This window comes from Silene latifolia, chromosome 9 (assembly GCF_048544455.1).
Source record: "Silene latifolia isolate original U9 population chromosome 9, ASM4854445v1, whole genome shotgun sequence".
Lineage (NCBI taxonomy): Eukaryota > Viridiplantae > Streptophyta > Magnoliopsida > Caryophyllales > Caryophyllaceae > Silene > Silene latifolia.
In genome coordinates, this window is record NC_133534.1 from 26,786,031 (window position 1) to 26,858,119 (window position 72,089).

The 72,089-nt window shown below is 38.9% G+C and overlaps 4 protein-coding genes across 5 annotated transcripts; 3 read left to right on the forward strand and 1 right to left on the reverse strand.

The window, feature by feature from the left end:
- The first annotated feature begins 12,270 nt into the window (after window positions 1-12,270).
- Window positions 12,271-18,529, forward strand: LOC141600771 (transcription factor bHLH95-like). The gene is made up of 3 exons (XM_074421021.1): window positions 12,271-12,579; window positions 17,161-17,628; window positions 18,324-18,529. The coding sequence occupies exons 1-3, from the start codon at window positions 12,271-12,273 to the stop codon at window positions 18,420-18,422; spliced, it is 876 nt and encodes a 291-aa protein (XP_074277122.1). The 3' UTR covers window positions 18,423-18,529.
- A 4,140-nt stretch (window positions 18,530-22,669) lies between these two features.
- On the forward strand, window positions 22,670-27,439 carry LOC141599441 (protein TRIGALACTOSYLDIACYLGLYCEROL 1, chloroplastic-like). Of its 2 annotated transcripts, none has more exons than XM_074419440.1 (3): window positions 22,670-23,254; window positions 25,875-26,051; window positions 26,369-27,439. In XM_074419440.1, exons 2-3 carry the CDS (start codon window positions 26,005-26,007, stop codon window positions 27,381-27,383), a joined length of 1,062 nt encoding a protein of 353 aa, XP_074275541.1. In that variant the 5' UTR covers window positions 22,670-23,254; window positions 25,875-26,004; the 3' UTR covers window positions 27,384-27,439. The 2 variants fall into 2 exon arrangements, with proteins under 2 accessions (XP_074275541.1, XP_074275542.1); XM_074419441.1 differs by having other exon boundaries at window positions 23,085-23,254; window positions 25,887-26,051.
- Window positions 27,440-28,377: 938 nt separating this feature from the next.
- On the forward strand, window positions 28,378-33,945 carry LOC141599443 (ent-kaurene synthase-like 1). The gene is made up of 14 exons (XM_074419442.1): window positions 28,378-28,541; window positions 29,525-29,577; window positions 29,680-29,965; window positions 30,102-30,285; window positions 30,670-30,887; window positions 30,983-31,103; window positions 31,259-31,356; window positions 31,449-31,666; window positions 31,766-31,878; window positions 32,097-32,195; window positions 32,278-32,493; window positions 32,572-32,713; window positions 32,985-33,230; window positions 33,579-33,945. The coding sequence occupies exons 1-14, from the start codon at window positions 28,457-28,459 to the stop codon at window positions 33,876-33,878; spliced, it is 2,379 nt and encodes a 792-aa protein (XP_074275543.1). The 5' UTR covers window positions 28,378-28,456; the 3' UTR covers window positions 33,879-33,945.
- A 424-nt stretch (window positions 33,946-34,369) lies between these two features.
- On the reverse strand, window positions 34,370-37,963 carry LOC141599444 (inosine-5'-monophosphate dehydrogenase 2-like). The gene is made up of 5 exons (XM_074419443.1): window positions 37,810-37,963; window positions 36,443-37,449; window positions 35,551-35,730; window positions 34,981-35,238; window positions 34,370-34,608 (listed from the first exon to the last, which is right to left on the reverse strand). Exons 2-5 carry the CDS (start codon window positions 37,445-37,447, stop codon window positions 34,537-34,539), a joined length of 1,515 nt encoding a protein of 504 aa, XP_074275544.1. The 5' UTR covers window positions 37,448-37,449; window positions 37,810-37,963; the 3' UTR covers window positions 34,370-34,536.
- Window positions 37,964-72,089: the final 34,126 nt, after the last annotated feature.

The window sequence follows — 72,089 nt, forward strand, 5'->3', positions numbered from 1 at the left end:
CAAGATAGTAGATGTATATTTCTTTAGAAGGTTGTAGTAGTCATAACTTGTATTTATTCATTTAATTGTTATGTAATTCACTAAACTTATATTTTTATAAAATGTTACTTAATTGTATTTTCGATTCACTACTCCATAAAACCGAGATGGTGACATCTCTCAAGTACCTTGGCCGGGTAATAAGGGGGTGTTACAACTGATAACTGGTGAAACAATGGTTTACCAAAGCCAAAACCTTGTGTGAGCAAATCACGAAGTTGGATCCTAAATATCCAATCACTGATAACTGGATGCGAGACAACTATATGCGAAGAATTATAATCTTCGGTCTAAGTTCTGAATTCAGTACTCTTGCCACAATAATTCGAGGTTGGATTACGCTTCCAACTCTTGTTGAGTTTGAAAATATGTTAGTCAACCAAGAGGCTTTAGATAAGCATTTCCTCAAAAAAAAAAGACGTTAGATAAGCATATGTCTGGGGCATCTATGAAGGATGAAGAGAAGACTCTCTTTTGTAATAAAAAGTCATACATAGGAGGCGACAAGCCAAATTCTGAATCCAATTCTCAAAGCAGTTTACACAGAAAGTCGGGGGGTTTTAGAAGAGGCGCGGCCAAAGAAGGTAAAGCTTCCAACAAGGGAGAGCTTTTCAAATTCAACCACCAAACCAAAAATAAAATCATGCGCGACAAGATGTTGTTTGTTATAGTTGTGGGAGAAAGGGAAATTACGCTCGAGATTGTTGGTCAAAACCAGTACAAGGAAATATGCAACATTAAAGGGGCACTAGAATAATGAAATTAAATGAGATGTCCAAGCTTCATATGCAGCTGAACAAGAAGGTTCAAGCAAGAATTTAACGGTGCACGAATCATTGGCACTAGTCGCGAAAAGTAATTAGCTAATTAATTATAAAGATAATCGGATAATTGATTCAAACTGCTCAAATAACATGACAAGAAACAAAGAGAAGTTCTTAAGCATGTCCCAGTATAAGAGAAGGCGACAGTATAAGTAAGGAGGAGTTGTTGTGACCGCAAATAACTCAGAGTTTTCAATCCCTCAAATTATCAAATCCATGGTTACACCATGATATACCAAAAATCAATTCATCCTGATAATGTCTATCATGTATCTAGTATGATAAAGAATATAATCTCAGTGTCACGACTAGCATCTTGGGAAAATCATGTTTTTTGGGGGGCTAGTGATGTGAAAGTGTATCCAAATTTGAAGGGAAGTCCATCTCCTATCATGAAAGGGCGCGACATTTAGAATCAGTCTACATAATATTAGCTCAAACGTTAAATGTAGACAAAGTTAGAAAAAATTAAAGACAATTGATTTGTGGCAACCACGCTTGGGGCGTATAAGCTACCTAATGCATAAAGCAATGATGAGTAAATCAATGCTCAATGGTCTTCCTCATTTTGATGTAAAGTAAAATTTAGTTTGTGTTGGGTTTCAATTTGACAAAGCATGCCAGTTTACAAACGAGGAGTGAAAGTTCAAGTTAAAGGCACATAAAGAGTTAATTCACTCTGACCTATTTTAGGTTAGGTAAAACAGCCATCACTTAGTGGTTATCGTTACATGATCACTTTTATTGATGATTTTTCAAAATATGTGTGGGTTGGTTTTTTTAAGAAAAGATATCAAAAGCTTTCGATAAGTTCAAAAGCTTCAAAGAAAGTGTTGAAAAGAAGTTAGCAGTTCAATGTCTATACAGTAGGGGATAGTTCGCACAATATCATCAAGATTGCAAAATCAAATTCTAGTTGACATGTTCGAATACTCCACAATAGAATAGAGTGGCAGAGAGAACGAATCGACATCTTGTCAAGAAACCTAGAAGGATGATGTATGCTAAAAAATGTACCACCAAGTTATTGGCAAAATGCATGAAGACAGCATACACATGTGACAAATAGGTTGCCACAAGCGAGACTATAATACATCTCTCCATTTGGAAGTTGTGAAAGCTAAAACTCACATTCCTTCACTCCTTGGGAAATGTGTTATGAGCTAAACATGAAGAAATTAATAGGAAATCTCAAACAAAATATGCAATGAAATGAAAAGATGATCGCATGCATAAGGGTCAACTTAAAATTACGATATCTAGAGTTCTAGAACTCCGAACATGGTGATTCAAGTTAGAGATGAAACTGTGTTGTCTTAGCTTTTCAAAGATAGGTCACATGCCAAATTTCGCCAAATAACAAAAAATGGAGGTCGTTCGAAGTTCAGTGCGTGAAACTGAGAGAGCTTATTGGCTTTGAGAAGAATAGATTGGATTTGAGGAGGATCGATTAGTTTGAGGCCCTTACCCAATCGGTTATACCTACTATATGGGCTTTTGTTCTACGGCCTATAATTAGTATAAATAGCTTTATGTTCTGCTACCCATATTGTGTATAAAGTATATTCTTTCAGTTTTAGAAACAATGTATGCTTTAGACTTTGAGAACCCCAAATATTATTTTAACCTTCTACGTTTTCTCGCTAGCAATCGAATCTTTGTACTTAGATCATTACTTCCAAATTCCAATATTAATCTCCTTTATTTGGTCTCAATTTCCTCGCAATTAGTTTTACTCTTTGATTGTTTTTCAACTTATACTTTATCTTATTTGCCTATAATCATGTATCCAAATTTAATTAACGCAATTGTTGTCAAATTTATCATGAGTAGCTAATCATCTCCCTAGGATCAAGTGGAAGTTTCAGATAGATTAAGACTAATTCACATGCTAAACAATTGAAAGAATGTTCGAACGCTTTGTCTTAATTATATGCTTCTAATTGTCAATTTATTTCTCAAAGTAAGCAACTTATCAATTGAATCCTAGAAATTATAACCTAAGACCTAAAGTCTGGTTAAGATTAAACTATGCATGTAATTGGTAGGATTCCCTAGTAAGCTGCGAAAGTCCGTTAATATAATCCTAAGATTGATAATTGACCCGAGAGGATTTGTCATAATTGGATCGTTCATTAATTTAAGTAAATTGCTTGAGTAATTCCCGAGTGAACCCGAGATCCTTGCTTTTAAATACTATTGTTAAACGCTTTTAATTTACAATCGACTTACTTTTAATAAAAAGCCAACCAAATCGTATTTCTTGGATAATTAGTGTAGTCATAATAATTGGTAGTAATCTTCCGTGTTCTTGTGATCAACTCCGACTATACTAGCTTAGGCTAGAATTCTTGAATAATTTATTTTGATTAGGGTGTCACGACTTAATCCCATCAGCATGCGGTGGTAGTATAGATGGTGGTGATGAGTTTTGGTTGTAGTGCTTGGTTGAGTGGGGACTAAGAAGAGTTTATTAGTAAGAGTGTAGTATTATTTTTATTTTATTATGATTGTCATGTCATGTCAGTGGAATGTTATTTTTACTTTATTATTATTGTTATGTTACTAACATGTCATCACCACATCATACTTAACCTAATTCAACGGGTCAAAAATCAAGCAAGCTATATTAAAAACAGTTGAGTTTATTTTAAATTAAAACGTAATTCTTTTTAATTTAAGAAGATGAGTAAGTATAGATTATTCTTATTAAATAATATTTTATTATTTCAAGTGTAGTATGTCACATGGTAAAAATGGTGGGATACAAAATGTGATGTGTAATCTAAACTTGGAATAGGGTGGTTTAAAAAACAAAAAAAAAAAAAAAAAAAAAAAAAAAAAAAAAAAAAAAAAAGGTGTAATGTAATGACAGAATTATTCATCCAATACTTACGGGCATTTATATCAACTGGTAAATGCTCTAACTTAACTAGAAGTTTTTAGTTCCAACTTGAATGGGATCGTATTAAAATTCACGAGATAGAGCTTCACCAGCCTTATAGTTAGACTAAGCAGAACTGATCCGACCTAATTGACCCGGCTTGAATAACCCGACTCGAACCCGAATATGAGCCGAGACCCGAATTGCTCCAATCTATTCAACCCAACCCGAATATTTATTATGGCATGCTGACTTTTATCCCTAAATAACTTAATAACAACCAACTCGAAAATGACCCGAACTCCAAATAACCCAACCCGAATGAAATTCTAATGAACTTGAACACCCTGAATCTATTGACCCAACCCATTCCAATTAACCTGTTTGCCAGGACTAGTTATAATCCTAGCCAACTCAAAGCCGACTAAAATACTAAGTTTTTTCATAGGGAAGCTGGACAGAGAAAACAAAAGAATTATATTCCGAGGTTAATTGATGACTAGGGTCTGTGTTTGAGTCTCCTCATGGGCTTCAAAACTGTGTTGTTAGCTATTTCGAGCACCTTTTTATGACAAGTAACCTGGTTATCCCGGCGGAGATATTAGAGGGGGTTCGGAATCGAGTAACTGATGGTATGAATGCTAATTTGAGGGTTGATTATACTTCTAAAAAAATTGTTGAGGCACTAGAACAAATGTATCCGCTGAAGGCACCAGGACTAGATAGGATAAATGTACTATTTTATCAAACTTACTGGCATATTGTGGGTCCATCGGTGTGTCGAATGGTGAAGGGAGTGATGAACGGAGGTGTTATTTCTAAAGGGTTAAATCAGACTAATATTGTTTTGATCCCGAAGAAGAAAGTTCCGGACAAGAAGATCGATTTTAGGCCGATTAGCCTCTGTAACATCGTGTATAAGCTGATTTAAAAAGTGTTGGCTAACAGGCTAAAGATATTTCATTGTGATATGGTCTCGGAGAATTAGAGTGCATTTACGCCAGGTAGGCTTATTATTGATAATATTCTCATTGCTTTTGAACTATTCCATTATATGAAAAATGCGAGAGGGGTTGGGGGACATATGGCCCTCAAGCTAGATATGTCGAAGGCATATGATAGAGTCAAATGGGGTTTCTTAGAACGGGTCTTGTGGTGTATGGGTTTGATAGGGGGTGAGTCAGCCGTGTAATGAAGTGTGGTCATTCTGTCTCTTATAAGGTTTCCGTTAATGGTCAGTTGTCTACTGAGTTTGTACACAGTAGGGGTTTGCGACAGGGGGATCCATTATGCGATGAGTATTTTTAAGATACCTGTTTATTTCTGTGACAATCTGTGTTCCCTTGTGTCTCAGTTCTGGTGGGGTTCGGAGAATGGGAAGAGGAAGATACCATGCGTGGCATGGAGGAAAATGCGTCGGCCTAAGTGTAGATGTGGTATAAGGTTTCGTCATTTTCACACGTTTAATAAAGCTCTACTTGGGAAGCAGACATGGCGATTGTTAACGGCTCCGGAGAGTCTTATGTGTCATGTTATTAAGGGGAGGTACTTCCCGAATAGGGACCTTATGGATGCGTTGCTTGGAGAAGTATTTGGGATTGTCAGGAGGTTCTTGAGTTAGACATTCGAAAACCTATAGGTAATGGGGAGGATATTTATGTTTGGGTGGATCTTTGGATCCCAAAAACACAAACTAGGCAGGTTATTTCGCCTCGGGGAGTTGCTTTGGAGTATATGACAGTGGCGGAGTTGATGATTTGGGGGGGAGGGGGGAAGCGTGGAATAAGAAGGAGATTGAGGAATTGTTTCTTCCATTTGAGAAAGATAGAATTTTGAATATACGCTTGAGTGAGATGAGACCGAGTGATGATTGGTGTTGGGATGGGGAGAAGGATGGATTTATTCGATACGATCGGCATATAAGTTACTCACGAGTGAAGGGCTTGAGAAGACGGGACAGTCGGCTTTGGATGCAGATAAATCGTTGTGGAACTATGTTTGGAAAGTGTATAATATACCTCGCATTAAAGTTTTCTTTTGGCAGCTCTGTAATGGAGCTGTAGCTACAAAAGGAAATATTTCAGCCCGTATGGATATGACGTATTCTATGTGCCCGCGGTGCCATGACCGTGTGGAGACCTATCTCCATGTAGTTATGGATTGTGGAAGGGTCGGAGGGGTTTGGGATGGGTTGGAGTGTGAGGTTCATTCGATGACGAAGGAGCTAAATTTGCGGGAGTGGATGGAGGAGGTGTTTCGTGTTAGGAGGAAGGGAGAGAACGGCGTTTATAACTGGATTTTGGGCCATATGGAAAAGAAGAAATAAAACGAATTTCGAAGATGGCTGGCGAACTGACTGGGTGGTTAGGAAGGCAAAGGAGATGTTGTCAGAAATGGAGGGTTGTGGGGCGGACAGAGAGCTGGTGCGGGGAGGGGGGCTGTCGAGGAAGGGGTTGCGGGATGAGGAGGGCGGTATGACAGGAAGGGGCGTAGAGGTTGAAGGTAGTGTGGCAAGATGGTGTTGTCCAGGTGAGGGGGAGGTAAAAGTAAATGTGGATGCAGATGCGGGTCTGCTTAAAGATGTCGGGATGGGACGGGGATTGATTTGTCGAGATAATGTTGGTGCTATCAAATGGGTGTGCACGATTCAGTGACGGGAGAGTTGGATCCAGCGACCGCGAAAGCTTTGGCAATTTTGCATGGGTTGAAAGAGGCTAAGAGAGGAAGATTATCATCGAGAGCGACTGTCAAGTGGTTATCAATGCAGTTTTGGCCAGAAAGTGGGATCGAAGTGATATTTCTTTAGTTTTTGACGAAATTTACAGTGTTTGTTCTACTTTTGATTCTGTTTCTTTCTCTTTTGTTTGTAGGAAATTGAATAGATTAGCTCATAGTTTAGCGCATTTTATTCCTTGAGAGATAGGTCGTCGTTTCTGGAATATTGACGTCCCGATTGACAGTTATACTCTGGTTGAAGCTGATTTACGTAATAATTAATAAATACCTATGGGGTTTCTTCAAAAAAAAAATCAAATGGTATACACATAAATAAACAATAATAATCATTAGTGCAACCTTATAAATTATAACAAACGACTTTCTCGGTCTAATACCACTCACTTGATAAAATCCCCTCGTCAATTGCATCTGTCTATTAGATTGCAAGTTTGGAACGGGCTATATGCAGTCTATGCAAGTTTGGAGTTAGATTATAACACAATCCGCATGATACATTCATAAACAAACTGCTTAAAGTTGATAATTAACCAAAACTGAACATTATTGATTATTCACACATAACATCATGTCCGATACAACTAAAATTCACAAACTTGTTGAAAAGGAATCTAAGGTTAATCATTAAACATTAATGTAACGTTTTTTAATGATTACATTTATCAAACCGTTAATATAAACGACAATTCAACTATATTAAAGCGGAATTACTTTTAGTTTTGAAACAACTTTATTAAGGTTTGTTTATTACTTACGCAAATAATAAAATAAGACTATTGTACGAGATACAACAACCCCCCTCTTCTATCAGCTAGTCTATTATAATATCAGTCTTGCACGAATTTGTTTGTTATTTAGATAAATCTTTAATTTTAATTCACCATGATTAGTTTTAGTTTGCAACGCGTGATGAATATAATATTATTGATCAGTTCTAGACAATACAATAGGTAGGAGATTAACAATGAAAATTATGAGATTTTTAGTTTACTTTTTTGGGTATTGGTTTTAAATTTACCTATCCTCACAAAAAATAATACTTAGTTCCACTACAAATCACATTTGTACTTACTTATTATTCAGCGTTAGAGTATGTAATTTGTAGTATTTTCCACGCTCTAGAACATATAGGCAGTTGGTAGACCCTTGATTATCCTTAAGATAATCATCCGTTTTAAGTGTAAAACGAAGTAAGTATTACCTATGTACATAGATGGACACGTTTTTTTGTCATTCTCTAGACACTTTATCTTTCATCTAATTTATTATTTGTGACGGATATATTTGTATTAATTAAATTACTATTTGCGAGTTAATAACCCGGCTTTGTAAACATCGACGATGACGTTTTAGTAACTATCGTCGACGTTTTCATTGCAAAAGACGATAACGCCCCTCACATCTCACTAACACTTCAATTTCCTCTCTAATTAAAAAAAAAACCCAAAATACTCAACACCCAAACCTTCCACCACCATCCCACGCCGCCATCACCACGCCAAAACTCTCCCACGAAAACCGTTTCATGCAATTCGGACAATAGTTAGACAATAAAAACGATACATAACCTAAATAAATTGCGTTAAACAAAAGCAAAATAAAAGAAAACGAGTTTATTGTCCAACCACAGACTGAAAGTTGAGACTCAACAATCAATCTATGGCCAAACCACGAGACTTAACGTTCGACCATGGGCCAAACGTTGAATCTCAAGATTGAACCATGGTCAAACGTTGAATCTCAAGGTTCAACCATGGTGAAACCTTGAAGTTTAAGGTTCAACCATGGTCAAACGTTGAGACTCAAGGTTGGTCCATAGTTGAACCTTGAATCTTAGGGTTTGGTCCATAGGTTGTACAATTTCATATTTACGCAAAAAAAACTGCAATATTTACTACGATTAAGTAAATACGTGACGTAAATCAACTAAGAATAGATTTAACGATGCGCAAAAAAATGAAAAGTAACCAAAATATTGAAGCAATTAAGTTGTTTACGTACCGGTGATTCGGGTTTCGTCATGCTAATTAATATTGTTAATTTTTTTTTAATTTAGTTGGTTTTTACTAGAATTTGAGAGAAAAATGTTTAGAGAGAAAGTAGTGTAAATATGCAAAGGGAATTATCGTCTTTTGTAATGAAAACGCTGTCGATAGTTACTAAAACGTCGTCGATGAAAATTAACCCTCTTAATAAACCGTTCAATACTTGTATCCGTTCATTGTTTGACAACCAATAGACGGTTGTATTGGACTCGACTAATTCAGTTAATGTATTATACAACTTATTCAATGTAGTTGAGCTTTGTTATAAAGTTATCGAGTTCTACTAACAAAATTATCGAGCTATGATACAAAGTTATTGAGCTTAACAAAATAATTATTAAGCTCAATAACTTCGTAAAATAGCTCAAGAACTTGTAAAATAGCTCAACAACTTTGTGTAAGAGCTCAACAACTTTGAGACGGTTGTACAATGCTACTATATAACTGGTTGTAGGATAGTATTTGTGCAACTAATTCCACCAACCATTGGTCGAAAAGTAGGAGTTCCTCTACGATAAAGTGTAAACCCACCTTTTGTTTATTCCATTGTTGTAAAAAAGAAATTGTAGGAATTGTATGTGCGAAACGCCACCAAAACTATTAATATACTCAGAAAATTTTGTAAAAAATTAAGAGTATTTTTTTTTCTAACGAAGTCGCATTACAGTAGAGGAGAAGGAGGATTCAAACGTGGGATTTGTTATGCACAATTCCTCCATCTTGTAAAAGATTTGTCTTGCTTTTTCTTATAACAAACTAATTAACTTTTATGATGTAATTATTGTAGCTAAGAATTATGCTATTAGAAAAAAAAAATTAATAAAATAAAATCATTACTTTTGTGTAAAAAAAATTTTGAATTAAAATATATATTTCATAAAATTACTTAATTCTCTTGACTAATTTTGAATTTAACTTTCTTCCCAAATCAAACTGCATTGATGAAAACTTAAAAAATTAATGAGTGGTCAATTTTAACTTATAAGTAATACACCAAAAAGTTAAAATTTATAACTAATGCGCTAAAAGGTAAAAACTACTCCGTAGTCTGTATTTTATATAAGGAGTACTATGCATGTATTGCATGCATGTGATCAGTACTACTAATAATAATAATAATTATTATTATTATTATTATTATTATTTATTATTATTATTATTATTATTATTATTAAAGTGATGACTAATATTGGAGAGTAGGTTAATGAAAATTTTTTTCTTCTTAAACTTGTGAACTAATTCTCATATATGAGACACTCTTAAAACAATGCTAAATTAGGGATGTAATCGAGCCGATTTGAGCTCGAGTTTGGGTGAGCTTGAAAATTTTAGCTTGAGCTCAGAATCGGCTTGTAACTCTCCGAGCTTAAAAAGCTAAAGCTTGGAATCGGCTCAGAATAGGCTCGAGTTCGATTAAATCATTATTTTATTTACTTTTTTTTCTTTTAAAATAAAATTTAAAATAAATATATATTTTAAGATAAATATCAAATATCAAATACTTAATTAATATAATAAAAATATAATCATAAATGTTAAAATAACATTTTTTTTTTGAAGGAAAATATCAATTCATTAATAAAACGCCAAACGACACTTACAAAAGATAGGTATAATCGAAAATAATTCTAATAGAAACCAAAGGACAAATTTCTCCTGTAAAACTACGGATCTCAAAACATGATATGACAATTCGGCTCGTCCTTGTATCGCTCTCTTCATGTAGCTTTTAAGGGGACCCTTCGTTTGATTCTTTGATGGAGAAAATTTACCTGCTATTGTCACCATAGATCGCTGACGAATAACGCATATCCATTGTAGAGTCGTATGATGAATCATCAACAAACCGCTCTTATCTATAATTCCAATAATAATACTAAACCCTAGAAAGACAAGGACTGAAAAAACTCTGAAAATAGAGACGGAAAAACAGATCTCACCAAAAGGGAGACTTTTATTGATTAATTCATAATATTTCATACTAGTAATTGATAAATGAAACTAGGGGCTTACCATCAATCAATGATCGATGGAAGCCCCAAATTTGATTAATGGAGGCTAGGGTTTTTTTTAGAGAGGAGGAGAAAGTTTTTTGGAAGGGAATGTTATTTTAACATTTGATTAAGAACAAATATAGTTGCAAAATACTAAAATTGAGGAATAAAAAAAATCAAACGAGCCAAAACAAGCTTCCGATTCGAGCTTTACTAAGCTCGAAATCGGCTCATATTTGTTCAAGAACGGTTCAAAATCAGCTCAGGATCATTTTTGACCAATTTCGAGCCAAACTATGACCGAGCTAATTCTGAGTGCTTTATGATTTAGCTCAGATCATTTACAGTCTTAAGGCTTATGTGAGACCTCGCATAAGGTAAAATAGGGCGGTTACTATTTTATTTTCCCTTTTTATTTTGTTTTTTAATTAGTTTTTAGTATGTTTAATGGTATGTCTCATACTAATTTTCGTTTGGTTCAAAGTATCAAAATGGATTGGAATGAATTTTGATGCCATAGAGGTATGGAGTTAGAGTCTCATACTTATTTACAAGTGTTTGGTTCGATCTTGGAATGGATTGAATATAGTAATAGGGTGGAATGGATTTAGAAACTTGTGTGTATACATGGGTATGAGATTGCAAGGGATTGGAATGAAGTTATAATCCATTGTATATCTAACTTCTTTCCAAAACCCTCCAACCAACCATTAGAATTGATGAATCCATTCCAATCTATTCCAAAAGTTCCAACCAAACACCCGTAAAATTGTCTTCCACAAGATTTACTTTCTAAAAAATTTTTTTAAAACTTTTAAAGAAATATATTAATGAGCAATATCTCATACTAATTATAATCACATTATAATCACAAATAGGGTAACAAATCAAAGAGTTCTTTTTTTTGGGTGGGACCTATTATGGAAAACAACGCGCTTATACATACGTTATATGTTGTTGAGTTAAAGTAACATCTTTTAGGACATTAATCCTTCTATGGATTAATTATATAACAACATGAAAATGCAAATATTTGATGACGCTAACTTATTTTCCTAGTCGATTAACTAGCCATTTAAGAGGCACGAATACTTTTACCATCTAACGTATCTAGTCTAGCGACACTATATCAGACACTAACACATTCATGACACACGGAATCGCGTGTTGGACATTGAACATCTCATGTTTAATTTTTTTTTAATATTTTAAAAAATTGGACACTCCGTAGACACTCGAGAACATTTCAACTCACCATAATACAAATATCATATGATGTGATTTAAAAACCTTTTATGATAAAACCATGTTCATCTTTGCATACATGACATTTGTGTATATGTTAAAATATGGATTTATTATTAATCTAATCGTTAGATTTTCATTAATTAACATATACCATATATAATTTGAATTTTTTTAGAAAAAATTTAATACAAAATACTTTCATAACTATAAAATATATATGTTGAATACATTTAAAAAACGAGTCCCTTGTCTTATCTTTCATGGGATCTTGTATCACGTGTCCGTGTTGGTATCCATTTCAGTGCTATCTGACTAGTCGTTAATATGGTACTTTATTTCCATACTCGTCTCACTTTACCTACATCTTTTGCTACATTTCTCAACTTCTTTTTCCAAAAATTATTATATATATATCCCAACAAATATTGTTGCACTCATTTAAACCTAGCCAAACCCCCAAAAACACATTAGAACTTATTACCAAATTTTCTTTAAAAAAAATGTCTCAAGAAAACAATGAAAATGACCCTTTGTCATGGGAAAACCAGCCATGGGCAAATTTATGCAATGACACTTCTGATAATTCCGGGGGTGATAAGGAACTTGTCGTCCTGGATACCGGAGACAATAAGGGGAAGAAGCGAGTCCGAGGATCGATACGAAAGGCAAAAGAGAAGGGAGAAAATGAGGAGAAGAAAGAAGGGGGAGAGGATCATGAGATACACGTATGGACTGAAAGGGAGAGAAGGAAGAAGATGAGAAATATGTTTACTAACTTGCATGCTTTGCTCCCTCAACTTCCTCCTAAGGTAACATATATACTTCTAAGTTCTAACAAACTATAATAATTGGAAAATACTGATGTAAAGCGTTTTTACACAATTTATCGTAAAACGGGATCTTTCAGTAACCACTTTTACCCACTAATAGGGTTATGTTTGAATCCGATTTATAATTATAATAGTGTAAAACCGCCTTACACAAGATTTAACTCGTAATAATTATCTTCATTAATTTCATGGAAAAATTAATTAATTTCACAGAAAAGAAAAAAAATAAAAGTAAAGAGTTCATTTAGATAGACTCTTGGCCTCATTAATTTTTTATCTTAGTTTTGGGTAAGTTTCTTGTTCGAGTGTATTTTTTCCTTCTACTAGTCGGTTTAATTAATATGGATTCGAATTTTATTAAGATCATGACGATGAGAAACTCTAATTCGGAAAAAAAAAATCGAGATTTCCGGTTAACCTAAATCAACTATGGTCCTATTCTTTTGAACTTAAAGTCACTTAATTTAAATTCGATTCGATTCGAGATCGAGATCCTATAAGTTGATTCGAGATCCTATAAGTTCGATTCGATTCGAGATCCTATAAGTTCGATTCGATTCGAGATCCTATAAGTTCAGTTCAGATCCTATAAGTTCAGTTCAGTTCAGATTCTATAAGTTCAGTTCAGTTCAGATTCTATAAGTTCAGTTCAGATCCTATAAATTCAGTTTAGAAAAGTTATATATAGAGTATTATTTTTAAAAACCAATGCAAAAATATTTGACATTATTAATTATTCGATACATATATACATTATTATTTTTAAAACAAAATTATCACTCTTCTCATTATTTTTTATCGTAATGTAACGGTAGTATAATGTATGAACAAACCAATGTATATAAAGCGGAAAAACGTTATTATCTTACCTGGTGTTTTAAACTTTATTTTCTTATGAGTGTTCTATCTTGGCTGCCAACTACTTTCTTGTAAATTTTTTGTTTAATCTCAATAAAAGTTTGCGTTTTAATAATAATAATAATAATAATAATAATAAAAGTTGTGGTTTTATAAAAATAATAATAGTAATAATAATAGTAATAATAATAGTAATAGTAATAACAACAACAACAACAACAACAACAACAACAACAACAACAACAACAACAACAACAACAACAACAATAAAGTCAAATTAATTTAAGTTAATTTAAATTCGGATCGTGTAAGTTAAGTTCAGATCCTATAAGTTCAGTTCAGTTGAAATCGTATAAGTTCAGTTCAGATCCAATAAGTTCAGTTTAAATCCTATAAGTTCAGTTCAGTTCAGATCCTATAAGTTCAGTTTAGATCCTATAAGTTCAGTTCAGTTCAATTCAGATTCTATAAGTTCAGTTCAGTTTAAATCAAATCCGTTTCAGTCCAAAAGAACAGGGCCTATATATTATGATTAATTGATCTATGTCATCATGGTAGTTTATTGTTTGAGTTACTACATTTAATTTTTTAGGGTTGTCATTTTTCTATTAATTTTTTTATGAACCGTTTGGGTATTATTGCTAGTAGTTCATTAACTAGTTGTTACAACTGTGTTTGTCACCATTTGTCGGACAAATAAAATTAATTCTAATGTTTTTGCTTGATTTTCTTCCAATGGTTGAATAGGTACATATACCACGGAAACATGTCATACAATTAGGGTTTGGAATTTGGGTCACTCATATAAGTTGAGATCACTTGTCCCATTTTTATGTCTCATCTCCTGTTTCATTATCTTAATCTTGCGATATGTCATTATTTACATAAGAAAATGAATAACAATATCTATTAAGCTAATGATATGTCACAAGGATAATATAGTGGGACACAAAATGGCACAGAGATCCTCTACTGTATACCAGAGCAGATCCTCTGTCCCATTTCATGTCTCATCTTGTGTCCCATTACTTCTTATAATGACAGATTAACACTTTAAGATATAATATTATCATATTTATTATTTTAAGTGTAATGTGTCAAGATCTTAAGGAGATGAGATATAAAACGGAACATAAAAGTGGGACAAATGATCTCTACTGTATACCAGAGCAGATCCTCTGTCCCATTTCATGTCTCATCTTGTGTCTCATTACTTCTCATAATGACAGATTAACACTTTAAGATATAATATTATCATATTTATTATTTTAAGTGTAATGTGTCAAGATCTTAAGGAGATGAGATATAAGACGGAACATAAAAGTGGGACAAATGATCTCTACTGTATACCAGAGCAGATCCTCTGTCCCATTTCATGTCTCATCTTGTGTCCCATTACTTCTCATAATGACAGATTAACACTTTAAGATATAATATTATCATATTTATTATTTTAAGTGTAATGTGTCAAGATCTTAAGGAGATGAGATATAAGACGGAACATAAAAGTGGGACAAATGATCTCTACTGCTCATATACACCGCCTGAAAATTAAATAAAAATTATTTTCTTTGTCTCAATCAATAGTTTACAATTTCTTTTCTTGAGGATTTCAATTAATAGTTTGCGATTTCTTTTTCTAGTAAATAAATCAATTCATACGGGTGAGGACCACTACATTTCCTCCTCATTTCAAGTTGCTTTTGATTTTCGTAATAATTATAAATTCATTCATCTCTGCTTACCTAATAATCGTGTATAAAGCAATTGTAAACTATCCAGTGGGACGGAGGGAGTATGTTGCATGAATGACAAACCTGATTTAGCATACTAACCACGCAAATTCTTATTTCAGATGAGCCATTTTCATCTAAAACAATAAGACGGGATTTTGTGACCATTTTATGGTCAAATGTAACCACAATGATCTGGCTAGTATTGTAACTTATTCGTAACTTTTTTTTCCAAAAATGATCACATTTGGTGGTAAAATTGTCTCAAAACCCCGTCTTCTTATTACATACGAAAATGGCGTGTCTTAACGAAGACCAACTTTATTAACCAAGTAATGAAAAAATAAGAATTGTCATGCCATCAATTTTGTTTAATACTCCGTATTATATTAACGAGATCTCACGAATTCCTCGTAAAAACAGTTTTCCTAAATCTTTGGCACTCATGTTAATTACAGTAAAAATGAACTAGTAATTAATATCTTATTGAAAAACGATATTACTTCAATTTTTTTTAGATGTGCCTTAATAATACATGTTAATAATCTTAAAAAATAAAAATACGGAGCACGGAATAGAACCTCAATGGAAAATGAATACAATTTTTTACTTCCAATTTTAATGCATTCTTTAACTTTTCTTTTAGAATTATTCTTTAATATACAACTTTCATTTTTTTTTAATATACATTTTTGTTTTAAAAATTTCCAAATATTACCGTTCCCTCAGCCAAGTAGTCTAAATTTTCTCTTTTCATTCTATTAAAAACTAATCAAATCATCCTAAATTATTCAATTTTGGATTTTAATTTTCACGTCAAACAAGTAATTAATTCGTTTATCAATATTTAAATTAATTTGTAGTCGATTAAGTTGATTCAATCATTTTTATTTATAATTAGGGTTTTTATTTTTCAATTAGGATTTTGATTTAAAAAATGGTTGTGGTGGCGACTGGCGAGGGGTGGAGATTGGAGAATAAAGGGAGGCGTCTAGCGGCAAAGGTAGAGGAGGAAAGTGGTTCCGGGGTGGCGAGGCGGCAAGGGTGGGGGAGAGAGGTGGTGCACTTTAAAGGAAAAAATAAATAAATAGATGTATTACCTTAACAATAAATAGGAGATCAACATTCTTCTTTATTAATATCTCATTCTTGCTTTACTTGGACAAAATATCATTTTTAATAAGTTTGAAAAGTCAAAAGGAAATTAAATTAAGTGATTTCTTTTCATTTAAAGCAAAACTTTTCTTAAAAATAAATTAATTAAATGCTCAAAGCAAGTGCAATGGAAGAACTTTACTTTGTCAAGTCATTCTTTGTCAATTTCTAAATTTAAGAACTTTATTATCTTACAATGAAAGAACTTTTGCTAATTTCTTAATTCGGACCCACTACTAATTTTTCTCATCTCTAAACTATTATTTTACTTCTTGAAATTATCAAAGAACTTGGTTCTTAAAAAAGGACCAAGTTTTTATTTTAACAAACTCAATATACCTTATCAATGGAAAGAACTTTATTTTTAAAGTTCTTATTGACAATCTCGAGATTAAAACCCACCATTGCACTTGCTCTCATAATCTATATCCGAGTTTTAAGATAAGTTGTTTTATATATACAAATATTAGACCTGACAAATGGGTCAATCGGGTCGGGTTCGGGTCGTGCCAATTCTTAGTACATTTTACACTATTAGACATGACACATTCTTAGTACATTTTACACTATTTTTACTTAAAATTGTTATTGATCTCTTAATAAATTTATAGAGATATCATCTCAGAGAAAACATAATCTATCTTATAAGAGAATTACCTGTACTCGTAATAATTTGTAGCCAATTATTATTTTCACGATGATTTTTTTTTTTTGGTGAAGTTATTTTCACGATGATTGAACACGGGACTCATACGTTATTATAATTTCATATTTTCACCAACCGATCTTTTTTTATTTCATTTTGTCATCACAGGCAGACAAAACATCAATTGTCGATGAGGCAATACACTACATAAAAACCCTAGAATCCACCCTCCAAAGGCTACAAAAACAAAAACTAGACAAGTTCCGAGTGGGACTAGGAGGCCCGTCCAAGAGTCTAGCCCATGAGCCCACAATCGGAGCGACTTCAAGGCTAGCCATGCTCTCTACAAGGGAGGCTTTCATGGCCGATCAAGTATCGACCATGGTAGGGAAACCAAACACAACATCCTTATCAACCTCAGCTTCTTATCACCTTCCAGTGGTCATTCAAACATGGACATCCTCTAATGTTGTGCTCAACATTTGCGGAAATGAGGCTCAATTTACGGTCTATGCGTCGAAGAAACTTGGCATGTTTACTACTCTTTGCTGTATTCTTGAGAAGCATAAGCTGGAGGTTGTTACAGCAAATATTTTCTCCCATGCTGATCGCTCTGTTTACATGATCCAGGCTCGTGTAAGTTGCTAATTATTTCTTTTTGTTCTAGTCTATATGTCTTTTTTATTTTTTGGGTATACCATTCAGTTTAGTCCGAATTTATGCCACGCCAATACGCCCGGACCATTATCTCATGCTCTTTATTTTTGTTCTAATTTATTTACTCCGTATATGCATGTTAACATGTTATTTAAATCAAGTTCGGGTTATTTCAGATGTCAAATATGAGTCAAATTTGTTACGTGTTGTTTTTTTATTAAAGGTTATGGGCAACAATTAAATACGAGTAGGAATTATATAAATAGACCATTATACACTTGTATAAATATACCACGATAACAATTATATTAAATAGGAATTATATTACAACCATCAATTCCATGCCTAATCAATAACTATAGTAGTATAAGATTGTTTTATAGTGTATAGATCAATTCATATACTCCGTATAGAATTTTATATATATGTATAGACATAGTAATAAACACGAGTGTTTAATCAATAATAAAATGATTTCTCTATAAGACAGTTTTATCTACGGAGTATAATTTATGCTTCATATTTTCGTATCTTATTTTGTCGACATTTGACCTTTTTTTTTTGTTACTTGTCGAGAATTCAAGATCTCCGTTAAATATTACTCCGTAATTTAATTTGAAATCATAGTGAATTTTATAGCTACTTCCTATGTTTAACTTTGCTTTGAACTTCAGGTGGCGAATGGAGGTGGTGATCAATTTTCTGGACTAATGAATGTGGAAGAAATGTACAAGCAAGCAGCTGGAGAGATGATGATGTGGGTTTCTTCTTAATCTATTTTACCATTAACTTTGAGAACTATTGAGGCAATTTTGTTCGAATTTGTGAACGATCAATCAGGCGATTGACTTTATATCTCAAGAGATATAGAACCCAAAACTATAAGCTTTGCTCCGAATATTGTCATGATTTCTTTTGGCAAAACGCTTCATGTTTGTTTCTAAAAAAAAAATTATTTGAGTTGAATCATTTTGGTTGGTTAGTTCGAGTAATTAGAATATTTGATTTTATAACAATTGATTCATTTTAGGTCGATTAGTTTAACATTTTTCTATTTATAATTCGTGATTAAATTGAGGATTCGTCAATTGTTTGTTATTCAATTTTAGTTGTTAGTTTCGATTTGTCAATTAAATCGCTTGTCGATGGTTTAATGAAGTGTTTGGAGGCGAGATGGGTAATTTGGGTATTTCATTAAAATTGTCGACGATTTAAATAATTTGTCAACAACGAATAGCAGCCCCCTTTGATAAACACATGGATATGAATAGAGCTGGCAAGTCTAGCCGACCTGGTTGACCCGGTCCGACCCGAGACGACCTGTAACCTTACATGGCTTAATGATCATTGACCTGAACTCGAATCCGATCCCGTATTGACCCGATTTACTTGATGGCCCGACAATTAGTAAGCTTAATATTGCCCAAATGAAAAAATTTAGTACTCCCTCCACATCTATTTGTTCTACCCATTTGCTTTATACACGATATCCTAAACGATATTTTGACCGTCGTTTTATCCATTTATATGCATTTTTTTTAATGAAAATAAATTATTATGAAAGATTTTTTAATAACAAAATTAACTATGTAAATATCATGTTATGAAATATTATACTTTATACTTTGTTTATGGTCAAAGTTTTCAAAAGTTGACCTCCGAAAAAGGTAAATGGATAGAACATTATAGATGTGTAGACTGGAGGGAGTATTTAGTTTGATACGTTTGACTTAATTATGAAGTAACTAAACCAAGAGTAATAATCAGGGCCTAATTTTAAGGTCAAAAAATAAAATAACTGACCCGATAATGACCTTACCCAACCCAGGCGTGATAACGACCTGACCCAAACCCAACTCGACCCAAAAGGATAGGCTGACCCATTATGTCCCAAATACCTGACCCAACTTAACCCGATCTAAACTCGACTGACCCAATTACCACCTTTAGATATGAACCCCACCCGAAATACGTTATAGGTGGATCAATGTATCATTCTATACCATCACCAAAAAAAAAGCCCGCGGTTAAGTAATTCCCTTCTCTCATCATGGCCTGACATCTTCCATTAATTTGGTGGAAGACATAACATTAAAATTAGAAATAACTCTTATTTACACTTGATAGAGCTAGTCAAAAGTGTCGAGTCAATACTCAATAAGGCCTTCTTAAGCCTAGTTTGGTTTCATTTAAGGGACTTTTGTCGGAATAATGAGCTAGTCTTCCCGTCCCATTGGTGATACGAAAATTGCGCGGAAGCGGTTTAATAGAATAAAGAACAATAATGAAATAAGGATATTTGCTTCGAAATCTGTCTAGAAATCGAAACAATGGGATATTTGCGCGATCTAGACCTATAGATCGAACAATGGTGATTGAATCGCAAGACCTATTGCTATCAATCGAGTTAGAGTTTGAAACGCGTCAAACAATAACAATTTCGGAACGAAAACGCGTCGATCCTATGTTTACAGAACTTGCAAACACGAAAAAGCTTTTGCTTCAATTTTTAGTAATTCTCAATCGATATTTAAAACGTAGCACGCCCTATGCCTTATATAGGCTTACAATCATCTAACCCTAGTACCTTTAGGAGATATTATTCTTGTACAATAAGAAAACTAACTTTAGGAAAGAAATAACAGAAAGCAGAAATAAGTAAACTTCCTAAAAACTGAGATAAGGAGATAAATAAACTAGGAAATAAATTAATGAATTTTTAAACACTTCCATTTTTGGATCATCCCCTCCCTCTTCGAAAGGAATTGACCTCAATTCATGTAGCCTCAATATGCCGGGATCAAAGATGAATATTACAAACCCGAACAAACTCGAACAAATAGTCGAACAATCTTTGATGCCATCCAGCAGCTCATTTACCTTTTTAAAGTTCTAGACCTACTCGTGCCAGCCACCCCACCACCCTCCGTGCACAAGTCTTAACATTCTACCCCGAACCACTTCAGTTTTACATTCAAATTTCTCCCCTTCAAGTGGATGATTATCAACAGAAGAATTAATAGATTTTGTAACTTGAAGATCGATACCTTCCACTAACTCCTCCTCATCATAATCGTCAAAAATAGGAGGTGATGTCGGATCAAAGTTAACATTCTCCTCGTAGGTGCTTTGACTTGAGAATACTCCCGACATGTCTTCTTTTTGCCCTTTTTTTCAGTTTTTTCTTTTCGCGGATGAGCAATACCACGTCGTGAACAGTAACCCTTTTTTTAAAAAAAAAACCGTCACGCCTTGTTACTAGAAACTTGCTCCTGAGATGCAAAACAATTTAACCCTCAAACTACCTGCTTGAGTTTAACCCTTGAACTCCAATTGCAATCAGAAATTCAACTAACAACTTGGTTTTGACACGCCTAGGATCGTCTAGATTTAAGAAAATCAAGAGCCGAAGCTCTGATACCACTTATGATACGAAAATTGCGCGGAAGCGGCTTAATAGAATAAAGAACAATAATGAAATAAGGATATTTGCTTCGAAATCTGTCTAGAAATCGAAACAATGGGATATTTGCGCGATCTAGACCTATAGATCGAACAATGGTGATTGAATCGCAAGACCTATTGCTATCAATCGGGTTAGAGTTTGAAACGCGTCAAACAATAACAATTTCGGAACGAAAATGCGTCGATCCTATGTTTACAGAACTTGTAAACACGAAAAAGCTTCTGCTTCAATTTTTATTAATTGTCAATCGATATTTAAAACGTAGCACACCCTATGTCTTATATAGGCTTACAATCATCTAACCCTAGTACCTTTAGGAGATATTATTCTTGTACAATAAGAAAACTAACTTTAGTAAAGAAATAACAGAAAGCAGAAATAAGTAAACTTCCTAAAAACTAGTAAACTTTCTAAAAACTGAGATAAGGAGATAAATAAACTAGGAAATAAAATAATGAATTTTTAAACACTTCCATTTTTGGATCAATTGGTTGCTGTGATTAACGTGTTTTAATGCATATATGGAGCATGGTTTTGAGAGGACAGTTCGGAATCCCGAGCAAGTGCCTCTAACAACACCCCGAAGCAAGCAATCAAGTGAAGACGGACTCCAAACGAGCTAGCATAGAAGTTGTCATCCCTTGGTGAACAAGAATGAAGGCCAAAATGGTGAAAGAAGCTTTACAAGATGAAGAATTTGGAGCGGAGATCAGTCCAGGACGCAGCCTGTGCCGTTTGACGCAGGCATGCGGTGGATGACGCAGCCTGCGTTCTCAGCCTTTGAGAGTTGATCATCCGTCTTAAACCATTTCGTAGAAGCCCAAATTAGGTTTAACCTAGAGGGGAGTGCAGCCATATATATAGTTCATGATTTGAAGACCTAGTTTATCACATCATTATTGAATAATCTCAAACTTGTATGTTAAGGAAGAACTTGGTATTTTGGAGAAAAGTTGTAATCTTTGGTTGGATTTTGATGTCAATCTTTCCATTAATCTTAGATTCATATATGGTTAAGGAAGGCTAGACCTTTTGCTTGGTGTAATTTGGTAGACACTACTTTCCATAAGCCTTAAGCCTTGTAAGAATCTCTTAATCTTTCCTCAATAATTATTCCATAATCCTTGATTTTCATGTTTACGTTGGATGTTATTGTGTTAGGAATGATCAACCTTGCTTGTTAATCATCTTACTATTGCAATCCTTGTAGCAAGCTAGCATCTTTATGAATTTGGTTTAAAGTTTGTATCTTTGTGAGTGGAATTTGCATGTTGATCCTTGGGTTAGTTGGATTAAGCCTCCTAAATGATTAATCTTGACTTCTTTTGTTGATCTTAATGCTCTTGTGTGTAAGCCCTCTTGTGGTTTTTAATTGGGTGACCATATAGGTAGGATTAACTACTCTAGCTTAGGAGCAAGTAATCACCATCTTATGAAAGTTGTTGAGTGATTGTTGAGGGAAGAAAAGAGAGGATCTTTAAGCTTAGGAAGTAGTTGTTGAGCCTTGTTACACCAAGTTTCTCCCTTATATTGATTCTTGCATACTAGTTGTTTGTTGAATTGTCTCAATAGGAAAATCTCCATTTTTACTCTTTTTCATGTTGGTTCCAACAAATGTTTTTTCCATCTATGTTTCCTACAAGTTGAACATTGTGAATAGCCATTGTTTGTGATTAGTTTAAATTGTTGAGTCTAAATTGTCATTAGTGTCTTAATTAATAAGGAGGAGTCTTGGACTTCAAAATAAGGAGGAGTCTTAGTGACTAATTGTTGGTCAATAATTTACAATTCGAGTCTTAGTTAAAAGTCCTTCCCTTGGGTTCGACCCTAGCTTGCCATTTTACTACCATTATTGTTAGATGTTAGTAGAGTATAGTTAGGTCTATAAATTGTTAATTTGATAGTTAATTCTAGTAATAACGACGACCAATAATTTACCTATCTACCCTCGATCACTAATTTTCTTCTCTTATCATGAGAGGTCTCTCAATAAACGGTGACTCTATAAACATTTCGTGGGTTTAGTGAATGGCATCCGTGCAACAAGGAATCAAGGATAGGCCCCTAATTTTGATCTCCAAAATTTACCCTCGATCACTAATTTCAATTCGTTGTTTACGCATTCTGAAAACAATCAAGGTATGTTAATCTCTTTCATTCCAAAATAAATAAACGAAATTATTATTATGCATCTGATTAGCTAATACGAGCTCAATTCTTGTGGTTTTTCATGATTTACTCATATAAATCTTTGATTTTAATTCAATTTGTCTTGTATTTGGTATTTTAGGTTCAATGATTTTTCTTTGTTAGTTGTAGTCTCATTTTAAGTGTCGTCAGTTAATTGTAGTCTCATTTAATACTCCCTCCATCCCAATCATTTGTTTACCTTCGGTAAACATATTGCATTATTCAATCTGTTAATTGGCAATGAAATACTTTGTTCGTTATTGTATTTGTATGAATGGTGTTGTTGGTAATTACTCCCTCCCCGTCACTATATTGTTCCCATTTGATATGGGCACAATACTTAAGGAAAAGTATTAAAATAGGAGTAAAAGAGTTGTGTGGGGTTGGTGATAGGAGAGAGGAATGAATAAAATAAGAGTAAAAGTTTCTAAAAATAGAAAGGGGAACATTAGTTGAATAATCCGTTTCGGGAAAGAGGGAACATTATAGTGACTGAGAGGGAGTATATAGAAGCGGAATATTTTGTGATCTTTGAATGCCGGAAAATCAACTCAGGTAGTTCTAAGTTTGACCGTGGTCGATAGTCAGGGACGTAAACAGAAATCCTAGTTAGGTGAAGGAAATGTTGTGGGGGCACATAAAAAAAAATCAAGTGAAATTTCAAGTCCCTCATTGCTTAGGGGGGCTGCGTAGTTCCGCCACTGTTACTGATGTATAGTGCAAGATGATTGTGTCACATAAATAAAATTTGGGAAAGAGAAAAAGGACCTTAGCGTTGTAGGAGACTAGCTATGGAAGATGAAAGTACATTTAAGTTCAGGCTAGCAGACTCGATGCATGTATTTGGGGTAGAGGGATGGCCATGGTCGAGGCCACAAGAAGGAATGCCATGATATCTGCAAAAATCATAGATAGGTGACTAGCCATGATGCGTGCGTTTATCACATGAAAGGCATGCACCAAATGCTTATCTTCATGCACCCAAAGGCGTGCCATGGCCAGGGTACTAGTTACTGCCGGCCACAATGACCATGTAATGGGAGAACTTGACCTCTATAATATCTGCCAGTTTCTTTTAGTGTGACTTGGTGTTTGGAATTGCAACTAAGAATGACATTGTCGCCCCGTATGAAATGAAACACGACACTAGTCAGTAGATTTGAAAGCTACAAGTCTATAACTCATCCGTGAAACATTTTCTTGGAACAGTGTATGTCTCCAAAGTCAAAAACCATATGATAAATGCCATAGAGTTATATGTTGTGAACAAATGTTATGCTTTACCCCTTACATTGTGACATTGTAGATCATGCAAGCATTCTTGGCATTAACTAATCATATTATTGACAAAAGTGGGTCTCGATATAGGAGCTTAGGTGGACTTAGGGGGTGTGTGGATAGCAAAAGTGGAGGGAAAAGGAGGGGAAGGGGAAGGGAGGGGACATGAGGAGCAGGTGTTTGGATACAATTTCCCTCCAAATCTTGCCTATATGAGAGATTTTAGTTTGCCTTGGATGAGGGAAAATGGATCCCTCCAAACCCCTCCCCCTCTATTTCCCTCCCTTCTTGTTTGCTATCCAAACAAGGGATATTAAGTTCCCTACTCTCCCTCCCTTTCCTTTCCCTCCAAATCCCTCTATGTTTGGATAGCAAAAGTGGAGGGAAAAGAAGCTCTTTAACTCATTATGACATGGAAGTCAAGTATAGTAAAATAAATTTTAGGTTGTACAAGTACTACACATTCTACAGAAAATTTTGTGGGAATGGTATGATTGTGTGAATTGGTTTAAATTTATGGACAAGTACAATATGAATCACATGGATGCTTTCAGCACGTACGGTATCCTAATTGACTGAAAACCATGTATCTGCGACTGTTTCTCTGTGTAGCTCATTGTCATAAGATACTCCTCTCTAATTGAGTGCAAATATATGTTTGGGGCTTTTTAAAATTTGTGGTTTTGCCCTTCATTACTGCTGCACGCCTGCACTGCAGGATTGTTGATAGGTGTGCCTTTGTTGTTTCATGTCTTGCCGTTTCAGTTATGGTTCATGTTACCCAACCCCAAACTATTTTGAGCTAAGGTTTTGTTGTTTGAGGATTTAGTGTATACTGTATACATCAAAATATCATACAGGGCCATGCTCTGTCTTATACCAATAAACCAGTTAAATACTTGAACGTGTCTCAGTTAATAACATATAAAATCCTTCGTTTACCATTTATCACCAGTTTATGTGTTATACCTTAAACAGCAACAGTAAATTACCACTAAACAACAATAAGAATACTTTCTACAATTCTATGGTTAGCAATGGCGGGCCTTGGAAAATTTATAAAATATGCCATATTGATTTTATTTCCCCCTTTTTTTTGGGAGTGAGGGTTTTTATGGGTTATAATTTTTTTATAGTTCTACATTTTGGCAGATGATCATGTTATTGCTCGCTTAGTCTGGAGGCATTGACAAAGCCTAGCCATGTTTTCTTACTTTTGTTTTGCTTTTGAGTGTATGCATGTGAGAAGAGCAAGTAATAGTGAATACTGTATCTATCATTCTATTGATAGACCTTGTTTCAGTTGGGAAGAGGAGAGCAAGCTTGTGCGGATAAAGGTGCCTGTGCCGTTCAAAATCCTGTATTTTCGTACAAATAAATCATTCAGGTGCTGTGACTAGGAGTAGATCAGAGCCCTGATAATGCAGACAGTTGCATTACTGCGCACGCTGCCTTGCGTCTCTGACAGGTTTTTTCATTTTTCTCTACCACAAAGCACAAGATCTTCTGTTTGTTTTCGCAACTTCTCATATGGGCGATTCATGAGACTGACCCACAATATGAGTATTTGTTTCATGATTTACGTTTTTGTTTTTAATGAGATAATGGGCATACGGGTGAGGATTTTTGTTGAATTGTGTGATCTCACAGTAAATTGATGTGGGACAATCTCACAAGGATCAAGAGACAATTGTTCTCTTATTCTTTTGGAATTTGTTCCTTCTCCAGAAATATATTTTTCTCCATAATGGTTGAATGAATATTATGGTTATTAACAAATTGCAGGAGGGATGCTATTAAACATAATGATTGGACGGGCATCAGTCGGGATATATCCTGCCAATGTACTAAAAGAAGACTGCACTTCTCTGGAGAATCTATAAGGTTTCTGAGATCCGCCCAATCTCCACTTTCCACTGCCTTTCCTAATTCAAATGATGGTTTGCCAGTAGCTTTAGCAACTAATGAAACATCAACTATAAATCATTCTCCCATTCTTGAAACAAAACCGTTGTTCAGTAATTGGTCACCTCCTCGTTTTCTATGGCGGGGATTATCAGTTCCCATTCTTGCAGGACAAGTTATTTTCCGAACCCTTAAGGGTAAAATCCACTGGAGGAACACTCTCGAACAACTCGAAAGAGTTGGGCCAAAATCAGTTGCTGTTTGCCTGCTGACAGCAGCATTTGTGGGAATGGCCTTTACCATCCAATTTGTCCGTGAATTCACCCGGTTAGGATTAAATCGGTCCGTGGGTGGGGTATTAGCCCTAGCATTCTCTCGGGAACTGAGCCCAGTGGTAACATCAATCGTGGTGGCAGGCCGCATTGGGAGTGCATTTGCTGCTGAACTTGGGACCATGCAGGTATCCGAGCAAACCGACACTTTGAGAGTTCTTGGGTCAAACCCAGTCGATTACCTTGTTACGCCAAGGGTACTTGCTTCTTGCATTGCTTTACCATTCTTAACCCTAATGTGCTTTATAGTGAGCATGGCATCTAGTGCCTATTTGGCTGATAGTGTTTACGGAGTTAGTGTTCACATAATTATGAGTTCGGCCAGGAGGGCACTTAGGTCATGGGATATAATAAGCGCCATGATCAAATCTCAGGTATTTGGGGGGATTATCGCTGTCGTAAGCTGTGCTTGGGGAGTCACAACCACGGGCGGTGCTAAGGGTGTTGGTGAATCGACGACATCAGCTGTTGTTTTGTCTCTGGTTGGTATTTTTATTGCCGATTTTGCTCTTTCATGTCTTTTTTTCCAAGGGGCAGGAGATTCGCTCAAAAATTGTATATGAATTACTGTTCGTTCTGTTCTTGTGTTTGAGCTAGTAAAATTGAACCTTGTTCAAAATTGCCCGAACAGAATAAACCCGATCCAAGATGACCCATAAACGTCAAAAGTTCCCGGGATGACTAATTTGAAACAAAAATATTAGTGATCTATCGTGTCCTAAAATGACTCGAATGATTATACTCATTAGTCATTACTATTCTAACCCGAAATAACCTTATTCAAACACAATCCGAATGAATCGATTACAATGTCTAAGAGGAGTATTTATTCATTAGGCTGAGCCATACCATGGTCAACTTTGTGTCAAAAGATTTCACATCTTGTAACTTGGAAATTGAGTTGTGCATGGGTATTAGTGTTAAGATTATATTGAACAGTAATTATTGCATGAGACGATCCCATTATGTAAAAAGATAATTCATTTGTTGACATTAGATGAATAGTTTTCTTATGAAAATGCAAGTCTCGCAGTGTAAAACCGTCTTATTCTATGACTTGTGTATATTGAAATCGTTTAATTCTTCTCTCACTTTTTGTGAAAGTAAAGAAAGAAGACATGGCACATGATAGGATGCAAAGCAAAAAAAGTGAACAGACCCATATGATAACCGAATTCTTGTTTCAAATGAAAGATGGGATTTTGTGACCATTATATTTCCCAATGGTCTAGCTAAATTTACGGTTTATGGTAACTTATTTTTCAAAATTGGTGAAATTCTCAAAATTCCGTCTTTTTGGAAAAGACCAAAATAACACATTTGAAGGGAGACGAACAGGATTGATAATGTTCCAAAAAAGTAGTAGTTAATAGGTGGATTGATTTACATATTTGTAGAAAGCAACACACTTTCCAAGCAACAAATCTCCTGATGATTCACAATAGAGGCATGCAATGTTTCTTGTCGCATTACTATTTCTATAATACGTCCAATCCCGACTATTAAAACAGAATATTGTGGGAAATAAAGCTGATATATTTCTTGTCTACTACAAATTTGTACAGTTGACTGTCAACTAAAGTTTATCCTACGACTTCCTTTCTCATTTTCAAGTGTTTTATACTCTCCATTCTCCATGCTCATGGCTAATGCTATGCTTCTTTCATCTACCAACGTCCATCTTCTACCCTCGCCACAATTTCCGACTCGCTTTTCGGCAGGTTCTTTATTTGCCCTTTGTCATATATTTGGTCTCTCTACACTTGATTGCATGTAACTTCATAGTCTCAGTCATTTGTTTACATTTGATTAAAGTACCCGACTTGTCATATATTTGGTCTCTCCAGACAAATGAATGAGACGGAGGGAGTATTCTCGTGACTCAGTATATTTGACTCCATTATAAGTCTAAAGGCCATTTTCAGAGTTTTGTACAGGTCTTGATTACTGAGAATCTAGCTTTTGAGATATTAAAACTAGTGAAAATGTTGCGTATTCGATTCCCTTATACTACTATTGTATGTTTTGCGTTGTTTTAACCATTGAATGTAAGAAAGTGGCCTTCTTTTTCCATCTTTGGGCCCTTACTCTATATTTCTAAAAAAACGTCAAATAGTGTCAAGAACCAAATGGAATTAGATAAATAAAGATATATGATCAAAAGTAGAGGTGATGTTGCCCCCTGGGGTTATAGGTAGACGTTTTTGGTACGAGGACTTCCCTCCAAAAATTACTTGTATTGTGGAACCCCGTGTGGGCTTTGAAAAAAAGTAGAGGTGTTATTTGTCAAATTTTGAAATGATTGATGAAAATAGGACACTAGTGGGATATAAAGTGCATTTCTTTATCGATGATTGAAACTAATTTATCGTAAACTGCATGTTAATTTCGTTTAAGTTTCTGTTTCATAATCAGCCAACAAAATGACATGGTATGTGATTTGCAGTCGACATGACTGAATTTTATCTTTGCGTCTTTTGAACCCATAATTCTCAAGCGGCCTTGTCATTTGCACTGTTGTGAGGTGCGGCTGCTTTTTTCGAGTGGGTTTGTGTGAGACTGTCATATGATAAAACATGCTCGAAATTTGGACTCAGCTTTCTTACCTCATCTTATCGTTAGACTGTCTCATCCTTTACTCTCTTCCCCCATTAAAGTTTTTTTCTTAACTTGTAACCATTGCTCAATTCTTCTCACGAAGCAGCTTCCTTTGGAAAAGTCACGGCTACAAACCAATCAGCTATCGACACTATCCAGGTAACAACCCATTAAGCATTTAACTAACTGAGAATAGTAAAAGCATTTGGATTGATCTCACGTGTACGATCATCTCACAAAAGGCTTAAACTCAATATGCAGAGCTCAGAGGATGCCAAAGAAAAGATCAGACAAATGTTTCAAAAAGTTGAACTTTCGGTTTCAGCATATGATACTGCATGGGTAGCAATGTCCCCTTCTCCAACTTCCCCAAGGACTCCTTGTTTTCCGGGCAGTCTAGACTGGATACTGAAAAATCAGTTGGATGACGGGTCTTGGGGTCTTGCTGATCGCGATCCTTCACTAGGCAAAGACATCCTTTCGTCCACGTTAGCTTGTGTACTTGCTCTGAAAACATGGGGTGTCGGAGAACAACAAATTAGAAAGGGTATACTCTTTTCTCTACCATGATATGGCTAATGGGTTGGTTAGTCTCACATGTTAGACATGTCTTATATATATATGTATTTGTGTGATGTGAACGTGATGTTATTAGGGAGATTGATGTTCTCCTTCTGTCACAGGGCTTGACTTCATCATGTCAAAGTTCACGTCAGTGATGAATGATGAGGAGTGTATTTCTCCAATTGGCTTCGATGTCATCTTTCCTTGTCTGATCGAAAAAGCCATTGATATGGACATAAATCTCTGTTTACCACCCACGGACATTGATGCTGTGCTACAGAAGAAGGATTTGGAGCTCAAAAGGTACTCGATAGTCAATACATCTTTATTGTTAGTTACTTAGTTGTACTTACAGAGTTGATAATTCTTGAATTCTTGGAAGGGATTCGAATCATCATTTTTAGGATCAGTAAGTGTCACCCTCCTCTAGACGAGCAATGATCCTCTTCATTACTCATCAATGGACCGTATGTGAAATACGGTCCAATTTGACATACAAAAGGAAAAACAATATTGTTTTCACACTCTCTAGTCCCCCTCCTCTAGACAAGCAGTGATCCTCTCTAGGGAAAACAAGATTGACCGTTTTGGAATAAGATTTTACTCCTAAGGTTAAAATAGGGCAGAAGTGTATAGTTTCTCTGGTGTAATTTAATTTTGTTCTTATTTTTACAAAATGCCTTTTAGAATCCAAGGACAGTGTCCGACCTTCAGAAACTTGAATATGGCATATATATCAGAAGCACTAGGAAAATCACAAGATTGGGGAATGGTAATGACTTATCAACAGAAGAATGGGTCCTTATTCAATTCGCCATCAACCACTGCAGCAGCTTTTACCGAGCTTAAGGATTCACATTGCCATAGCTATCTTTGCTCGGTCTTGCAAAAATTCGGAAATGCAGGTTTGATGTTATAGTAATGTTGCGTTTTTCTTTTCACTACATAATACTCCGTATATATCAGGCTCTATACCTATGCTTGTTTTTGGCCATTTCAGTTCCAACATTATATCCTGCGGATGCATATTTTCGACTATACATGGTTGACATCCTTGAAAAAATGGGAATTAGCAGGCATTTTAAGGAAAACATTAGTCAAGTCTTGAATGAAACATTTAGGTGAGACCCTGCACTATATGATTTGACTGAAATTTGAATGAACCATGTCTTTTATTTATTTATTTTCGAAATACACAAGATTTTGCGAGTTATTTCTTTGTTTTATGTTTGATTTGATTCCTCATCAGTCATCATCTAACTTATTATTTGCACAGACAGTGGGAGGAAGGACGTGAAGACATATATTTCGATTTCAGTACATGTATGTTGGCATTTCGGCTGTTACGCCAGCATGGATATGATGTCTCTTCAGGCATGCCCTATCATTTACTCATCATATTGCTTATAAAATTTTGATTTTTCTATATTTTTGGTTGAACATTCATTGTAGTCATTTTTGTGCAGAACTCCTGGCTGACAAAAACAGCTGCATTAATCAATTCGGAGGAAGCTTAGAGGACACTCGATCTGTTTTAGAACTCGTTAAGGCATCACAAATAAAATTATATGCTCATGAATCTTACCTAGACAAAAATATATCAGACTGTAGGCATTTTCTTGAAGGGCAAATCTCAGATCATTTAACACGAGCAAACAACCGCAGGAAAAATGTAATGCAAGAGGTACCTCTTTAATGTACTGATTTGTCATTTCTCATTTCTACAATGAATTACAAATCCATGTCATATAGTTCATCCCGGAGTCCCCTCTTTCCATTTCAGATAGCTGATACCCTGAAGAGTCCATACCATGCGAGCTTGGATCGTATAGAGAACAGCATGTACATCAAAAATCATAATTGGGATGGAACTAGGGTTTTAAAATCCTCTTTAAGGCATGTCTACCATTTTTCCCATTGTCATATTTATTTCTTTTTAAGTGTAAGGGGAGTCACAAGGACAATTTTGATGATACGGGTTTTGTAACCATGGCAAGAGTACCACCATTCTTTGATGTTACCAGTTGACATTTGAAGCTGAAGGAACATTAATTCATAAATTTTGGTAAGAGCTTGAGTTTACAGTAATATTTGACAGGGGGATGTTATCGCAGATGTTCCAACTTTTTTAACCAAAATCTGTTACAACTAGCAAAGGATGATTTCAACTACTGTCAATCCATACAGAAAGACGAATTTAAGCAACTTCAAAGGTATGAAGTATAAACTACACCAATTTAAGCAGATGATCTCTCTTTCTCTAGATTCATTCTAGTTTTGTTGATTGGAAAGCAGGTGGGTTGTAGAGAGCAAATTAGACAAGCTAACCTTTTCAAGGCAGAAACTAGGCTACTGCTACTTCTCAGGTGCAGCAACAATGTTCTCCCCGGAACTGGCAGAGGCGCGCATATCATGGGCTAAGAACGGTGTCTTGACTACTGTTGTTGATGATTTCTTTGATGTTGGAAGTTGTGCAGAAGAACAGCTGAATCTTATACAGTTACTCGAAGAGTAAGCTTTCACCTCTCTCTAATTTGAGTCTTCCAGTCCTGTTTGTCTCTGAAATGTGAAATGCTCTTTAATTGACAGGTGGGACGAGAACAAGTCAACCAAAGCCTGCTCTGAGAATGTGGAAATTGTATTTTCTGCAGTTAAAGACTCAATTTATGAAATAGGGGAGAAAGCGCGGGAATGGCAAGATCGCGATGTCACAAAACACCTAGTTGAAATTGTGAGACTTCAAGCCTTAAAGACCGTCCTTTGAGTAGACCTGGCAAACTGGTCCTTCTGGTCGAGTTATTACGGGTTCAGGTTATTTCGAATGCATTGTTATCGGGTCACGGGTAGGACCTTGTAGGTCATTTTTCAGATTGTGGCTGTTAAGCTTTTTGTTTTTCGGGCCACGTTTGCCACGTCTACTCCTTGAGCGTATTGCAGGTTTCCCTCTTTCTTCCATAAATACTGACATATCAGAGTTGACTATGGGACTGGTTATTTGACAGTGGCTGAGCCTCATGAAGTCAATGTGGACAGAAGCCGAAATGTCAAGGAACAAATCAGTGCCTACAATGGAAGAGTACATGGCAAATGGGTATATTTCTTTTGCTTTGGGACCGATTGTTCTACCAGCTCTGTATTTCATTGGTCCCAAGCTATCGGAAAAGGTTATCAGAAGTGCCGACTACCAAAGGCTTTTCGAACTTATGAGCACTTGCGGGCGTCTTCTCAATGATATGCAAGGCTTTCAGGTACATTATGGATTATCCATCTTCATTGTACTTCCTTTATTGGTATAACGGAGCCATGAGGGCGTTTTTCGATGCTGGTGTACTTTAAACCCATGGCATGAGTATCACCAAGACCTAGAATAACTTATCGGACTCATGCCCAAACAGATTAAGGCAAATGTGACCCAACTTCTGAATTGAGGCTGTCCAACTCGACCAAACCGAACTTTACCGCCCTTAAATGTCCCTTGCCAAACCCAACTGCAAGCATACTCAAAAAGAGGTGGCCCAAACTGACTGGATCCGTACAGACCCAAGTGACTTTATAACTGATTTACTGTAATAAAAAGTCGTGGCTGTCTTTTTCAGAGGGAATCAGAGGATGGAAAGCTGAATGCTTTCTCATTGCGGCTTCTCCATGGCAAAGGTTCTGTCAGTAAAGACGATACTATCAAAGAATTCAAACAAACGATTGACGATAAACGGAGAGAACTTCTAAGATTGGTTTTGAGCACCGATGACAACGGCGGGGTTCCCAGAGAATGCAAAGAGGTGTTTTGGAAAATGAGCAAGGTGGTACACTTCTTTTATTTGAAGGATGATGGGTTCACTTCCAATGAGCTCAAGAGTGTTGTCAAGTCAATTCTTTATGATCCAATTGAACCATGAATGTCATTAGCAAACTTTTTGGATATTTAAATAAAAGAACTTCTGATAAATAGGTTTTCCCTTTAAATACCTGAAAATTCGTCAATTTATCTCGTAAACATCTCAAATTTGACCATAGATAAATAATTTAAATATTTAATGGACAACGGAAATATTTTTTGGGGTTCATCTATTTATCCCTTTTGACGGTCCTGGAAAAAAAATATTACAAAATGTGAGAAAACAAAATGATACAGTCTAGGACGAGGAGAGCATAATAAATACTCTCTTCGTCTCGATCATTTGTTTTCCTTTGGTTTGGGCACAAAGACCAAGGAGAAGGAAGGGTACTATTTGGGGAATTGGGGGTGGTGGTGTTGAGTTACAAATGGACAATAAATTATGTGAATGATCAAATTACCCTTCAAAAATATTCTCAATATAAAAAGATAAACAAATGACTGCGACACCCATAAATGGAATAGATAAACAAATAACGGGGACAAAGGGAGTTAGAAAAAGCAGAGCTTTATTGAAGGTTGATTTGAATTGAAGCATTTTGTTCTACAAAACACAAGACTAGCATTTTCGGTATAAATTCCCATTCTCCAGCTACAAGGGGATCATTTTGGAGGCAAATATGCATACTGCATATATAATTCTTACAAAACACAAGTTTTCAGAAAGCCTTTTTCTCATAAGAGACCAAATCATGCACTCCACCTTCAGTCTGTGCAGCACCAGTTCGAACCTACACAAGATCATTCAACAGCTTTAACATTCAATACCAGAGAAAAAATACCAAAGAGGCGTAAAAAAATCCAGTAAGAATTGTCAAGTCGAGAAAAAAAGAAACAAAAGATATTAGACGGGAAAAGAAAGAAAATCAAATTATAAGCAGAAGGTTCTGAAAACAAGTAATATCCCATTATCCCCCAGGGCCTAGGACTGTGCCTCTGTTCTCAATCTTGCATTCAGGTGATCATGTGCCTGGCCCATTTGAACGCATTTATAGACGGTTTTGGATGATGATTCAGGTATTCGGGCACGAATCAGTTTAAGATTAAGGCTATGTTATTGTAGACAAATGAAACAAAGTGATAGTGAAGAAACCAAGCCTTACCTCTAGTCTCAACACACTAGATCTTAGCAAATCATGGGCAGACTGAATGGAAGAGGCACCCATATCTTGGAATCCTTGTTTAACAGCGTGCATATTATAGGGGATGAACTTTAAAATGGATCCCTTGTCTGCAACTGCTCCCACGACGCCTTGAGCAATCTTGAGCTTAGACTTGTCACCGAGATAACGTTGATCACTTCCTTGAGTCATCGCTTCTAGAGATCCCATGCCTCGGTACTTTTTCACACGGCGGCCGTTCTGTTGTCCAACATAAGTCCACATACGTCAATATATCAATCATTTTTATGACTTAACTGATCATGCAAATACAATGACCATGGCTAGTTAAAATACTCGTGTTTTTTAGTTAATTGTCATGGAGAAAAAACTCACAGTTGTCACAGGTCTCTGTCTTTGAAATATAATGGAATGATACAAAATGATTCATCAAAGTGTATGCATTTCATATACTGTGAGGTCCGAGTGGGCCAATACAATTTTTATTTTGAGAAATGAATTGTTTATGTCCTGAAAGTATTTCAGAAAGACAACAATTGAGTAAAGACATACCTGATACACATAGGCACCAGGCGCCTCAGTGCTGCCAGCCAGAAAACTACCCATCATCACAGTAGATGCTCCAAGCGCCAAGGCCCTAACTATGTGTCCGGAATTTGATATTCCCCCATCGGCGATGATAGGCACACCACTTTGTGAGGCAAGATGCGAAACTTTGTATACTGCAGTAGCCTAACATTCGAGAAAAATGATTGTAGTGTTAATAATAGTTATCATTAGAGTAGATTTTTGAAACAAAGAAAAAAAAAGCTTGAGAAAGGTAATTGCATGTAGCAGTTCAATCACAAGACTCCAATCATGTAACTTGAATACCAAAACCTAAGCCAACTTTCATGTGAGATGTACCAGATGAGGCTCTTCACGTGACAGGTCTTTTCAAAGTGAGAGGTAAGTCAGAGTCTAGAATTTGGCAACAACTCTTGGCGTTCTCAGCAGTAGGAAACTCTATACAAGAAGAAATTAAAAGTAAAGGCTGATTCACAAAGCCAACAGCAGCAACACAACAAGTCAAAAGGTTTTCCGATAAAAATGTCGGCTCAGCCGCTCAGCTAATGTATGCATCCAAGATTTGAAAGAAAATTATCCTCAAATTTTATGCAATCTTATACAGCAACAGAGTAATAAATGAGCGAAGAGGATCTCATTTTTATTCAGTCTTATCTACTTCGTATATTATAATAGCAGGAAAAGGAAGAGTAGATTACTTGAAGGGTCAAGAACAAGTGAAACTATCCTAAATCCTTATGCATTACTCATTTATTTATAGGGTTAATGGGTTGTTATCACGTGTAAGACTGACTAAAACAAGTTAATGTGCAAAACCAGTGAATGACCCAAATAAGTTTATGTGCAAAACTAGTTTGATGGAAAAGTTACGGTTTACCTGTCCTCGGCCAACAGCGCACACCTCTTGGGTGGTACAGATTGATCCCGATCCCATGCCAACCCTCAATCCATCAACTCCTGCTTGAATCAGACCCTGGGCTTGGTTCATAGACACCACATTCCCCCCAATAACCTCCAGGTTAGGATATGTCAGCTTTATGTACTTGATCATATCCGCTTGATATTTCGAATATCCTTGAGAGCTATCTAACACCACAACATCAGCTCCACCCTTCACTAAATATTCTAACCTCTCCTTGTCCGACTCTCGGGTCCCTATTGCAGCTCCAACCAAAAACTCTCCATTAGACCCCAACGACGGCAAACCTCTCTTGGGAAATTCTTGAATCCTTTCTATATCCTCCATAGTGACCAAATCCACTACCTCACCATCACGCTCCCTCACTGTTGGCACCAATTTAAGCCCTTTATCTCCCAAAAACCCAGCAATTTGATCCAAATCATAGCTACAAGGCACCGAATACTCCAACTTTGACATATAATCACCAACCCTATTCTCCTTATTCTTCAACTCCACCCACTCAGACTTTAACACATACCCCAAAAACTTCGACTTTCTGCTCCCTGATTCCGTAACCAAAATCACACTAGACGAACCAAAGTCGTCCTCAGAATCAATAGAATCCGATGGAGACTTGATCTCAAAATCAGAAACAAAAGGAATACGACGGGACTTGGCAGCACGTAACTGCGAAAATTGCTCAGACGGGGTATTGTTGTAGTGCAAAATACCAATCCCTCCAAGAGCCGCCATGGCAACGGCCATATGCGACTCTGTAACAGTGTCCATTGGGGAGGAGACACAAGGGAGGGACAAATGGATGTTCTTAGTAAGCTTGGTACTAAGTTGAACTTCATCAGTCGAGAAATCGATATAACCAGGGAGAAATATTATATCATTGTAGGTATATGAAGTACCCTGATTAAAAAGCTTATCTCCTGAGAATCCATCCTCAAATGAAAATGGGAGACCTTCCGCCATTTCTACAACAAAACAAAACGAATAAATGAAATCCTGGAAAAGTCGGAATCTTTGACAAGGATATTAATTTCTAATTGGTACCCAGATGAAAAGATAATCACCATATCATTCTTTTCAAGTTATACAACCTAATTTTGCGCTACTCCATTTATCGAATTTGGTGAGTTACAACTTACAAAAATGACAAGACAACCATAAATTACTAAGCCTTTTTGCTCTTCTCTTTACTTAGTAAATAAAGAATGAAATGAAGAAAGACAACACCCAATTACTAATTTCATTATTATAATACTAATTACTACCTTCACTGGAAATAATTAATTGAAGCAAAACTAAAATCAAACCCTAGAAACTGTACTTACAACTTATTGGGCTGGTTGATGGTGTGGTGGTGGTGTAGCGGAGGCCGGTGGTGGTCGGATGCCGCGAGCAGGTTGAAGAGGCCGGCGGTGAAGTGAGGATAAAAGGAGAAGAGTACTGGAAGTCTGAAAAAAGGAGTAATAAAGACGTGGAAGTAAGTGAATGGAAGACTTGTGTCTTTTTAAAAAGTCCAGTGGACAATGGGTCAACACGAATCTGGGCCGTGTCCCATAATACCTCATACGTTTTTTACAAAATTGAATTTAGGAAGACTACTTTGTGTTTTAAAAAGTCCAATCGACCAATTCCCGGTGTCACATTAAGCATTCGATTCATAATTTTTAGGGTTTTTTGATAATTGCTACCACATATAATCCAAATTTTACCAACTGCTACCAAAGTAATTTTTCTTTAAAAACTGCTACCAAAGTATTTGGTTCGGACGACAAATCACTACCAACTTATAGACGAAGCCAGAAAGATCAGATTTGTGCCATTCATTTCAAATTCTCATTTTAAGTAATATTTTCACTTCCTTATTTGCCCTTACCCTCGCACTTATATGTTCTTCTACTACATTTACTACTCCATTAATACTTCTTCATTTCCACCACTTATTTTCAAGTTCATCATTAATTTCAATTCTCTTACTCCATTATTCTTATTTCCATTTCTGCTTTCATCTTTATTTTTCAAGTTCAGATAATCATTCTATCTCTTTTCTTAACTCCCACTATTAAATTTAACCATTAATTTCAAACTTGTTAATTTTGAAACAAACTTAATATATCAAGTTCCTAGAAAGAAGGATAATAGAATAATCTTATTTAGGAAATAAAAAAGTTCTAAGAATATAACAATAAGACAAGGATGCAATCTAATAAACAATGTGAATCTAGCAAACAATGGTATAAAAAACCAGAAAATGAAAAGGAGGGATAAAAACAAGCCAGTGATGAAAACTTACCTGGGATTGGAAACCATTGGGGATTGAGATTAAATGCAAACCCTAAGGCCGTATTAAATTTGGGGAAGAAAGTTAAAGACTAGGATGATTCTCTGATTTCCCCAATTTAATTGGAAGTAATTAGGTTTAAGAACATTTGGTGAGTAAAGGTAAATTTTAGGTTAAAGAGTGATGTTTGGGTAAAGTGAAGGAATGAGTGAGGGGAGTGTAAAAATAGGGGTATTCCTGTCTACCCAGGTACAATAAAGAGGTTCGTTGTAAGTTGGTAGTGATTTGTTATCCGAGCCAAATACTTTGGTAGCAGTTTTTAAAGAAAAATTATGTTGGTAGCAGTTGGTAAAATTTGGATTATACGTGGTAGCAATTATCAAAAAACCCTAATTTTTACAACTAAACAAACCAATAGCTCCGGTATCTCGTATCCATGAATAAAACGGGTTAAATATTGCCCTATTTGGTTAGGTAGGAGTCGTAGGACAATTATTTTGTTAGTCTCTAAAAAGTTTTTTTTTTCGTTTTATCTAGACCTGGCAAACGGGTCAATCAAACCAGGTTAATTTCGGGTCGAGCTGGGCCATTTTTCGGATCAATTATTATCAAGTATTTGTAGATAATAATCAATTTGTAACAATAAACATTCAGGTTGGGTTATACTAGGTCCGGTCAATTCGAGTTCAGACTAAGTTCAAGTCTTGAAATCAAGTGTCGGGTTGGGTTCGGAACGGGTCAATTTTGTCAGGTTTTTTACACATATTATTTGACTCGTCTTAAGGTTAAGAATATATATTCATCTTAAATGGAAATTTGTGGTAAACAAATGACAGCATCGACACTTTTTCAATAATGTTTTGGATTTAGGTTTTAAAAAAAGTTTGTATTACGAGTACTTCATTTTTTCGAATTTTCTATTTTCCTCATATAGCTATTTTATTTTATTCTACATCCACAGATAAATTGAATTTGGGATCTTTATTAAGATGAATTAGCAAATTATAAGTTGAGTTATTATCAGATATGACGGTTAGTAAATCAACATGCTAAATATGAGTATAGTCACAAATGTTAACTTGAGCTAAAATATGGCAGTGTAGCTAGGTGTCACGGTCCGAACTTTGAGCCGGGTTGTGGAGCGCACCCTTGTCTAAACTCACGACAAGAATGCTAACGAGAGCGTCAAACACTAGAGCATTCGTAATCGGTCTCGGTTTGCGGGTGTCGGAATCCTAGTCTCGATCATCAACGGTCGACACACACATGCTTGTTAGTAAGTTATGAAGGCAATAGTCGTTCATAAGAATGCAAGCTACAAGCAATAAGAAGGCAATTGGGTGAGAAGCAGATTGATTGACTAGTACTCCCCAAAGAGGGAAATTTGATATTACAAGCTTCGTAGCAGGAAACATTGAATGTGCAAAATAACGATACGTTTTCTAAACGCCTAAAAACGTATCTTAAACTAAAAAGCTAGCTCCAAGATTCAACACGCAGGAAGTAATCTTGGAGTACTACATGACTATAAAAACAGAAACAAAAATATATAAGTAGAAACATAAAATCTAAGGGCTCGAAGTGAACGGATCACGCGCGCAATTTTTAGGGATTGGCGGCTCGTTACACACTCTCCCACCTAATCTGTTGCCGTCCTCGGCAACGCTGGAAGTCTTCAAGGCTGGTTCAGTCGGCTGATACTGCTGGAAGTTGGTTGGAACGGATGTTTGCATGCTTGCTTTTGTTGCGGGTAAGATCTGCTGGATCAGGATGGTACGACTTCAAGCAACTCACATGGAACACCGGGTGACACTTCATCCAAGTATGGCGCTTGAGCTTGTATGTCACCTCTCTAATACCCTTGATCACTTGGATTGGGCCTTCATACTTTCGAACCAGTAGCTCCTCTCGTCCTCTGAGGAATCTCATTTGTTCTTTATTCAACTTCACCATGACCATGTAGCCTACTTGGAACTCCCTTGGTCTTCGGTTCTCATCTGCCCATTTCTTCATGCGGCGTGACGCCTTCTCCCGATAAGCTCGAGCAATCTCTGCATTCATATTCCATTCTTTAGCGAACTCGTGAGTTTTCTTTGTGCGGCCGCCATAAACATCTGCAACTGTGGGAGGCAATAAAGGTTGTTGACCTGTAACAAGTTCAAACGGGCTCTTATTAGAAGAGGAGCTCGTCTGAACATTAAAGCAGAATTGAGCAACATCAAGGAGTCGCACCCATTCCATTTGAGTTTCTCCCACAAAGTCTCGCAGGTATTATTCTAGCATATTGTTAAACCGTTCGGTCTGGCCATCCGTTTGGGGATGGTAACTTGATGACTTCCGGAGACTTGAACCTAAGAGCTTCAACAGCTCTCCCCAAAATAGTCCCGTGAAGCGAGAGTCGCGGTCACTGACTATACTTTGAGGTAGCCCCCAATATTTTACGACATGCCTGAAGAACATCGTGGCTGTTTCTTCAGCGCTACAAGGCTTCGGAAGAGGAATGAAGGTGGCATACTTCGAGAATCAGTCCACAATGACAAGGATTACACTCAACGCCCCCACCTTCGGCAACCCAGATGTGAAGTCCATTGAGATGCTTTCCCATGGTCGGGTCGGCACTGTAACGGATTTAGCAGCCCCCCGGCTTCTATTTCTCTCCTTTATCTTGTTGGCAAATAAGGCAGGTCTAAGTGTACTCCATAACATCATCCTTCATCTGTGGCCAGTAGTAGCTCCGCTTTAGTAGGCATAAGGTTCTTTGCCATCCCAAATGACCCGCCCACAATGTATCATGGCACTATTGTAGGAGAATCTTCCGCAATCCTGCCGCCTTTGGAACAAAAATCCGATGTCCCTTCGTGAATAGAAGTTCACCCTCCATCTAGAACTTGCGAGTCTTCCCTTCGATGGTTAATTGTTTCAGATTCCTCGCTACCGGGTCTTGATCGAGGTGCTCTCTCGCCTGATCTCGAATATTTGTGGCTACTGTGGTGTTAGACAAATGGGCAATTGTGTACAACGTAGACAGGTTGCACCTTCGACTTAGGGCATCAACGACCCTATTTGACGCGCCTGGTCGGTAAACGAATTCCACATCAAACTCGGCTAACAATTCCTGCCATCTTGCTTGTCGGCTATTGAGCTTGGGATGAGTTAAAAAGTGGGATACTGCAGTGTTGTCAATCTTGACGACGAACTTCGGCCCTAAGAGATAGTGCCTCCATCCCCGTAGGCAATGAACAATAACTAGGAGTTCCTTCTCTTGGATAGCATACCGAGTCTCAGCCCCATTTAACTTTCTGCTCTCAAAGGCCACGGGGTGACCCCCTTGGACGAGTACCCCTCCAAGGGCAAAGTCGGAAGCATCTGTCTCGACTTCGAAAGGTTTCGTGATATCTTGCAACGCCAACACCGATTCTTGTACCACCGCTTCCTTGAGCCTCTCAAAGGCTATTCTATTGTCGATAAACCACTCCCACTTGACATCTTTCTTCAACAAATCGGTTAGTGGAGCATCAATCTTTGAATACTCTCGAATGAATCACCGATAATAGTTCACTAGCCCCAAGAAAGAGCGGAGCTCGGACACGTTCTTGGAGTTCCCCAATCCTTGATGGTTGTAATCTTCTTCGGATCCATTCTAAATCTCCCTTTTCCCACGATATGACCGAGGAAATTGACTTCGGGTTGGGCAAATTCATACTTTTCTCTTTGACAAATAAGTGGTTGTCTCGGAGTTTCGCGAACACAAGTTTGAAGTGTTCTGTGTGTTCGGTCAATGAGCGGCTATACACAATGATATCGTCCAGGTACACCACTACAAATTTGTCCAAGTACTCGTGAAACACATGATTCATCAATGTGCAAAATGTCGTAGGTGCGTTAGTCAAGCCAAAAGGCATGACCAACCATTCAAATGACCCATATCTCGTCACACAAGCAGTCTTTGGCTCATCTCCTTCGGCGATTCGAACTTGATGGTACCCCGATTTCAGATCTAACTTGGTGAAGTACACGGCGCCTTGTAACTGATCGAACAAGTCAGCTACCAAAGGGATGGGATAGCGATTTCTCACTGTCAGCTTGTTCAAGGCCCGATAGTCGATACACAATCTCAGACTACCGTCCTATTTCTTTTGAAAGAGCACGGGAGCTCCATACGGAGCTTTAGAAGGTCAAATCGACCCTGAGCGAAGTAGATCATCTAACTGCTTTCGTATTTCAGCTAACTCTGGAGTGCCATCCGATGTGGCCCTTGAGCAAGAGATATTGTCTCTGGAATTAACTCAATTTGATGGTCCACCAACCGTCGTGGTCTGGACACGGGGGGCCCAGGGGGGCTCTTGGGAAACAAGCGTTTGCATTTGTGGAGTCGCCACCAATTTATTGTGGGAAATTGAAAACCGTTCGAATACTTCGCGTCATGTCAAGACACAAAGTAATGACATAGACACTAAGAACTCGTTACCCTTAGCATTCTATGTCTAGAATGAGTCTCGTGGATGCCAATGAACACGGATGTTCACAGAGATCTGGAGTAAGGGGCGAGGGTACGTATTAGGAAGCTCTTTTGATCGAACACCTAATCCCGCCCGCCTCGATAGCGGCCTCTACTAATGATTAGGGAAATCGTTTGTACTCGATATGTTTTCGATTATATGCATGCAATGCAACATCCAATAGATTAATCCTAGCATGTGAATTAAACTATGTTGGTGAACAAATAATTAGGCAATCAATTGGGTCGAATTAGGAAGTTAGATTAATTACATGTGAAAACAAGTGAATAATAAATACAAAATAGAGAAATAAATTACAATTGGTAAACTTGAATTTACGTCATAAACATGCCCAAAAGGATTTGGAAAGAAAAGAATAAAGAGATAAAAGAAAATAGAAGATATAAGGAAATTAAAAGAAATAGGAAATTATAAAAAAAGGAAATTGAAAAAATAAGGAAATTGGAAGAATAAGGAAAAATGGAAAATAAGGAAAATTGGAAAATAAAGAAAATTGGAAAATAAGGAAATTTGGAAAATAAGGAAAATTGGAAAATAAGGAAATAAATAATATGGAAATAAATAATATGGAAAATATGAATTATATGGAAAATATGTCGAACTATGGTAACAATAAGAATAATAGTCGATTAAAATCCTAATTAGAAACCATACGTCAAGACGAGAAGAGTTCAGAGGCAGAAGCCAACTCAGAACAGGCGCAGCATCTGCTGCGTCCTCTGGAAGAGGCGCAACACTTCCTGCGTCTGTTCTTGAGTTGAGTTCTGACTGTGAAAGTCAGACTCGCGGTTTGTTAATGTCCGTTGGTTATACATTGATTATTAGTGCACGACTCAAGTAGAAGTGATTAATTGATTTACATGCATACTAATATTGTTATAAGAGGATAAAAAAGGATTGAAATGATTTATTACAGGTTAGGTATTATTTACGAGGTCGGAATTGATTTATATAGAAAACTTGAATTAAAGACGGTTGAAACAAAAGAAAACAAAATATGAAAAATAAAGAGAAATATGTACAAAGACGAATTCAAGGGATTTGATACGGATAAATCGAGTCTCTAAAATCCGGGTTTGAATTTGTGACGAAAACCCGCAAATATTAATTATAAGGGATTTAAGTCGAAAATTATTGAAAAGGATTGATAAAAACTAATTTGAAAATTATTAGGTAAAATAAGGGAAAGAACGAAGAAAGAAAAATAAAAGACGAAAGGAACAAAAACCCGAGGAAGAAGAAGAAGTGCAGCAACTGAAAGCGCCCCTGGAAGAGGCGCAGCAGATACTGCGCCCTTTCCAGAAGGCGCATAAGTTGATGCGATTCTTCCCCACGTCAGATCTGTGTTATTTCCGTTAAAAGGGTTTAAAAAGGTGATTTTAAAAGACGGTTTCGAGCATGCTTATGACATAAATTCTTACATTAATTACAATACAGAAAATAAAAGTACAATAAATAAAATGAGATTTACACCCCCAGACTTACATGTTAGCGTCGCGAGATTTAACTAAATCGGTTTTTAGTGGTAACTCGACTCGAACTTTAATGAAAATATGAAAGTGTCCTTAAAAAAGGAATTAAAAAAATTTGATTATGGTGTAGTGATCAAATTGGTCGGTCATGCAAACGAGACTGGTACTCAGAAGGATCCGAGCTTACTGGTCGAAAGTTCAAGCACGTAGACGTCAATAAGCAAAGAGCGCGGTCTTAGAATGCAAAGGGAGAAGAAGAGAAAGGCGGACACTCGCGTGAGAAATATGAGGAACGAAGGTCCCTATTTATACTCATCACACGAAGGAATTATGGTAAGAATAGGATACGGAAGGAAAGATCCGGAAACAACCGACTTAGGTTAAAACACAGAAACTTGGACAACAAGAAAACCCTAAGAAAAGGCGCAGCCAGGGGCTGCATCCCTTGGAAGAGGCGCAGTACCTACTGCGTCCTTTCTCGGGTAGTTTCCTTCTGCGCGTAGAAAACGCGTTTGACAGTCTGTCGTATTTTAGGCATAACTTTCTCTACAAGACTCGGATTAAGGTGATTTCGGTGGCGTTGGAAAGCTAAGAAAGTGATATAGAATTTTCTATGAAATAAGCCAGACCCAAAAAATCATTTTCACCTTGTAAAACGGGCCTAAATGCCGGGTTATCATTTTAGCTAAATGAAACGCACATTTTGAAATGTAAACTTTTAAATTTAGCCCAAAGAAGTGACATGAGACTCAAAATGAGATATAATCTCAACATTTATGACATACTAACCTTAGGTAGACAAGCACATTGCTTTGGCTCGGGATTTGACGGTTTTTAGGAAATGAAGCGGTTTTTGACCCGGACTCCAAATGTACTCTAATTACTGTCAAAACGCTGTAATGACACCTAGATGACAACCAAGAGGTAGACACAAGTGTATGAGTTACCGTTTATTAACCGATTTACGAAACGTCATAAAATCGCGACATATGCTAAACATGCGGCCCAATCATCAATAGTGAAAAGGCGGGAGGGGCAGAAACGAGGTATCTACAGAGCTCCCACTTTGACTGAGGCTTGGACAAGGCGAAATTCAAAGTATAGCCATTAGGTCAATCGAAGATTACAACCTGACGACTATGGCGATGCGAGGCGGCTCAAGAGGTCTGAGCCAAGGACTTGTCGTCGGGAACATTTTAGAGTCTGTCGACTATCGGGGAGGGTCGTTTAAAGTCCATTAGACAACGTAAGAAATCTCGCCAGCCATAAGAAGAAATCATACCTGATACTTCTTTCCCGAGACGTTTCCGGAGTTGCGTAGGAGCTAAGGTTAAGACCTACAGGGTATATAAGGATTGTGCTAGGGTGTGGGGCCCTAAAGGAAAACATCGACGAGAAGGAGGTCAAGTATAAGTTCAACCTAAGGAGTAACCAAGGTTTGGGTGTATGAACTCTAAGAAAAGGTGATCCTAAAGGATTATGATCCTAAAGAGACAAAGGTGATCCTAAAGGATTATGATCCCAAGGGTAGAAGTGTATGAACTCTAGGGAGTTTGGGAACCTAAAGAGCTAGGCATGTGAACCTGGGTGTACGAACCTAAAAGGATGGCTGGTATGGGAACTTAAAGACTTATGAACCTAAGAGGAATGAGGATCCTAGGGTTAAGTTTAGGAACTTAATGGGTTACTAATTCTTGTTTTAAACGCGTGCGTTTAAGCTTTCTGAGGTATGAGAACTCCAAAAGGATTTATGGGTTTATGAACCTAAGATCGTTGGCGTGAGAGCTTAAAGGCTTATGAACCTAAGGAATCCATTTTTGGATATAAGAATCTATGGGGTAAGAATCCTAACTTTGGGCTTACGAACCTAAGGAAGGAGGCGCTGGTTTGGGAACTTCTGGAGAACGACACCTTTGCAGAACTCTTTGAGGAAACAAAAATGTTGTGGGTAGCAGAACATCGGTAGAAACTGCTGGGGAATCTGGTTGCGTCGGTCTCAAGCGAACTCTGGCAAAAGACTTGAGGTTGAAACTTCTTGCGTCGGTCTCAAGCAAACTCTGGCAAAAAACTTGAGGTTTAATTTGCTTGCGTCGGTCTCAAGCGAACTCTTGCTGAAGACTTGAGGTTGAATCTGCTTTTAAGCAAACTCCGTCTCTAGAGAAGTGCAATCGGCTGTCATGAACTCTCGCTGGGGAATATATTGACGATTAGGAACATCTTGATCGTCATGGGAAGAATGTATACTTGAGCGAAGCCCCCAGTTAGAGCGGACACTACTTCTGATACTTACCTGCATGGTTAGTAGCCACACAAGAATGCAACCTAATAGGAAAATAGAACCTAAACAGATGAGGAAACACATGTAAGCAAACAACACATGGATCTTGAAGGAGGAAGCACATGGGCTTTGCAAAATTTGTTTCTTTATAAAAGTTATTTAAAACTTGCTTAAAGAATTTTGTCGTTTGTAATGCGTTATTGTAGATACCTCATTTCTGCACCTCTCGCAAACCACCCGGTGATGATTGGGCCGCATGTTTGGTACGCAGAACGATTTGTGACAATTCGTAAGATTATCGTCAAGTGATTGCTCAAATATTAATGTCTACCTCTTAGTTGTCATCTACGTCCCGATACGGTCGTTTTGACAGTAATTAGAGTACATTCGGAGTCCGGGCCTAAAACCGTCTCCATTTTCTGATAACCGTTAAATCCCGAGTCAGAATGTTCTGGAATGTTCCAGATAGTTCTATTCCATATTTCATAATTTTTATCTTTTGGTAAACAATTTCCCGTAATATTCACTTAAGATATTAAGAAAAATCAAATTATTCCGTCCTACCATAACTTAAACACGGAAATCTTTCTTCCGCAGGAGGAAACCCCTTGGGAACAGACGCAGCAGGTGTTGCGCCTCTTCCAAGAGACGCAGTGACTGCTACGCCTCTTCCCAGGTCCTTTTCTGCGTATTTCTCGTATCTTTTTCATATCTTTCCGAGATTCACTTCCAAAGAGTCTCCGAAACCCTAATTCCTCCACGCGATTAGTATAAATAGGAGCCTTCGCTCCTCATATTTCTCACGCGAGTGTCCGCCCTTCTCTTCTCCCTTTGCATTCTAGACCTTTGTTCTTACTTTTTGGCGTCTACGTGCTTGAACTTTCGACCACGTACGCTCGGATCCTTCTGAGTACCAGCCTCGTTTGCATGACCGACCAATTTGACCAACTCCACATCAATCAACTTAATTAATCTAATCGTTTTCCTCTTACGAGGGCACTTTCTTTGCATTCGCGTCGAGCATCACTAATCGATATCTTAGTCCTTCTCGTTTCGTCAACATGTAAGTCTGAGGGTGTATAATCTCTCTTTTATTCATTGTATTTTAATTATTGTATCACAATTGTAAGGTTTATGTCGAAAATATCATTAAAACCGATTTCTAAAACCATGCTTTAAAACCTCTTTTTATGGATTTCCAGTAGATAACCGTCGAGAAAGGACGCAGCAACTGCTGCGCCTCTTCGAAGGAGCGCAGTACCTGCTGCGCCTCTTCGTGAGGCCGCCGCAGTTCCTGCTTCCTTTCTTCTTCGTTCGTCCTCTGTTATTCGTCGTGTCTACTTGTTTCGTTTGTTCCTTAATTCTTCGCCGTAATAGCATATAATTCACATGTATATCATTAATCATCATCATTAACATGTTTTCATCACAAATCCGACTTAAATCCCAAATAATCCAATATTTGCGGGTTTTCGTCATTAAATTCAATTCCGGGTTATAGAGATTCAATTCAACAATATTGGGTTTTTGGAATTCGTCTTTGATATAGTTTTCATTTGTCCTATCACATATTCGTCATTAATCCATTGTGTTTAACCTAATTAATTGATTTAATTTGTTTAGCTTGTTAATATCTTTCACTCCTGTAATTAATCCATCTTAATTCGTTTGCATTCGTTTCATCCATGTTTTGCTATTTCTATGACCCATTCATATGTAAATAACCCTATTAATCACTTCCATCCGAGTAAATAATTTTAATCGATCATTAAATTCATCAATGAATATTAAACAACACGCAATTCCGGCTTCACAGCAAAATTCAGGCCAGAACAGACGCAGCGTCTGCTGCGCCTATTCCAAAGGACGCAGCTCTGCTGCGCCTGTTCCGGGTTGAATTCTGTCTCTGAACTCCGTTTTTGCCTTGACCTAGTTATTAGTCTACGTTTAATTAACTATTATTCGTATTATCGCTTTCTGTTTTGTCGTAATACTTTCTTTTATTCTTTTCTCAAATTATCCGTTTTAAAAGTATTTTCGACATAAATCGCCTAATCCGTTGTAATTAATGTAATTTTCCTATTGTAATTTATAATTATTGTATTTCTCTTATTGCTTGAATGTTTTCACATGTAATCAATCTTAATTCCAACTTCGACCCAATTGTTTGCTAATTATGTGTCAACCGACTTAGTTAATTTTCACATGTTAGGATTAAAACTTGGATGTTGCATTGCATGCATATAGCCGACGATATATCAAGTACGAATAACTTCCCTAATCATTAGTAGAGGCCGCTATCGAGGCGGGCGGGATTAGGTGTTCGATCAAAAGAGCTTCCTAATACGTACCCTCACCCCTTACTCCAGATATCTGTGAACACCCGTGTTCATTGGCATCCACGAGAGTCATTCTAGACATAGAATGCTAAGGGTAACGATTGCTTAGTGTTCATGTCTTTACTTTGTGTCTTGACATGACACGAGGTATTCGAACGGTTCCAATTTCCCATAAAAATTGGTGGCGACTCCATACAAAAATGCAAACACTTGTTTCTCTTTTCCTCCCAAGCGCCCCTGTGGGCCCCCGCTGTCCACAGTTTGGCGACTCCGCTGGGGATAATACACTTACGTGTAGCAAGGGTGAAACTTGAACAAGGTTAGGGAATAGTTTGTACAAGACAATTGTCGGTTTTCATAACTCGGTCTTCCTAGACCGTTTTATTCGGCCTTCCTAGGCCCAACCCAACCCATTCGACCAATCGTCCCGTCTAAACGGTCCTAATTCTTATTTGAGCCTAAGGATGGATAGCGATTGACGTCATCCATACCATGATGCTTACTCTTGTTTGTATCAAGGGCCTTCACTACTTGAGGAAATGGACTAGGAATCGGCCTTACTCTTGTTTGGTACGAGCCTCTCGACAGAGTTCGGGTTTGATGGTTCGGTATGGCAACCTACCCTTTAAACCAAAACCCTTTTAAATGCACTCAGCATCTCGTTATAATGCTTGCATAAATGTGTGTACCTTACGTGATCACCATTTCTAAACAAAACCATGACAATTTTTCAAAAAATCAAAACCCCTTTTTTCAAACAAAATTTCGAAATAGGCCTTCAATTAGCGCAGAATCCGGTCAAAACTCTGTCCGTTTGTCGTGTCAAAATTCGGGCCACAAGCCCATTTCAAAACCTCACTTCGAGTCCACTCCTACAACTAGACTATAGTTGACTAGGACACACATTTTCAAAAACCTTGTCTTTCTTCAAAGCTCACTCAACACAAGTGGCACACACCCACTTCACGAGTCAAAAAATTTCTTTCTTTTAGCAAGTGTGTTAGAATGGTCGATCGTGTTTTGATTCGTCGTCGATCTCTTATCTAGTTTTTAAGATGCCTGGATCCAGCGAAACAAATCTCCACCAACTTCAAGATGGTAATGATCGAATCCTAGCCGCGCTAGCCCAAATGCAAGTTACCCAAGACCAAGTCTATGACCGCCTTGAGCTCATCGAAGGCCGTATCTATGCCGTAGAGGGAAGGTTGCCCCCTCATGAAAGTGAAGTAATAGGTGACTCTGATAATGAATCCAAGGATGAAAACCCTCTCATGAGGATGACTGTAGCTGAGAAAAGACTCTAATACTTAGAGGAGCAATTGATGTACCTAAAGAGGGATGACATTTATAGGGAGAACAATCGCAAGTATGAGGCCGTCAATTCCAAATTGCCAACCAACTTCAATATGACGGATATCCCTAAGTTCAAGGGACACGAGAACCCTTTGAACCACATCCGTGCCTTCAAGGATTATATGTCTATCAAAGGCATCAAACCCGAGATGTTCTTAAGGATCTTTCCTTCATCTCTTGACACCATCTCGAAGCAATGGTTCTACTCCTTAGATCACAAGAAGGTCGCTTCTTGGGAAGATGCCGCAATCGAGTTCTCTAAATAATATGCGGATTATGCCGAGATCCAAGTAAACATGCGTACTCTAGAGGTTCTTACCCAAAATGACAAAGAAGGATTCACCGACTTCCTAAGTAGGTGGAGGAAGACTAGCACCCAACTAGTTGAACGCCCGGATGAGGCTACCCTTGTGGAGAAGTTTGTGGATAATCTCAAACCCATCTATGCCAATCATTTGAGATACCAAAACATCAAAACTTTCAAGGACTTAACCGTACTAGGGACAAGGATTGAAGATGACATCCGTAAAAGACTCTTGTCCAAAACGGTAGGTCGAGGATATCAAGGTTCCACAAGTCGTTCATACGGCTCTACTAGCAAGACCGATGAAGTTAACCTTCTCTAGCCATCCAAGAAAAGTACCCCACCAAGGAAGTTCACAAATCTTGGGGACACTTACTCCAACGCTCTAAAACGATTAATGAAGCAAGGTAAACTCCAACCCATTGGACCTACTCTCGAACCCGAAAGGAAGTCCAAATTCTGGGACGAGAATTCGTACTGCGAATACCATAGGGGAAAGGGGCACGACACAGAAAAATGCTACAAGTTGAAAAACGTGTTTCAAGACATGATTGAAGATGGTCGACTACCAATACCACCGGGAGGTAAGCCCAACAACACTGAGAATCCTCTTGGAGTTCTGGTAATTACAAGTGATGAATCTACCTTAGATTGCTCGCATCTCATTTCCCCGAAAGAAGAGGTCATTAATGGGATATGGACGGATAGTGAGGAGGATGTCTATCTCCAAGATCTTCCCTTAATCAAAAGCGCCGAAAGCATCATAGATGAGATCATTGCCACGCTTGGGACTGCAGGAACCAACGCAAGACAGCAGAAAGGATGGAGAAAATCAATCAAGTGGACCAACAATCAAGGAAGACTCTTCAAGCTCACCACTGGAGAAGGAGAGATGTTCAAAGGAGAACCAGAAGACGATGAGTTCGAGTCGGAGTCGGAGTCAGAGTCGGAGTCTAGAGAAGTCATTAGAGAGTCTACTCCTGTCGTCATCCCCACTCCCTTTGTTTCTCCTAGCTTAGCTTCGAGTAGTCACAGTAGTTCGGGAAATGCCCCAACCACTGTCCCTTTGCCGCCACTGACCATGGATCAGTTGGCTTCTTTGTTTCAACTTTACTCAAATCTTAATATGAATAAATCAGGTTCTGCTTACTCTTTGTGTTATCTTGAGTGCAATTCTGTTTACGATGATACTGAGGATGACCAAGACCCAGACTTGATCGAAATACCTCCCTACGTAGCCAAAGAAATACTACAATAAGGGGAAGGAGGACCAGTAATAAAGGACACCGAACCCATCAATGTAGGAACCGAACTAGAACCCCAAGAACTTAGGATAGGGACTACCTTGAGCTCTACCGAAAGGGCCAATTTCATAGACCTCCTAAATGAATTCAAAGACATTTTCGCTTGGTCCTACAAAGACATGCCAGGGGTCGACAGGGATATCGCCGAACATAGAATTCCGATTAAGCCAGGTTTCAAACCTGTAAAACAGAAGCTTCGACGAATGAGAACAGAATGGGCTCTAAAGATTAAGGAAGAAGTTGACAAACAATTCAAAGCCGGGTTCATCAAAGTTTCTGAGTATTCTGACTGGGTAGCTAACATAGTACCCGTACCCAAAAAGGATGGGAGAATCCGTGTTTGTGTTGACTTTAGGGACTTAAACAAAGCAAGTCCAAAAGACGACTTCCCTCTACCTCACATCGACATATTGGTAGACAATACCGCTGACCACGCGTTACTATCCTTCATGGATGGGTATGCGGGTTATAATCAAATCAAAATGGCCATGGAAGATATGCATAAGACCGCATTCGTCACTCAATGGGGAACCTATTGCTATACGGTAATGCCGTTTGGATTGATCAACGTCGGAGCTACATATCAACGCACCGCAACTACACTCCTACATGACATGATGCATAAAGAAGTTGAGGTATACGTAGATGACATGATTGTCAAATCCAAGGAAAGAGAGGGACATATTGCGAACCTTCGCAAGTTCTTCGCAAGGCTACGAAAGTACAACATGAGACTCAATCCTCAGAAATGCACATTCGGGGTAACATCTGGCAAACTCCTGGGATAAGTTGTTAGCCAACGAGGTATAGAAATAGATCCTTCCAAAATCAAAGCTCTGATCGAAATGCCACAACCTCAAACAGAAAAAGAAGTCAGAGGATTCCTGGGAAAAGTGCAGTATATAAGTCGATTCATATCGAAACTTGCGATGATTTGTGAGCCTATCTTCAAGAAGCTCAAGAAAACAGACCACACCATGTGGGATGATGATTGTCAGAAAGCGTTCGACCAAATCAAAGAGATATTGGCTAAACCACCAGTGCTCATGCCACCACAACGAGATCAACCTCTTGGTTTATATCTCATAGTAACCGAAACGGCCATGGGTGCCATGCTGGCTCAAACTGTAGGAAGTGAAGAAAGAGCTATCTACTATCTTAGTAAGAAGTTCTTGGAGTACGAGTGCAAATACTCACAACTCGAAAAGACATGCCTCGCTCTTGTGTGGGCAACGAAGAAGCTACGCCATTACATGCTTAGCTACTCCGTCAAAATATACTCCAAAATGGATCCAGTCAAATACCTCTTTGAGAAACCCGTCCTCAACGGACGTCTAGCAAGATGGACCCGATGCTCTCGAATTCGACCTCAAATACGTGCCACCGAAAGTTATAAAAGGTCGCGCGTCGCCGAATTTTTCGCAGAAAATCCTATCAATGACGCACAAACAATAGATACTTGGTCATTTCCAGACGAGGATATTCTCCAAACCGATGTAGACTCCGGGACTGTACTTTGATGGAGCATCGAACTTAAGAGGATTCGGAATAGGAGTGTTGCTCATTTCTCTGGAAGGCGAGCATACACCAATTCTTTGTCAAACTCGACTTCGAGGTGACAAACAATGCTTTGCGAGAATACGAAGCTTGTCTCATTGGACTACAAGCGGCAGTGAGCTTAGGCATTAAAAACCTCCGAGTACATGGGGATTCATCACTGATCATCAACCAAGTTACAGGATCTTGGAAAATCTGAAGCGAAAGCCTTGCACCTTATCAGGCTAGAATAGACCAAGTCGCTCAATTCTTTGATCACGTAACCTACCTATACCTACCTCGGGAAGAAAATCAATTTGCAGACGCTCTTGCGAAACTTGCATCTTTGATTAATATACCGGATCACAGGGTGGAAATGCCTTTGTGCATCGAAGGACGGTCAGAGCCGGCTTATGTCCACCAAATCACCGATGAAGAAGAGATCGCGCAGGAACCCTGGTTCCAAGCAATCCTGAATTTTAAGCTTAATGGTACCTATCCACCGGATATGGACAAGAGGGGACAACGCGCTATACGCCTACTAGCTTCCCAATACGTTCTCATGCAAGGAGAATTATACAAAAGAACACCTCTTGGTGTAGTCCTACGTTGCCTTGATCATTCACAGGCACGAAAGGTGATGGAAGAAGTCCACGACGGAGAATGCGGTCCTCACATGAGTGGGCCCATGATGGCGAAGAAAATCACACGTTTGGGATATTATTGGACCACAATGGAATCCGATTGCATCAAATACGTAAGACATTGCCACAATTGCCAAATCTTCGGGAATGTACATCATGTCCCTCCTTCATTGCTCTATACAATGACATCCCCTTGGCCATTTTCTGCATGGGGAATTGACATAATCGGAAAGATAACCCCAGCCGGAACAGGAGGTCACTGTTTCATCCTAGTAGCAATTGACTATTTCACCAAATGGGTAGAAGCGGCTTCCTACACTAGTCTTACAGCTAAAAATGTGGCAAAGTTCATACAAAACAACATCATCTGTCGATATGGTTGTCCACATGAGATCATTAGCGATAACGGATCACATTTCCAAGCTGAGACCGAGCAATTGCTAGCCAAATACAAGATTAATCACCACCACTCTTCGCCATATAGGCCACAGACTAACGGCGCGGTAGAGGCGGCAAACAAGAATGTTGTCACGATTCTCAAGAAAATGATTGACAACTATAGAGATTGGCCAAGCAAGATACCCTTTGCTTTGTGGGGGTATCGTACATCTGTTAGGACGCCCACTGGGGCCACCCCTTTCTATTTGACCTACGGCATGGAAGCTGTACAACCAGTCGAGCTAGAAATACCATCCTTGCGTATTTTACTCGAAAGTCAAATCCCGGAAGCCGATTGGAAGAGGGATAGATATGAAGAACTCGTCCTCCTGGATGAACGTAGGCTACACGCCTTGCATAATGTCCAAGCATATCAAGCACGTATCAAACGAGCTTTCAACAAAAGGGTTAGGCCAAGAAACATCAAAGAGGGAGACTTAGTACTTAAATCGGTTAGAGCTCTTTTACCTGTTGACCCACGGGGAAAATTAAAACCTAATTGGGCCGGACCATTTCTAGTCAAATCCATACTCCCAGGGGGTGCGGTTAGAATCACAGACCTAGATGGGAATGAGTTTTCGAACCCAACAAACCTTGACCAACTAAAACGGTACTATGCCTAGAATAAGAACGAAAACGCGCCTCGCGTAATCCCACGTATCGCTCTTGTGGCACTAAATAAACGGCCCCTGGCCAAGCTGAAATAAGCTAATGTCACTGTGCTCTTGCATTTTGACAAATTCGTCATCCTCGTATCATCAAACAAACTAAATTCGCACCTTCAGAGTAAGCAAAAGCTCATGCTTATTTTCTAAGTTCATTACAAGCTCTTGCTTAGAACAATTATTCTTTTACATTTACTCGAACTACGCGCAAGGGTTTGATTTCATTTTTTTAAGTGAATACGTAGGCAATCCTTCACAGGATTCAACCCATTATACCTAAAATGTAAATAGAAGGACATTTGCATTGCATTTGAAATTCGACAAGAATAATAAATAGAAAATCACAACGGTTTCATAACCATTTAACCTTTTTTTATTTTTTTATTTCATTCATTTTCTAATAATAATAGTAAGCTACATAATAAAAAATAGAATAGGCTAGGATTCTAAAAACCCCACCTTTTTATTACAACAACAAATAATAATAATCAAATAATAAATAAAGACTCGGGCTATTCCTCCATCTTCCCCTTGCCCTTGTCATTCTTATCATATTTCTTGTCACGGCCTCGAGCCGGACGCTCTTGCGCCACTTCAGACCTAATAACCAACGGTCTTTCTCGAGGCCTAGCTTTTCCATTCTTGCCAATCACCATTTCCGCGACAGGAGTAGTCTTTGGTTTCTTCGAAGGATGAGCAACTTGAAACCCGGCTTCTTCCTCTCCCTCTGTCAGATGCTTCTCCTTCTCTTTCTCTACCTCGCGCACCTTGTAGTCAACGGGCTCGCGCTTCCTCAGTCTCTCGCGCTCTTCCGGAGTAGTAGCCTTTCTCCATCTCAGATAAGAATCCGACACCCACAAGGCATTGGCGGAGAAATTCAAGTACCACATGTTTCTTTGAGCCCATTTAATGGCCCACTCTCTTCGGCTCTCCGTAGTAAGCGCCATAGCAGTCTGCGGGACGGTATCAAGCCTCGGGATCATCTGCTTCAGCCCAAATTGTCTCATCAGCCTTTCCGGGAAGATGCACACCATAAACTCCAATCCAGGAATGCGCACGGACCTAGTGGGATCCAAAGAAGACACTCCAGTGACGGATTTGAGGTGCCACCATGGTACGACCCATCTAATCAGCGGGCCATCGTCGCTCTTCAGCTTGTTCTTCCAGTAATCACAGACCCGAGTGAAGTCCACCATGTACAACCTCGTCCTCATTGCAATCGAGCGGGCATAATAGGAAAGCACATGAACTGGGGGCTCGATCAATCGGAGCCGTTCCATAAGCCAAACCTACCAAAAGCGGGTATTAGACATAAAAAAAACGAAAAAAAAAATGTCTTTTACCTGCAGAATGATGGGACTCCCCAAATACGGTAGATCGCGGTTGGATTTCCTACTATCCAAGCCCAAAATAATCTCTCCTAAGCATAAGCAAGCTGGGCTCCTGCGCAGCTCCATCTGCTCAACAAGGCCCAGAAAGACGGGGATCACCTCTCAAGTCTTCATCAACATGCCCTTGGAAGACATACACGTGCAACAAGCAAAAGCCAAATGCCCTCCGCCTAGAAACATGAGAAACGGTGGGGTCGGCCCTGTTGATGAATCGATCTATGAAGTCCAGCATTCTCACGCCCTTCGAGGTAACTAGACGGTCCACCTCAAGTCTAGTCAATCCAAGCAAGTCTCTAAATTTGCTCTTGTACCCTTGCGAAGTAGAAGGAATGGCAGGCAAGTGTTCGGGATCCCACCCACCAATAGCAGCAATTTCTTCAGGAAATGGGCAAATATCACCTCCAGGGAACGCAAAAACATGGTAATTCGGGTCCCAATAGTCAAGGCAAGCATCCAAGAACGGTTTAACAACCTTGATGAGTTTTAAACTCAACAAAGACCCAAGATTATAAGCACCCATATCATGTTTCTCCATGTTCGAAAATTCGTTGGTCCATTCCTTCAAGCGGATCTCCAAAGTATTCATGATGAAAAAATTATTTTGAGAATTTTATGTAAGTAGACGAAGAAGAGACGGAAGATTTGTATGAATAAAAGCTCCATCGACGTTTCTATTTATACTAATTTCTGTTTCCAAAAATCCATCAGAACAGAACACCTTGGGAACAGCGCAGACTGCTGCGCGCCTCTTCAAAGGGACGCAGCTCATGCTGCGCCTCTTCCTCAGCTTCACTTCTGTGATTTTCCACGTTGGATCTTTCCTAATTCCATGACGAATAATTTCCTATTCCTACGGGTTATTATTTTGGTAAATACGAGAAGATTACCATGTTTCAGGTTTCCTAATTTCGCGGGCACGCATTTCGAGGCGACATCGACATTTTTGCCATTTTATCACACTTGTATATTTTCATTTTAGGAAGAAATTTTCATTTTAATTCATCATTTTAGAGAATAATTTTCGTTTGAATTCATTTTGGTTTTATATTTCTCATTTAATTCATTTATCTTACCGAATCTCAACATTTATATATTAGTTTCAATTTCTTAATTTCATTTCTACATTTCTAACTTATAGATTTCTATTTTTTTCTTTTTTTTTTAGGGAGTAACCCTCCCTACCGTCCGGTCATTTCTGGCAAAATTTTTGCATTTTTTGCATTCTTTTGAGTCACTCGTTTTGCGCTAATTAAAGCCATATGTATATATAAATGTATGCTTTGCGTGTTTTCTATGTAAATTTCGGCAGCATGACGGCGTAAACCGTCATCTACCAAACCTGTTCAAAGCTAACCTGCAGATACAAGCAACACAACCCAGCAACAAAGGCACTCAGGCCGTCGTATATACGCCAAACAAAGGAAATGTACAACAAACTGGGGGCTCGAGCCCCAAACAAAGTCCAAATATGTTCAAAATCAAGGTCCAAATGTACAAATGTACAAAATACGGCCAACAAACAAAAAACTACACAAAACTACTGCTGGGCGCCCTCCAACTCTGCAACTCTTGCCGCAAGAACGGCGATCTCGACGTCCCGAACCTCGAGCTCCCTCAACAAGCGAGCTATCTCCTCTCGAGACTGGGTCAACTCTCGCTCCAGCTCGCGGTCACCCTGTGAACAATAAATTGGCTCATGTCAATCAATTCAAGCAAAATCGGAAAATCAAAAATCAAAAATGAAATAGGCATAAGGTTCATACCTGACGACCTCGACCGCCGACAAATGCCTCGACGGCAGTAGCTCGCAGCCGGTTGGCCACCCTCCACAACGCCACAAACCGAGACGGCGCAACCTGCATTTTCAAAAAGAAATTCTCAACAATTGAACAAACTCAATCAAATGTGTTCTTACACAAAAGTTTCAAGTTAGAGGCTCACCCTCCGAATCAGATGCTGCCAATCGTTCAGGCCAGCATCCGTCACAACTACGTCAAAGTCACGCAGCTCGGAGATCGTCGTCCTCCCGGTCGCGTCAGTGTACTCGAGGGTCTCGGGGTACTCTGGGGGCTCGATGCTCGCCGCCTCGACCTCCTGCAAAGTCAAATGGTTCCCATTAATCAATGATCTTTCATCGTAATTCTCAAAATCAAATCAAGAGGAAGAATAAAAGATGCTCACCACTACCGGCCAGTACGCCAACCTCCCGTAAAGGAACGCCGAGTAGTCCTCGCCAGGAAGAAGAAGGTCGTCACCACTGGCACCAGCCAAGTCCGCCTCCCTCTCAGCCTCAGAAGGCTCCCTAAACATCGTCCTGGGAGGATCGACGGGAACCGTCAACACGTCTCGAGAGCACTGACGAGCCAAGCGCTCGCCCAAGTACCACACAGGACCCATCGACGTCCTCAACAGCAGTCGGCTCGAGCTCCTGGGTCGAAGGACCTCAGCCACGAAAGGAGGCGCTCTAGCGTACTCCGCCCAAGGTCTGGGCAGCCACTGTGACAAGATAAACAAAGATCATCCCTATGATCCATTGAAAGACAGTGAATATAAGTAGGACATTTACGCTGTCCAGCTGAAGAACGTTCACGTCCCGCCAGTAGACGTTGTGAGAAGAACGCTTGCTCTTCGTCCGGCACATCACCCTATCCCTCACTACGGGATAGGCCTTCTCCAGCGGCTCCGTCCTCTTGGGCGCGAGGCCCGGGAAGTAAGAGTACACCCACGCCTGTAAAGCAGAATAATCAATGACGATCTTTCGTGATTTGATAAAGAAGGGAATTTATTTTGGTCTAAAGGAAGGTTCATACCTCCAGCAGTAGTCCAGGCCCGACAGCACCAGGAGAAGCCCCTTCTCCATCAACTCCGGACGAACCATGGCCCTCATGAAGCGGATGAGGACTGCAAAACCAGCAGTGACCCAGTCCCAACGCCCTAGGGAACTCAGGTCAGAGAGGAAGGGAAGAAGCTTCGTCGACATGACCTATCGCCCTTGTCTCCGAGGTAAATCGAAGACGAAACCACCGAGCCACAAACGAGCCCCTGCTTTCGGTGACACGGGGAGGAGGAGCCGTCTCCCTCCCGTCAATCGTCACCAGCGCCGGGATCTTTCCCGCAAAGTAGTCTCGAACGTAGGAACTGGGTATCAAACTCGGCACTGTAACAGCAGCCTTCGGCGACAAATTCCAGCCGATCAACCTCCTCGCCTCGGCCGAGTCCACCCTCATGGCAGTCTCCGACCAGAAATCATGCCGTAGTCCTCCAGAGTGACTCCCACCTCACCGAAAGGCATGTGGAACGTGGAAGTCGTGTCCCAGAATCGGTCTAAGAAAGCGCGGACCAGGCTAAGGTTAGCCCGCAGCTTCCTCTTCGCGATGTCCCTCCAGACCTGCATCAAAGGACCGAACGCTCCACGCTCGATCATGGCCCGCTCCTCCGCCGACAGCCGCTCGTAGTGCTCCATCGCTGTCGTGTAACCCGAGAACGACCTGATGTTCCCGGCCTCCTATTGTGATTTGAAATGAAAGCTATCTTTAGTTTTGAATGAAATTTGAAAGGAATTTGAACAAATGAATGAAAGAGGATGAGTAATGAGTAGTGAATTCCTATTTACCAAACTCTTCACCGTCCTGTAGGACAGGTGACCCTCTGCAGCCCACAGCAGGTGCCTGCTCTCCCAAGTCTCAGCCCACGTAGGAGCTCCTCTCAACTGACGACCTCCTCGCCCAAAGTTGGCCCGTCTCGGGGCCGCCTCCTCCTCGACAGCCTCCTCCTCTTGGACCTCGTCCCCAGCAGCCATCACCGCAGCGGTGAAGGCCTGCTCTAAAGCCTCCTTGACAGTAGCACCATCTATCTCCATGGGAGCTCTCCCAGAAGTAGAAGCTACATCACCTGCAACATTAAAGCAAATTTAGGCCGCGTCACGTGACGACAAGCCTTGTTTAAGGGATTTTCGAGCCTTTGGAAGCCCTGAAATCGCTCTTTTCTTGCCATCCTTGGCCATATTCCCACCTACCCGATCACTCGTGTGGTAATTTGGGTCAAGTCAAGCCTAATCTGAAGCCTAGTTCCGGGTTCGAGCCGAAATTTCGGCAGCATTTCGTTATAACAGCGGTTATGCCCTAGAAAAGTGTCCTGAAAAAGCTATCACAAACCAAAATTCCGAGATGATAGAAAGTTTACCTATCATTCAAGGATTCCAAATATCATGTTTCATCGCAAATAGGCAATCCTAAGGCTATTTTCGAAGCCATTTACGGTTTAGCTGTAAAACCGTCTCAAATTTCATTCAAAGGCTCAAAACTCAACGAAAATTCGAGACAAATACATGGTTATGTTCCTAATATTAACTATTATTCATTTCTAATGTCAATTTGACAAGGCAAATGCGTTTGGGGGAAAAGCCCCAAAATTTCGATCAAATGGGTCATAAACCCTAATTTTTTCGGCTCAAAATTGAGTAAATATAGACGATTAATGCAAGAATGAGACACATACCTCGATTAGTCATGATTAATGCAAGCTTTTGGATCAAACCTTGGCGAAAATGGTGAAGATTTGAGAGAAAAATTGTGTGATTTGTGTTTCGAAATAATGAACATAAACCTCTGATTATCGCGTTTTTACGCAGAAATAACACTTTGGGGAATAGACACAGCAGGCGCTGCGCCTCTTCTAAGAGACGCAACTCTTGCTGCGCCTCTTCCTTGTGTTCCCTCCATACGTATTTTCAAAAATTCGTTATGAATTCGTTATTTGTGGGCCCATCTTTGGTGCGCCTCTTCCCCGATGCTATTTTATTCTTTTGGTCCGTTTGACGATTTTCTTTCGTTCTGGCCCGCATTTCCAAGCCAGCAGCAGACTGTCGCACGTTATTTATTCCTTCCAAGACCTTTTGCTTGTCGCAACAAGCATTTATTCCTTCACAGAATTCGACACACCTTGATTATGTCTCCAGCGAGAGTAAGCGGATACACTTTCCCTCTCATGACAAGAAGAATAATTCCCAACCATGTGTCCAACGAGAGTAAGCGGACGTACTGTCCCTCTCAAGACATGAGGTTTGACATCTACCTAAGCAGATTTCCCCTCAGCAGTTCCCGCCTGTGTCCTGCTACTCGCAATTGTTTCTCGAAGACTACCCAAGCAGTTCTCTCAGCAGTTCCCGCTTGTGTCCTACTACTCACAATATTTCGTGTTTCCCCGCGGAGTTCGACAAAGGAGTCGTTCTCCAGAAGTTCCCAAACCAATAGAGTTCTTATACCCAAGCTTTAGTTACCCCTTAAGTTGAACTTATATTTGGCCTCCTTCCCGTCGATGCTTTTCTTTAGGGCCCCACACCCTAGCACAATCCTTATATATCCTTTAGGTCTTACCCTTAGCTCCCATGCTCAACCTTAGCTCCCACGCACCTCCGGAAGCATCTCGAGAAGAAGTCTCAGGTATGGTCTCTTCTTATGGCTGGCGAGCCTCCTTACGTAGTCTAATGGACTTTAAACGACCCTCCCCGATAGTCGACAGACTCTAAAAAGTTCCCGACGACAGGTCCTTGGCTCAGACCCCTTGAGCCGCCTCGCGTCGCCATAGTCGTCGAGTTGTAATCTTCGATTGACTGATGGCTATACTTTGACTTTCGCCTTGTCCAAGCCTCGGTCAAAGTGGGGGCTCAGAGATACCTCATTTTCGCACCTCTCGCAAACCACCCGGTGATGATTGGGCAGCATGTTTGGTACGCGGAACGATTTGTGACAATTCGTAAGATTATCGTCAAGTGATTGCTCAAATATTAATGTCTACCTCTTAGTTGTCATCTACGTCCCGATACGGTCGTTTTGTGATAATTAAAGTACATTCGAGTCGGGCCTAAAACCATCTCCATTTTTCGATAACCGTTAAATCCGAGTCGAATGTTTGGAATGTTAGGATATTTCTATTCCATATTTCATAATTTTTATCTTTTGGTAAACAATTTCCCGTAATATTCACATAAGATATTAAGAAAAATCAAATTATTCCGTCCTACCATAACTTAAACACGGAAATCTTTCTTCCGCAGGAGGAAACCCCTTGGGAACAGACGCAGTAGGTGCTGCGCCTCTTCTAAGAGACGCAGTGACTGCTGCGCCTCTTCCCAGGTCCTTTTCTGCGTATTTCTCGTATCTTTTTCATATCTTTCCGAGATTCACTTCCAAAGAGTCTCCGAAACCCTAATTCCTCCACGTGATTAGTATAAATAGGAGCCTTCGCTCCTCATATTTCTCACGCGAGTGTCCGCCCTTCTCTTCTCCCTTTGCATTCTAGACCTTTGTTCTTACTTTTTGGCGTCTACGTGCTTGAACTTTCGACCACGTAAGCTCGGATCCTTCTGAGTACCAGCCTCGTTTGCATGACCGACCAATTTGACCAACTCCACATCAATCAACTTAATTAATCTAATCGTTTTCCTCTTACGAGGGCACTTTCTTTGCAGTCGCGTCGAGCATCACTAATCGATATCTTAGTCCTTCTCGTTTCGTCAACATGTAAGTCTGAGGGTGTATAATCTCTCTTTTATTCATTGTATTTTAATTATTGTATCACAATTGTAAGGTTTATGTCGAAAATATCATTAAAACCGATTTCTAAAACCATGCTTTAAAACCTCTTTTTACGGATTCCAGTAGATAACCGTCGAGAAAGGACGCAACAACTGCTGCGCCTCTTCGAAGGAGCGCAGTACCTGCTGCGCCTCTTCGTGAGGCCGCCGCAGTTCCTGCTTCCTTTCTTCTTCGTTCGTCCTCTGTTATTCGTCGTGTCTACTTGTTTCGTTTGTTCTTTAATTCTTCGCCGTAATAGCATATAATTCACATGTATATCATTAATTATCATAATTAACATGTTTTCATCCCAAATCCGACTTAAATCCCAAATAATCCAATATTTGCGGGTTTTCGTCATTAAATTCAATTCCGGGTTATAGAGATTCAATTCATCAATATTGGGTTTCTGGAATTCGTCTTTGATATAGTTTTCATCTGTCCTATCACATATTCGTCATTAATCCATTGTGTTTAACCTAATTAATTGATTTAATTTGTTTAGCTTGTTAATATCTTTCACTCCTGTAATTAATCCATCTTAATTCGTTTGCATTCGTTTCATCCATGTTTTGCTATTTCTATGACCCATTCATATGTAAATAACCCTATTAATCACTTCCATCCGAGTAAATAATTTTAATCGATCATTAAATTCATCAATGAATATTAAACAACACGCAATTCCGGCTTCACAGCCAGAATTCAGGCCAAGAACAGACGCAGCGTCTGCTGCGCCTATTCCAAAGGACGCAGCTCTGCTGCGCCTGTTCCGGGTTGAATTCTGTCTCTGAACTCCGTTTTTGCCTTGACCTAGTTATTAGTCTACGTTTAATTAACTATTATTCGTATTATCGCTTTCTGTTTTGTCGTAATTCTTTCTTTTATTCTTTTCTCAAATTATCCGTTTTAAAGGTATTTTCGACATAAATCGCCTAATCCGTTGTAATTAATGTAATTTTCCTATTGTAATTTATAATTATTGTATTTCTCTTATTGCTTGAATGTTTTCACATGTAATCAATTTTAATTCCAACTTCGACCCAATTGTTTGCTAATTATGTGTCAACCGACTTAGTTAATTTTCACATGTTAGGATTAAAACTTGGATGTTGCATTGCATGCATATAGCCGACGATATATCAAGTACGAATAACTTCCCTAATCATTAGTAGAGGCCGCTATCGAGGCGGGCGGGATTAGGTGTTCGATCAAAAGAGCTTCCTAATACGTACCCTCACCCCTTACTCCAGATATCTGTGAACACCCGTGTTCATTGGCATCCACGAGAGTCATTCTAGACATAGAATGCTAAAGGTAACAATTGCTTAGTGTTCATGTCTTTACTTTGTGTCTTGACATGACATGAGGTATTCGAACGGTTCCAATTTCCCATAAAAATTGGTGGCGACTCCATACAAAAATGCAAACGCTTGTTTCTCTTTTCCTCCCAAGCGCCCCCGTGGGCCCCCACTGTCCACAGTTATGCATATTCAACGGGCTTTAGACAAAGGACTTGACACGACATCGACTCACTAGGATGCAAGACGATAGACTGACGCAAAGCTGACCTAGATTTGACGCGACCCAGGGGATGACCTTGACAAAATTTGCTTAAGTATGCGCAACCCCTAGCCAAGTGTGGGTGACAATGCGTATCAGTTCCAAAGGTAGAATAATTGAGAGAATGATGAAGGCATATAAATGAAAGGTATGAGCCATGGATCAGCTATCTACTTGGACATCTTTTGACACCGTTTGCTGTAAAAGAGACCCCTCTTGAGGCACGATAGCTTGGAGAATCGATCTAAGACCTTTGTCATTGTCTGGACCAAGAACTAGCTTGACTCAAATGAGACTCGAAGACCAAAAAGGAGGATGAAGGAAGGGTGGCATCTCGGAAGAGAATCCCCCAGGATGAGAAGATAACTCCGGAATTTGGAAAAAAAGGAGTCTGGGCGACAATAAGGAGCCCCCAGTAAAGAGGTAAAAATGGAAATTGTGGTTGGAAGGTTGAAATTGAGGTTGAAAGTTGATAATTGAGGTGGTTGATGGTTGAGGTTGAAAGTTGATAATTGAGGTTGAAAGTTGGGATGGTTGTGTCCTTGAGGACTGCCTACGTATTCACGTGAAGTGAAATTGACAGGGCTGTCGTATACCTATCAAAAATAACTAACTAAACAACCTATATAGCTAGGGAAGTCAGGTCGATCTCCTCAGGGAGGCAAGATATCTGTAAGAGTCCGTCTATTTGGTCACAAAATAGGGGGTGTTTAAATTGGTTTTCTAAACTAAAAGGTTTAAAGGAAGAAAAGCAGAGAAAAGAGCGATAAAGGCAAAAAAAGGGTGATAAACTATCAATAAAGAAGGGACATGTCAGGATTTCGGTTCACTACGGTAGTCCAGTGACTCAACTGTAAACAACTTAGATAAATTACCGCGAGACGGATATGGAAAGGTCCTTCCAGTCCACTTTCTATCCTAAATTACCACTAACTTAACTTCCGTCCTCGTCAGGGTAGCCTACTGTTCATAGCAGGTTTATTTAGTCCAATCTTCCGATCTATGATTAAATTTAACCAGATTAAAAGGGTGACTCAGAAGCGTGCACTCAACTAAGTCGGTAAATATAGTTATATTGTTATGGTGACAGAATCTCACAAATAATTCATCTAACTTGTTCACTACATCGTCACATTTCTACCGTAGATCCCCTAATCCCAACATGAAACAAGTTTAGCTACTCATATCGCTATTAATACTGTCAATACTAACAACAAATAAATAACCAATATTCGACATGATAAAATGATAATAAAAATGCATAAAAGGAAATTAGGGCAGAAATTAAATGAGACAAAACAAGAAATTAAAATGAACAAATAAAGGATTAATATTAAAGAGGTAGAAAGAGATTACAATCGAAAGAATTCGGCGTAAAGAACAAGCAAATCCGAGCGAAATAACCCCGAAAATAAAGTTACAGTGAAGAAGAGAGTGTACGCAGTCTTGGAAAATGATAGATGATATAAAAGATGCTAATAACCTCGTTATTGTAAGCTTAAATAGAAAATAAACTAAGTTCAATAACTAAAACAAGTTCACGGGCTAATTAAAGCCCACGAAAGCCTAAACCACTCGATCGAGTAGTTTGAAACCACTCGATCGAGCAAAACTCCAGATAATCTACTCGATCGAGTAGAATTGTTACTCGATCGAGTAACCTCTCTTTCCAGCTCTTCTTGATCGAGTAGAAATCCACTCGATCGATCAACCAAGGCTACAGAAACCACTCGATCGAGTAATAAAACCACTCGATCGAGTATTTTTCCTTCGAATCAGCCCAAACTCGTGCCCGACTGCCTCGTAAATCGTGCCTTTACGCTTCCCAATGCAGGAACTCACTCCGAAAAATCCCGTCTCCTCAAAATGCATGGAAAAAGGACGAAAAATGGTACGATTCCACTACTTTCGCGTTCATTTCTACAAAACGGACAAAACGAACCAAAGTAGCCAATTCGGGGGCAAAATGCAATATAAACAGTATGAAAGTACATAGAAATACGTGCTAAAATAGACTAAAAAGTCTATATAAAATGCACGTATCAAATCTCCCCAAACCGAACTTTTACTCGTCCTCGAGTAAACTAAAATGCAACTAATGGAACGGAAATGAAAACTCAGAGCTAGCTTAACTTGTCTACTTGAACCAATTTAATGCAACAAAAATTAACAGTCATAGCTAAGCAGTCAATACGCAAACGAGTTATAAGCTGTTCAGAAATATAGCCAACCTATCGACCTTACTAGACCAACAAAATCGGACTCTCACGTGGTCACTCTTCTCTCATGAAGTAAAGGGTGAATGTTATATGTAAAAGAGAGAAGAAGAAACAGTCACCCATCTAACTGCGACCTACATAGCATGCATGCAACAAAAATGAAAGACGATTCAAGTATTAATGCACACACTCCAACCATTAATGTCCGTCACAGCCGAGGGCTTACAAATAATATGGGAATAGTGAGGTTCAGGTGACAAAAGGCAAAACAAGTTATGGTAATGTGGAGATAAAAGCGTCAAACTAGTTCCTAACAGGACCATATAAAACCATCCGAATCTCAACTGACTGAAAAACAAAGTACAAGTGCCCTTCAATTGGCACACAACTCACTAATCTCATACACAATCTCCTCAAAAATATGGAATAAAACGGAGGAGTGAGACCGTCACAAGATAGAAATGAATGCAGACGGACTCAAATGAAAAACCAGCTCAATTTTTTTTCAACTTTTCATTCTTCCTGGCTTTCACTGTATAACATGATTTCTTTTTTTTTTCTATTTTCATTTTTCATTTTTTTTTCTTTCTCTTCTTTTCTTTTTCACGTTTTTCTCATCTTTTTTTTTCAATTTCATTTTTTTTTATTTTCTTTTTCTCCTTCCTCTATTTACACCAACTCCGATCAAATATACACGGGCCAAACTGCAGACGGAAAAATATACCACAAAAGGACATACTAAACTAGCTTGACTAGGCGGGCTCAGTTTGGGATGTAGCAAATGGGTCTAAAAGGCAAGTTTTGGCTTAAGTGGAGCTAAATGGGTGAAAAATATAAGGAAAAGGAAAATTGCAAGCACCTCCCTGCATGTGACACCGACCACAAACCCGAATGTGTGCATTTGACAAGAAATCGAACGTCATAAAAGTGCAAAAATGATGAACATGCTATGCAAGGAGTACTACTCTCAATTCCTAATGAACTGGTCATGAATGTCACCAGTTATGAGCTCTAAACCTCAGAAATTGTAAAGTAGGTTGCCAATTTATCAGGTCAAGTCTAAACAGTCAGCTATATTTGAACAAAAACTCGTAGACTATGCGTATGACAAAGCTAATAACTATCAACAGAAGTGCAAGGCTCAAGTAGAAATGATAAGTTATAGTGCCATATCATCACGGAAATCTACCGTTCCGACTCAACCTATATGCAAAAATAAACGTGAAAATTTTTGAATTTTTTTTTGAAGTTTTCTAATTTTTTTTGGTTTTTTTATTTTTAATGAAATAAATAAACAATACAAGCTGAAATAAATAAACGTGAATGCAAAACAAATGCAAATGCAGACTTAAAAGGATGCAATACTCTCCCCAAACCAAAACAGACAACGCCCTCGTTGTCCTCCAGCATACACCAGCAGATATATACAGGGGAACGGGAATATACAACCAATAAAGAATAAAAAATAATAAAATAAAAAGGAGACATAAATAAAAGAGTGAGATATACATACAAAACACGAACTTCCCCAAACCAGCCAGAAAACTGGGGAAGTGAGTAGACCAGCAGCTACTCGTCAGCCTCCTCGTCACTGTCACGCACGTCCTCCACCGTCACCGTGAAGTCCGGGTCCACCTCCCGCTCTCTCTTCCTTCTCTGCTCAACTCGAGCTCTCTACGCCCCCGCCGCCGGGTCCTCGTCCTCGTCCTCCTCCTCCTCAGCAGACTCCGGGTACCACTTAGCTGGGTACCGGTAAAAGGAAGGGTGGGGCCAACCCTCTGGGATCGGACGGTGTCGACTCATGTGATACTCGTATAGAGGGAACAAAGTCAAAGCTAAGTCCCGCTCCATACGAGCATGTCTCTCTGCAATCTCAACTAACAAACCGTCACGGCGCCCTTGGTCTATGACCGAGGACGCCTCAAAAGGTGGTGGAGGGACAAAATTAGCCGGTAAGACCGGCTGTGTCTGTGTCTGGGTCTGGTCGGCGGGTGCGGGAGTAGGATTAGGAGTAGGGGTCGGGATGGGTGTAGGAGTGGCCGTGGAAGGTTGGCCGCTCCCATAAGGTGTGGACCCCTCTCCGGTCTCAAGTCTGCGCCGCTTCTTAGCGGCGGGTAAAGTAGTAGGTGGGCGGACCTGGAGGTGGTAGTCAGGTAGTGGTGGAAGTCGGGCGCCCCGTGCGACAGTAGGAAAAGAGGCTAGACGGGGGAGAGTGGTACAAAGTAAGTCCACGGACAAGGAACTGTCTATCTTCCAAGTCCGGTAGTCTGTGGTCAGCCAATGTTGAGAAAGCATGGCATCTAGGCTCAGATACCTCTCTCCCTGGAGGTACGGTAAGTCACGATGCCAGACAGGGAAAAGGGAGCGGGCAAGAATGGTGGCTATGCCACCGCATACAATAGATCCCGTGACCTTCTCCCCCTGGGCCTGGAAGTACTGGGCAGTCAGATAGGCAATGTTGAGGGTAAAAGGACCCTCGCAGTCAATGTTCAGGTAACCGCCTAAGATGTAGAGCTCGTTGTTGTTGATGTTGTTTGGCTCCCTACGACCAAAAATGGTGCTCCCCATCAATCTAAGAAAGTAACGGGCAGGGGGAAGGTGGACCTGTGCGAGCTTTCGCTCGGGAAAGCTGGTCTGGGCCAAGGTCCGCCAAAGCTGACGAATGACCTTCCTAGGGGCAGCAGTGTCGCCCGTAAAGGAAAGGTCGAGTCTGGTACCAAACTCCTCCAATGTCATCGAAAAAGTCCGGTTGAACAACCGAAAAGACACGGAAAGACTAGTAGGGACTGCGGCGTGTGCCCGGTGCCTTGAAGGAAAAGGTGAAGGAGCTGAGGAACTCAAGACTCAGCTCCAGAAAGGTGTGGCCACTTATAGTGATGAGTCCGGCCATCCCCGTGCCCCGTAAAAGCTCACAAACTGACTCGTAGAAGCCGAGTCTATCAAGTGCCGGTCGGTCTAAGAACCGGGTAGGGAAAAACTCACAGCCAACTAGGTTATAAAACCTCTTACGATGTACACCGTTAACGAAAATTACCTACGGGTACTCAGAGTGGGAGTCGAGGGAGTCGTCCCCTCGGATAGTGACCGTGCTAGAAGGAGCAACATAAGTAGAAATACTAGGAGCTGGCGTAGCACGAGCACGTCCACGACCTCGGCCCCGGTCTCTAGAACCTGAGGTAGAAGCCCGTCCATTGACGGTGCGAGGAACTAGAGTCGCCCGTAAAGCAGCTGCAACTGCGGGTGAGTCTACCACAGGTGTGCTCACCGTGGCTGAAGTAGAGGTTGTGGCTGCTGTGACCACCACTGATGAAGAAAGACTAGCAGCAGTGCTAGCAGTGGTGGTGGCTGTGATGGAAGTGGCAGCCGAAACAGAGCTAGCAGCAGTGCTAGCAGGCGTAAAAACTGTACCAGCAGCAGAGACTAAGAACACAGGGGCTGCGGTACTAACAGAAGTGGAGGCGGTGGTAACAGCAGGGACCACTGTCTCAGACAAGGATGGAGTAGAAGTCGAGCTAGTGGAGGGCAGAGATATAGAATCCATCCTGAATAAGTAGGGCAGGGGAATTTGATAAGAAGACAGCAATGAAAACAGTCGAAAATCAGCCTGAAAACAACCGAAAACTCCCTTAGATAGTCGAAATTTCCGACTAACAGCCCTAAAATTCCCAAATTTTCCTCAAAATTTCGAATAAAAGCATGTAAACAGCGATAGGGGCAGGGTAACAGGCATCAATGGCAGCAATTAAGCAACAACTGAAGTAAATTAAGCATATGACAACATGAAAACCCAGTTGACAGTCGAAAATTTCGACTGAAAATCACCCCTAATCGCGAATTTCGCGCAAAATTCGAACTAGGCAATTAAATATCAATGAGGATATGGGATTAAGCATCAAGCAAGCAAGACTAAGCATTGAATCAAAATTATAGTCGATAATTTCGACCCAAAACAGAAAATCGAAACCTAGGTCCTAATTCACTTCATAAAATGCAAAATAAGTGAAATTTAAATGCAAAGAAGTGTAAGGATCACTTACTTGATGATTAAGAACCTACAAATTGCAATTAATCGGCAAGAAACAAGCAACAATGGCGATTTTTGATCGAAAAACCGCGGAACCCTAATACCCTTAATAGACCGTGTAAAACAACGAAAATCAGAGGGAAAGTAGAGGGCTTTTGACGATTAATTAACAGTAAACGCAATGTAGGTGACGGATTTGGCAAATGGGCAAGAAATATGGAGGATTTTAGGGTTTTTGATCGCAAATAATAGAGGGGTCGAAAAAATGAAGATAAAATGAAATAAGAAAGAAAAAGAAGGAAGTTAAAGAAAACTCCCTGCGTGTCATTTCCCATTTCACTCGATCGAGTGCTTTAAAACTGCTCGATCAAGGACTTCATGGATCCATCTACTCGGTCGAGTAAAAATTTACTCGATCGAGAACTCCCCTTTTCAGCTTTACTCGATCGAGTAAAATGGAATCACTCGATCGAACATATTTCACTCGATCGAGTACAAAAAGTACTCGATCGAGCTCTTTTCCTCGTATAAGCTCTTGAATTCGCCATTCTTCCTTTGAATTTGCGTAAAATTCCCCAAACCTGCATAGAAACACTCGCAAAAGTATCCCAAAATACCAAATACGCAAAGTAACAGTCTATAGTCTCTAATCTACGCTAAAAATTGTCTAAATTCTAATTGTCTTAATTAAAATCAATAAAT

Excerpts from the sequence above, each read along its gene's own strand:
- LOC141600771 (XM_074421021.1), top strand. The coding sequence starts at position 12,271 with ATGTCTCAAGAAAACAATGAAAATGACCCTTTGTCATGGGAAAACCAG. Across the intron at positions 12,580-17,160 it reads TCCCTCAACTTCCTCCTAAG|GCAGACAAAACATCAATTGT; the intron begins GTAACATATATA and ends TTGTCATCACAG. Across the intron at positions 17,629-18,323 it reads TTTACATGATCCAGGCTCGT|GTGGCGAATGGAGGTGGTGA; the intron begins GTAAGTTGCTAA and ends TTTGAACTTCAG.
- LOC141599441 (XM_074419440.1), top strand. The coding sequence starts at position 26,005 with ATGCAGACAGTTGCATTACTGCGCACGCTGCCTTGCGTCTCTGACAG. Across the intron at positions 26,052-26,368 it reads CTGCCTTGCGTCTCTGACAG|GAGGGATGCTATTAAACATA; the intron begins GTTTTTTCATTT and ends AACAAATTGCAG.
- LOC141599443 (XM_074419442.1), top strand. The coding sequence starts at position 28,457 with ATGCTCATGGCTAATGCTATGCTTCTTTCATCTACCAACGTCCATCTT. Across the intron at positions 29,966-30,101 it reads AGAACAACAAATTAGAAAGG|GGCTTGACTTCATCATGTCA; the intron begins GTATACTCTTTT and ends CTTCTGTCACAG. Across the intron at positions 30,888-30,982 it reads GCAAAAATTCGGAAATGCAG|TTCCAACATTATATCCTGCG; the intron begins GTTTGATGTTAT and ends TGGCCATTTCAG.
- LOC141599444 (XM_074419443.1), bottom strand. The coding sequence starts at position 37,447 with ATGGCGGAAGGTCTCCCATTTTCATTTGAGGATGGATTCTCAGGAGAT. Across the intron at positions 35,731-36,442 it reads GCGCTGTTGGCCGAGGACAG|GCTACTGCAGTATACAAAGT; the intron begins GTAAACCGTAAC and ends CTCGAATGTTAG. Across the intron at positions 34,609-34,980 it reads CTAGTGTGTTGAGACTAGAG|GTTCGAACTGGTGCTGCACA; the intron begins GTAAGGCTTGGT and ends GATCTTGTGTAG.